At 38.3% G+C, this 72,089-nt stretch overlaps 1 protein-coding gene across 1 annotated transcript; it reads left to right on the plus strand.

Moving 5' to 3' along the window:
• Positions 1 to 20,347: 20,347 nt before the first annotated feature.
• NRIP1 (nuclear receptor interacting protein 1) lies at positions 20,348 to 27,890 on the plus strand. The gene has a single exon (XM_043892668.1). The coding sequence runs from the start codon at positions 20,659 to 20,661 to the stop codon at positions 24,127 to 24,129; it is 3,471 nt and encodes a 1,156-aa protein (XP_043748603.1). The 5' UTR covers positions 20,348 to 20,658; the 3' UTR covers positions 24,130 to 27,890.
• The last annotated feature ends 44,199 nt before the right edge of the window (positions 27,891 to 72,089 follow it).

Consider the following 72,089-nt stretch of genomic DNA (forward strand, 5'->3'; position numbering starts at 1 on the left):
GCATCTGCATATCTGAGGTTATTGGTGTTGTGATGATTTGATAGAAGCAGGGCGGCCTGGCGTGCTGCGATTCATGGGGTCGCAAAGAGTCAGACATGACTGAGCGACTGAACTGAACTGAACTGAACTGAACTGAACTGACTGGCAGCACAGATTCTGCAGGCCTGTGTAGCCTTTAACCCTCCCAACTATTCTCTGTAGTACAGTTTGTTCTCTCTCTTTTGAAGTGAAGAAACTTAGACACTTACGAGTAATTAAAAAGTTGCCAAGGTTATAGGGTAGTAAGTGACAGGCCCTAGGCTGAAACTTAGTTCTTTCAGGTACATGTTGTGATACCCTTTTATGGATATGCTTCTTTTATTGATATATAGATTGTGTATGTATGTATTTTTGTGCAAGAATGTGAGTTAGATTTGCCATGTTTTATTGCACTAAGAAGCTATAATTGTAGTACCCCCTTTTAATTTGTATAAAACTGGAATAATTCTTAATATTTGGCTTTTTGCTCTTATTTATACTGCTCTGATTGTACAAGTTTTGGATTGTCTTTCGTGGTACTGAAAAAATTCGAGACACAGTATAGTTCAGATGTCTTTTTTTTTTTTTTTTTCCTTTCCTGAATTCCTTTTAGTCTTTTGCTTTAGAGGGAAATTTATTTGCTTATAGAATCTGCTTCCACTTATGAGTACTTAGGAGACACCATTTATAATGTTATGTGCTTTGCAGGTCTTAGTTCATGAAATCTTTTTTTATGGTCTTATTAATTAGGTAACATTATCTCCAAAGTCTTAGAAAAGTTAAGTTAGTTGGTGAACCAAGATTCAAAACCTGAACTCTTAGCTTTAGTTTGTTACCCATTTTTAGGTATCTTTGAAGTTAAGTATCTTCACAGTGTCCCTGTTATGATCAGTTACACTGTGAACAGTATTTTTCATTATAAAAATCAAAGGACTTTTGAAATTCAAGTGAAAATGTTTAAGATTTTTAAAAATGATATTTCTTTCAGTTCAGTTCAGTTCAGTCACTCAGTTGTGTCCAACTCTTTGCGACCCCATGAACCGCAGCATGCCAGGCCTCCCTGTCCATCACCAACTCCTGGAGTTCACCCAAACCCATGTCCATTGAGTCGGTGAGGCCATCCAACCATCTCATCATTCTTCAGCAGAATGGAAATTGATTTGTCTCTTATCACTGACAGGACTGATACTTTTTGGCAAACTGTTAGTTTTACTTCCTCTAGTTAATGAAAATAAAGATCAGGTAGCACTCAAGGAAACTCTCTGTGCAGCATAAAAATCTGGCAGTTTGCTTTTAATGGGTGATCTTGTAAACAGTAGGATGGTGGAATCAATAGGCATGTGGTCACTAAGCGGCATCACATTTTTTAAAGTATCAAGTCATAGTAAAATACCTGTGTATGAGTCCACTTTAAATTGCAGAGTCAGCCAGTTAGGAATTAGAAATGCCAGGTTCTGGGTTTGCAGTGTTATCTTATAAAAAGACCATTTAAAATACCTGAGGATCCAAAGCATTAGCAATGTGGTACTATTTTGGTTCCTATTATACTACTTGATTTTGGAAAGGATAGATTTTTGCCTAATTAGCATAAAATTGTATTACAACAGTTATATAAGTTATTATCTATAGCAACAAGGAGCATAAAGAGGGGAAAAGTAACATTTCTGGAGGACTTGCTGTGTTGGATTTTTATATGTATTATTTAACATTCACAACTCTCCTACTAAATAAGTTGGTATTGTCCACATTAAACGGAGGCATAGAAAGTTTTACCTAGAGTTACAGAACTGGTGGATGAGCCTTAGTGTTTCTATTTTTAAAGCTTGTGGTATCTTTTAGAAATAAAAACTGGAAGGAATTTTTTATCTTACAGGTTGTTGAAAGGTATAAAAGAACGCCTTTCAGAAATGCGCTGTGGAAAATGAAACTCTTAGATTTCCTTCAGCATAAATTGTTGAGATTGACAGGAGATAGATTGGAGTGGTGTCTTGTCCTATGAGTAGCCAATACCGGACTGTAAAATAGTTTATGAAGTCGAGCTTCTCAGTCCTGATATTTTGTTGTTACCATTCTTGATTTTAGTTGGTTACTTCCAGTCTTCTGTTACCAGGCCCACCCCTTATAACAAAAAAGGTCTAAATACTTAACACTGCAAAATATATAGTTTACCTTCTGTAATCGTATAAGTGCTTGTATAAGTGCTTGTTTTAAACTGGCATTCTTTTTAAAGAAGTAAAAACTGATTATTAAACAGAGATTTTTAAGGTTTAACCATTTTTATCTCTTCTCAGACATAATTTTACAAATAAGATTTGAGTCATGTCAACTATCTGATGACCATTTTCTTGATTATATAGTAGCGATTCAAAGCACGTTCTTGCTTGGTTTTGTTCCAGTATGCAATTTTTAATGTGTAATTTTGTTCTTCCGTTTTGCTGGTTATACAGAAGTCCACATAGCCCTTTTATTCTGAACATGGGTTCCAACCACTTCTACTTCAGTGTTTATGCTACTGAATAATATATTTAGAACAAAAATATTGCCGAATTTGAGAATGTTTTTAACAGACGAAAGAATTTTTCTTCTCCCTGTATGTCACTCTTTTGAGTATTCCTTACAGTGTGTATACTTTTAAGGGGGTAGGTGGAGGAGATGCCTTACTTGGTAAGTCAACTTAAGTAGTAATTTTGTGACAACCTGTGTTTACAAGTTAGATATTTTGGGGAGAAATACTAAGTTTTTGATTTGGAAATTTAAATAATATTCTCTTATGTAACTATAATACAGAAACATAAACCATTTCTGTTCCTGTATCACAACGCACAAAACGTATAAAAGTCTTCTTTCTGTGGGCAAAAGGGGGAGGATGAGATGAAAGAAGGCATTTAATTCTATCTAGAATGGGAATACATACTTAGCCCTGAAAGGAGCATCAGCCCTAAATGACAAGAAAAGAAATAGAAAGGCAGAGTGATTGTGCTTAGCCATACCAAGAACATTCTCAAGAAGGGCTTCAACATAAGGAGCTAAAGTAACTAGCTCCAGGGAAATGCAATAGAATCTTAAAGAAGATCTTGTTGAGCCTAAAGCTTCTCAACAAGTAAAGTGAGGCACAAAAAAAATCATAACACATGGTTACTTTTTGTCTTTCCTCTGTATCTCTCATAACCCTGGAGTTTGGGGAGTTAGTCCAGTGTCTTCTCCCTGTTGATCCCACCCAGCTCTTCTTGAAAAGAAGTGTTTTACCTCATATGCAGGAAGGATTTGAATGAAATGTAGTTGGAGAACTGTAGCAGTGGAACCTTCTGCCTCTTTTTCTCGTTTATTTTACCATGGGATATTTGTTATTTCTGACTCCTTCCTTTGGGCAATTGTTGAAACTTTTGGAGCCAAGGCTGTTATCTAGGGCCAGGAGCCACCAAAGTTTATTTAAGAAGAATTGGAGACCAGTTGAAACCCAGTAAATGACATTAAAGAAGCACCTGGAACCTTAGGCATAACCTGGCCGTACCTGACCCAGAGTAACCTGGCTTCTCACCACCCAGCTTCACTGATGAACTTCGATTGCAGGCATCGAAAGAGTGTGATGCTGCCTGCAGCTAGATGTCTTGCCTATTTAGGGGCATAATTTGCTGGAGATGGTAGAGGTAGCCAAATCAAGATCCCCCTTATGTGATATTTTACTATTTAGCCCTCTGAGCAAGAACCATCTGGTCTTTATTTCCTTGCCAACTTCACTACAACCCATCTACTGGCCTTTGTCCTGGGTTCCACTTTAAGAATTTATTTTCCAGTCTATTCATACATAGAGTTGGAATACCAGCATCTCCCTTAAGATTTTATTACTATCTAGTTCCCACCTTAGCTTCCTAGCATGGACACATACCCTCTTCTAACTAATAGCCGTAGTACCTAGTTTGTATATTAGGCAAAGGCAGCCTCTCTATCATCCATTCATTCTCAAGGCCTTGAACCTTGCTCAAGGCTCATCATTCAGGGTTTGGACAATTCTAGTCTAACCCAGAGTTGGGCATTGATACTTGCATGATTCAGTATTAATAACCCACCCCATCCCATCCCATCCACATTTCCCAACATAGAGAATATGAATGTAGTCTTGATGTCAGTCTCAGGAACCTTTGTAGTTTTGAATGTCCTCAGCAGCATGAATAAATCAGGTAGAATTAAAGACTTAGGAGTTAAAAGAGGGAAAGAAGAAAGTAAACCATTTGAGAGGTTGGGAGGGGTAGAGAAAGACAAGAAGAAAGAAGCGATGGAGGAAAAAACTACATATTTAAGAACTGGAACAGCTCTTGATTATGCCCTTGGCTAGTGGCACTATAGTCATGAGTTGAACCCAGTTGATGGATTCTGACTCTGAGGTCTTAGGAAGCAATCTTGAATCTAATAGTCCAAATGTGTTGTCTTAGCAAAATTACAAAACGGAAGAAGTCAGAAAGATGGACAAGGAAATTGGCTCATCTGTGTCTTTCATGATTCCTTTTTTCCTTGATTGAAGGAAGATCAATATTTTGTTTTACTTTTCATGTGAAAAAAATGAGTCTTCATTTCTTTTCTAACGGTCTAATTGTTCTCTTTTTGAATATGAGAAATTGTCTTTAACGTCAGAACATTTCAGTCTCCTCTGCCTGCGCACCGTATAGAATATATACGTTCATGTAGATTCAAGAACTTTAGAGTCAAACTGCTTGGCTAATATGAGAATAAAGATTTATCTACTTGTAAATTCAATAGAGTAGCAAAATGATAAATTAAACTGTAAAGTTCTTCAACATCAGTAAGTTTCACACCGCTGCACGGATAACTTGACAAAAGGACATGTTCAGCCAGATGGCCTGTGCTGGCCTCCTTCCCATCCCCGCAAAAGATATGTTCTTCACTCCCAGGGTAACTCAGGGAAAGAGCTGCTTGTGGAATTAAAGCAACCAATGTCCAATTAACCCCTGTTTTGGTCAGTGTTTCCTACACAGTTTGGATAATTGGCATACTTTAGTTTCATCAAGGGAGGCAGCTGGTTTATTGGTTAGTTCAGGCCCTAGGGAATAAGAAATCTGAAATTCTGTTATTAGCTCTGCCCCTGCAAACTCTCAGTGTGACCTTGAACATCTTCTTTATCTCCTTGTATCGCTCTCCCCATTTGAAAATCAGAGATTTGCATTGGACGTAGACCTAGTACATGAGGTGTAGGTTCTATAGGAAAAGTGAGGGAAAAGGGTGTTGATATTTGCAGAGGTCTTTAAACCATGGATTTGAGGGCATGGTTTGCCTCACATAGTATTACTGAAGTAGCTTAGGGATGCTGCCTTTGCATGGAACAGAAAGAAGCCTATTTAACAAAGCTCAAGTAGAGGGAGATTTATTAGAGGCAGGTAGTAGGCTCTTCAGGAATCCAGTGATAGGAGAGTATTGCACTTCCTTGAAACTGGAAAACCATTCATCAGCTCCTTGCTGCCTGTTCTCTCTCTCTTCCTTTTTGCCCTCCTCATTCTGCTTCTGTCTCTGCACCTCCTTCATTCTTTTCTCTCAGCATACTGACTCCTCTGTATGAGCTGTGAAATGTGGCCTCATTAAAGCAACCTAAAAATGAAGGTTTTCAGTCTCTGAATTACATATGCCAAGAGACGAAAGGAATCGGTCCTGTTTAGTCACATTCTCAATGTGGTCCATTCCCTGGGGCTAGGGATCAGGGAATAGGTTCTTCATGGAAAAAGTCCAGGGAAGGAAAAAATGATAGGCATCTTTTGTACATGAAATGAATGACCCTTTGGCTTAAGTAAACATGTCTTAACAAAATCACAAAGTTAAAGAATTTATTAGCTAGATTATTAAAATGCGTGTCTAAACTATTTTTTTAGTTTTTCAGGATATATATAGAATATGTTCAAGCATATAACAGACAATATCAGGCATGGAGATACAAATGCCAAAGACGATGTCTCAGCTCTCAAGGAGCTTTATGTGGGGTGACTGGAAAGTGAAGAAAATTTGATAAAGTCCCCTAGCCTCGGCTCTGTCGGTAGAATTTTAATGTTAATCTCATGCTTAGAAAATGCCAGGCGATTTCCATTCCATGTCATAGAACAGCTTGAGGAGGTAGATACTATTATGATTTCAATTTTACAGTTAAAGAAACCAAGCACTGGTCACTTGATCAGAGTTCAGTTCTGTTCAGTTGTTCAGTCATGTCCAACTGTTTGTGACCCCATGGACTGCAGCATGCCAGGCTTCCCTGTCCATCACCAGCTCCCGGAGTTTGCTCAAACTCATGTCCATCGAGTCAGTAATGCCTCCAACCATCTCATCCTCTGTTGTCTCCTTCTTCTCCTGCCTTCAATCTTTCCCAGCATCAGGGTCTTGACCAGAGCTCCCCACTGACAAATGTCAGAGTCAGGAATCCAAAGACTGTTCTCTCAACCACTGTGCTATGTGGTCTTTCTGATAAAAGCAAGAGCAGCAACAAACACAGATTTTAGAGTTGGAAAAGTAATCCAGAGTTCTACAGGTGCTATAAAGTCATTTGCTTTGCCAAATGTTTTCAAACTCATTGTTACAGTCCATGGCAATGTAAACTCACAGGAAAGGCTGGAACTCAGAAGAACCTCAATTGGTTTTGGATGAACCACTTACTGGCTAGTCACTCAATTGCTTGTATGTTAAAATGGGAATGAATGTAATACCAGTATAATATTAACCAGCCTCAGGAGAAGAATCAAAGAAAGCATAACTTGGTATTTCATTGGAGAAGGAAATAAGGCCTAAAGCACTTGGGAGAGAGCAGGTGTTTTTTTTTTTTTTTTTTAATATACAGTAAACTCGGTCAGGGGCTTCCCTAGTAGCTCAGTGGTAAAGAATCCACATGTAATACAGAAGATGCAGGTTCGATCTCTGGGTTGGGAAGATCCCCTGGAGAAGGAAATAGCAGCCCGCTTCAGTGTTCCTGCCTGGGAAATCCCATGGACAGAGGATCCCAGCGGGCTACAGACCATGGGATTGCAAAGAGTCAGACACGACTTAGCAACTAAACAAGAACAACCTCAGTAGGAGCCAGCAGTCTGTGGTGGAGAGCTCCCAGGAGCATTTATATGCTACTTTGGCCTGTCAGGAATTTATAAAGAATGTCATCCTTGCAGACGGGTGCCCAGGTGCATGTGTGTGTATTCCTTTGTTTGTCCTTTGCTAGACTCCTTCAACAATGGAATTTAACTGTCTTATCTAGACCTTAACAAGGTGATGGATTTAGTCAGTGGAATAACGTTTCTAATGTTTGAAGGATAATTGAAGGATTAGCCTTGTTTTCTGTGGCCCCCAAAGGACTAATGATCAGTGTAAAGGAGACAGATTATAGTCCAGTGCAAGGACGAATATCATGCTATTGCAGTTGTGCGAATGTGGAATGAGTTCTCTGAATAGTGGGTGATCCTTGCTGAGCACCCGCCCTGAGCTCCGGCACTGTGCTGAGCACTACATGAGCACTGTCGGGTTTAGTCCCCACAGAGGCTCTATGAAGTTGGTATTGGTTTTTATTTATTTATGAATAAAACTTTTGAGAGTAGTTAACTTGCCCAAAGTCATGCAGTTGGCTAAGTGAAAGAGCCAGAAATTGAACCCAGAGCCATCTGATTCTAAAAAATACCACCTTAAAATACAATCCATGGTCACTGGAGGTTTTCAGAAGTAACCTAGACAACCAGTGTTAGCATACAGGTTATTAAAGGGGTTTAAGCATTACATGGGATGATTGGTTAGGCAGGTGACCTTTCAACTGTTTCCTAATTGGTCCCATTATATTTGTAGAATCCATTTGCTGTTAGGAAAATGTTAGCTAGTGATAGAATCATCGCAGGAAGATAGGTTTCTCTATAACAATTAGCTGCTGTCCATCTTTATACAAGTTCCATAAGTTTGTATTCCCAGTGTTATGAAGGCTAGAATATTTGTCAGTTTAGCTTTGAAAAGAAGTCAGTAGTCCCAGTGAATAAAGTATCTGCCCCAAAATCCCCACAATATTTTATGATAGGCAAGGAAATTCAATCTGATAATATAATTACTTTAAAACAAATGCTTTAGTAGCTTTTGGAGCATAGTATGATACATTTTGTTTTTAATGCATAAGACTTGCTATACATTTTAGAAAATTGTGTTTTCAGACTTGTCTCCATCTACATCAAAGTTAGCTATTTTCTGAACCCACATGATTTCTTAGCCTCCTCATACCTGAAAGACATCATTTAGATTTGATAACCCTGCATGAGGCAGGTGGGGGAAGTTGACTCCTTCAACACAGGTTAAGGGAGGGAATTCCCTTGATTTGGTATTACTGCTAATAGCAGCGTGCAGATATGGAAGAAGTAGAAAAGGCAGGGCAGTGACATGTTGAGTCTGCTTGCATCCGTATTCCAGACCTGCTTGGATAATGTTTGTTTTGTTTAATTGGTTTTCACATTTTCAGGTATAAAGTCTTTTAAAAGTAATTTGATCACTTTTACATATTCTAATTGAATCACTTTCTGGCAGGATATTGTTTTTATTTAGCCAAACACAGTACAAGCTCATATTTGAAACACTTCAGTAAATATAGGTTCAGATGAAAAAGATCATCCTAAGGATAGCTTTGACCAGTTTGATTTAGTCTTTATCACAGCCTAATAGCTCAGTTGGTAAACAATTCGCCTGTAGTGCGGGAGACCCCGGTTGGACTCCTGGGTCGGGAAGATCCACTGGAGAAGGGATAGGCTACCCACTCCAGTATTCTTGGGCCTCCCTTGTGACTCAGCTGGTAAAGAATCCACCTGCAATGCGGGATACCTGGGTTTGATCCCTGGGTTGGGAAGATCCCCTGGAGAAGGGAAAGGCTACCCAATCCAGTATCCTGGCCTGGAGAATTCCATGAACTGTATAGTCCATGGGGTCGCAAAGAATTGGACACAACTGATCATCTTTCATTTCACTGTCACACAATTTAAAGAGTTCGTTGTGTAGTATAGAATTATTATCTAATTCAGTGGTTTATTTGTCAAATGACCAAAGAGAAATAATTTCTCAGTTGTGGTTAATATATGATGCAAAGTTAATTCATAAATGCTTTCTTTCTCCATATCACTATGTCCTTTTTAGGATGAGTTTGATTTTTCTGAGTTTTTAAGGATTGACTCTTTCAATATGATACTTGTTTCTTAAATACAGTCTTCATTGAAGGAAAATTTAACAATGAAATGTTTAATATAAGTAGATTTTATTCAACTTCCTATGCAATGAGTAGTTTGGGAGAGGAAAATGATGAAAAGCTTTATGATACCAGAATTTTGAAATGTTTGCTCATTCTTGTTTATAGTCTGTGAGTATAGTAGGTCTTATAAACCTTAGCCAGGAAGACCCTGATTAAAGGAAACTGAATGATCTTTTTTTTATAAACAGATGTTAAAGATTCACTTATAAATATCTAGATCTTGAGTTTTTCTAACAGAATGTGCACATGTTTTCCAAAACCACAGAACTTCTTGTGTAGAATAAAATACTTTATTACTCTTTAATTTTGTAAAATTTTTTGTTACATTCAGGGGAGTGGGTGATGCCTTGAATTTGAAACCAAACATTATAATAGCATTATCATACTGCCTTCAATCTTAAAGTACCTTACAGTTATGACAGCCCACCCTTCATTTTATAGTCTGAGGCTTTAGGAGTTTGACTTGGTGTTCTGTTGGGAGTGCTGTCTCTGCCAGGTGCTAGGATGTAAGATGACAAAAGTGTAATCCTTATTCAGAGGAAGTTTACATTCCAGCTGAGGGCCATTCATAAGCAACATAAAATAGTTTTGTAATGAGATGATTGAAAGATCTATTGAGTTCTGTGAAGTCCCAAAGATGAGAAATGTGCTTCAGCCTGTGTAGTTTAGGGAAAGTTGCCCAAGGAGGAAGAGGGTGTGGCCTCAGCTGAGACTTAGAGAATAGAAAAGATACCTGATTCCTTTAGCTTGATTATGAGCCACTGGAACATCATTCTGTGATGCATTTTTAATTATGATATATTTTATCAAATGTTGATGATGGTCGGAATTGTGTGAGTGAAAAGAGGAAAGGATACGGAGCAAAAGGTTCGTTTCTTTCTTATTTTTCCCACTGTTGTGTCTTAGTCATCATCTCATGTGTAATGACAGGTCTTCCCAGCTTGGTGCAGTGGTAAAGAATCAGCCTGCCAGTGCAGGGATGCAAGAGATGCGGGTTCGATCCCTGGGTCTGGACTATCCCCTGGAGTAGGAAATGGCAACTGACTCCATTATTCTTGCCTGGAAAGTTCTATGGACAGAGGAGCCTGGCAGGCTATACAGTCCATGGGATCACAAAGAGTTGAACATGACTGAGAACGCACACACACACACACACACACATGTAATGACAAGCATTTAATTACAGTAAAACAAATCATTCATTTTACATAAGTTTTACAATTGAAAGCATGATAGATAGCAGAACAATAAGACAAAATATAAATAGAGGAAATATTGCTATAAGAATGTAAGTAATTGATATTGGCATTGAACAAACTACTAAACAGAGAAGTGTCAGTATGGTATCTATATGTGCCAGTCCACATGTCACCATTCTGTCTCCCCCAAAATGAAAAGAAAGAAAATAAGAAAAATGAGGTCTATAATAGAAATTCTCACAAAGCTAAAGTATTTCATTTTTCAATGTTAACATGTTTCAATTTTATTAAATGATGCTCATAGTACATAGTATTAAGTGATGCTCATAGTAGGAGCTGTTTCCAATGATCTTAATTACCTTAAAAGGTAATGATCTGAAATATTTTTAGTCCAAGAAATGAAGCCAGGAAGGCACAGACCTAGACTGTTCTCCCTGTTTCTTCTCCAACTTGTAGTAGCGTCTTATAAAGCCTCCTCACTACCTGCACCCCAATCTCTAGCTGAGTGTCATGTGCCATGACTGAGGTTATACCAACTGCCCGGCTCAGGGACTGAGCTTGCCTGAGACCTTGGCACCAGCAAAGCTGGGTCTCAGACTGGCAGTTACTGGCAGTCTGACTGCAGTAGTGCCTGACTTCAGACATTTGCTTGTGTGTTGTTCAGTGGCTAAGCTAAGTTGTGTCCTTATGTGAACCGATGAGCAAAAGAGACATTGTGGAAAGGCATGGGTGGCAGTTTCACATTCAAAATGAAACCATTGAAAGTAAATAGCGTACTAACGGCACGCCAGTAGTTTCATCTACTTAGATGAAAAACCATGTTTTAATGTTGCCTGTTAATATTTAAAGACATGGAGATTCTCCAGGTACATTGTGCATATTCTTGTTGTTTTGCTTATTAATTCCCTGGGGCAGGAACCTGTTAGGTTCATTGACTTTTTCCCTTCCCACACATATCATCACTGTGTCTCTCTGTCCGTGGATTGTGTCTGTAGTGATGGCTCTCTGCCACAGACCAAAACCCTTAATCTAGAAAACTTTGTGTTCTGGGCCATTATGGGCAAGTGGGATATTGTGATGTTTATACCGTTTCTGGAAAAGCAAAGTTCACCCAGCAGGGCAACACTTTCACCCAGGACATATTTATTAATTGATGAGTGATTCCTCTAAATAGACTTTAGTATATTTTACAAGTAATTCTGTTTGTTTTAAAATAGAAAATATGTCAACAGATTTTGTTATCAAAGTTTGTTGTACAAATTGGTGCCCATTACTGGTAATTTTGATAAACTCATGGTCTGCTTCAGCCTGGTAAAGAAAGTTCCATTTGCAGTGGTATTTAATTTTATAAATATTTTTGTCCTTTTTTCTTTGTTATCAAGAAACTAGCAGGTCTTCTAGGATGGTGCAATTCTGGTATTTTCATTCAAACCTATTTAATTCTTCAGAAACAATTTTGCAAAATGAAAAACTGATAACTGAGAACATTTATATGTTCATGTATAATAATTTGCAAATTATATAAAGCTATAGCAGATGATACTTAATTTAACAAGGAAAGCATTTCTATTATAAATTTACCCCAACATTAAGAATGCATTTTATGCATTCTTAAAAATAATTTCTTGATCAGAATGGTTCAGTAAGAACATTCATCACATACTCTTGGTTTCATAAATGTAATTTAAGATAAATTAAGTTTTTTGCTTGAACAGCTGAAACAAAAGGCATGTTTTTATTAGATAATCACACTATTAATTAATATACTCCATTAAGAATCATTTTTGTTGCTGCTGTTGTTAACCAAAGTTTCTTCCTATATGGATAATTTGGAAATTATCATGGAAGACTATGGATACATTGTAAAGTTTTTCTGGTTGAACCAACTTTTATTAGTTAAATCGGTATTTGAGAAGAAGTGACCCAAGATGTTGAGCAATAGACAGTTTCCATTTTAGTGGGTACAAAGGCTTGGAGGTCTGGGGGAGCATGGTGGATTCAGGAACCTGTAAGTTAAATTAATTTCAAATTTGTCATGTAGCAGGGATCAGTTATAACATGAATACATAAATATTTAAGCATGAATATACATACACCTAAAAACTCATGATTCTGAAACACACATACACTAGTTTTTTTTTTTTTTTTTATTCCCTGATCCAGTACAGCAGTTTTAACAGAACGTACTTTGTAACAAAAAGTGCATGAAGATCTTGTCTTCAAAGATGGGAACATCTTTAAAACAGGGTGTACCCTGTGAGTAAAGGCAGAGTGTCTCCTAGTGTACCAAAACCCCAGGAGCTTTGATCAGAGGCCAGCTGTTACATCAGTTCTGTTGGTAATCTTTCTTACTGAGCTATGACCTTGACCTTGTGCTTATGTCTGTATGTCAAATCTATTTTAGGAATGGGGAAAGTATAGTTGAGTTTAATAGGATTCATGCTCCAGTCTCAAAGGGGGTGTGTGTGTGTGTGTGTGTGTGTGTATACACACTATAAACAATTTCAGGAGAAGAAAGCACCATTTTCCATTATATTTCATATTTGGATAGAGATTAGAAATTATTAGGATTTTCCAATCTGATAGAAAGCACCGGTTACCTTGAAGAGCAATTGGAAAAGATTAGCCGCAGCAGCAGCAACCCTGTTAGTTTTACATTTAAACCCTTTTTTTCTACACTTATGTGCCACCAAATAATTTCTTAATAATTATTTTATGTTTCTTCAGCGAAACTATTGTTTAACTGAAGACAGTGAACAGACATTATTAATATTAATTCTAAATAAATATCACAGGTACTCTTTATCATAGAATAATTATCCTCCTGGATTTTTTAAAACCTAGAGTTAGAATTAATTTTCTTTAAAAATATTCTAGTTTCCCTGTTTGCAAGATAATGCAGCACAGCATCCATGAGGGTGTTTCATTTTGGAACAGAAATTGTCTAATTCTCTAGCTCCTTTCTTTGATTCTATGAACTTTTTTAACTTAAAATCTCTAACTTGAATACTCTTAATTTTGATTGTAAATTTCATTTTTCTATAAACTAGGGAGGCAAATAAAATGAATAGTGGATTTATTGAATCCAACTCATAGCATAAGCCTTCTGAGACTAATTCAGAACAGAGAAGCTCTTCTTTATTTTGCCGTATAATTTACAGGAAATACTTGTTTCTGTTGCCAGGACAATTATTTTACCTCTCTCATGCACTTATCTATGTCACCAAGGGTCTTAAATCTTCACTATTGAATTTTATTCAGTATATAGTCTTTAGGAGATAAGCACAGCTCCAGTTTGAATGTAAGCTCATGTTTAGCTTTTAAATAAACATGTTTGAAATTCTGTTCCCCAGTAAAGAAAGTAGTGAAGATAAATAACTGGGGGATTGAATGGGTATGGTGTATGGCTATTTCAAAATCATTTCTTTCCCCTGAAATTCACTAAAAAGACTATAAAACATATTGGTCAGAGCTGTTTCCACAACTTTTATGACAGCATATCATCCTTCTGGTTAAAATGCTTGTCATTTTTATCAACTGTAATTTGATAAATTACTTTGAGTCATAGAAATAGAATTTTAGAGTTGAAGAGGTCCTCAGATTCGTATGTCCTTCTGTTGGACACTTGAGTCAGTCAACCACTAGTGTCTCCTAGTGAGCCTCTTACTAGGGAATGGGAGTGACACTATTTCCCTCCTATGGAAGCAGCTGACAGCAGGTTAAAGCTGATGGACCTGGAAGGTATGAGCAGATTTGGCCTTGGGCAAAAATATGTAAGTCCCTCAGGTTGCAGTGGAGAGCAGTCTGGGCAGCTGTTTTACTCATGAGTGTCCGTCGCTTCTGTTACGGATCTCTGAAGAGTATTTACATCTGAAACGAGAACCCCTGGGAAAGGGCAAGAAGCTCTTGTGGTCTAATTTTAAATGTTGAGGCCCTCAGTTGAGCAAAATGTGTTTAGGTAAGTTGATTTTCTTGGCACCCATCAAATTGAACAATCACACAGTCATCTTTCAATAGATACTGGGAAAATTATTATCTTGCAATTTAAATATATACATTTTGATTTATTTTTCAAGAAATTATATTCTGATAAGTAAAACTCCAGGCTCCACCCTTACTGTGCTCATTATGATTCCCAGCTATAAAATGACAACAATTGAGCATTTCTTTTATTTTTAAAATTTTTTTCCCGAAACTTTTCATTTATGATGGAAGATACACTGTAGTTTTCACCTTTCAGTGACATCCCAAGACCGTTATTTGAAATTGTCCTTTTTTTTTTCTTGTTCTGTGCCACTAAGTGTTGGATTTTATATATTCCATTTTTTTTCGATTTATTTTTATTAGTTAGAGGCTAATTACTTTACAATATTGTAGTGGTTTTTGCCATGCATTGACATGAATCAGCCATGGATTTACATGTGTTCCCCATCCCGATCCCCCCTCCCGCCTCCCTCCCCATCCCATCCCTCTGGGTCTTCCCAGTGCACCAGCCCTAAGCACTTGTCTCAGGCATCCAACCTGGGCTGGTGACCTGTTTCACCCTTGATAATATATACTTGTTTCAATGCTGTTCTTTCTGAACATCCCACCCTCACCTTCTCCCACAGAGTCCAAAAGTCTGTTCTGTACATCTGTGTCTCTTTTTCTGTTTTGCATATAGGGTCATCGTTACCATCTTTTTAAATTCCATATATATGTGTTAGTATACTGTATTGGTCTTTATCTTTCTGGCTTACTTCACTATGTATAAGGGGCTCCAGTTTCATCCATCTCATTAGAACTGATTCAAATGAATTCTTTTTAATGGCTCAGTAATATTCCATATATATTCTAACTTTTCATTGACCCTTGGTTTAGAAAGCTAATCTCATCTATTTGCATAAAATGTTTGGTGTTACTTCTTGATAAGCTTTTCTTGTTGTTGTTTTTTTTCCTTATTTAACTGTTAAAACTTTCTTTCAAAGTCTCACCTTGGAGAACACCAAGGGTTCTCTGAATCATTTACCTGGATTTTGTATTGCTTAGGTAAAACGTTTCAATAATTAGGACTTTGCAATTGTCTTGGTACTTACATATTTTTCTTCTAATGCTTGCTGAAACATCTTACTCTTTGTCTTTCCTTTTACATATTGCATCGCCAAAATCATCTACAGAGAAATTTAGGTAATATTGCCTAATAGGAGTAGCCTTTCAATTCCTTCTGCATTTCTAGGAACCAGAGCCAAGAATCCAAGTGCTCATTAAAGTGGCATTGCAGAAATACCTTTAAATTCAATACTCAAACAGGTGTCACTTGATAATGCAGAAGAAATTGGAGGAGAGTTCATGAAAACAGTTGGAAGTCATGAGGTATTCATTAGATATCATTTAAATAAATATGAAGTGACTTCATAGGTGTTAATCATTGAAATGTGTTTTTAATGGGGAATTTGATTGCAAGTGAGTTACTGAATCCCTTCCTTAAAAACAGCTAGAGAAAGACCATTCTTCATTTATAAAAATAAAATCTTTTTACTTGGATTTTACCATTTTTAAAAGGGTTTAAAAATTCAGTGAACTTCCCCTTGGCTTAATTTTCAAATGGAAAATGTAAACCCGTGCTTCAGTGGAAATATTTTATCTCAGAGAATCAGTAGTACACCTAGTTGGGAATTGTTATTATGCATATTATTTACAACTGTCTTTTATCTATTAAAACTCTAAACCAAAATCTGTCTATGCATAGGGCCAAGATTCCATGGAATTCTTTTATGGTTTAGTTTGATTTTACTATTATTTTCTAATAATGTCCTGCCACAACAATTGTTTTTACTGCATGCTAGTGAACCAGTAAAATCTCAATTTTTAAGAGATTTTTTTTATGCTTATAAACAATTTTAAATTAATAAGAGAAAGATTTCATTTGTGATTTTAATATTGTAAATGGTTATACATGAATTTTATTAAATTATCTTGAAATGCATCAACCTTTGGTATATACTATCAGGGTTCTTTGGACTCAGTTTTGGTTTGAAGTTGTTTGGTAGGAAGGATTATATGACTTTTATTCTTTTTTAAAGTTTCGATGAATGTGTTTTTTAATAGGGAAAAACATTGTATCTCGCTATTAATATGTGTCCATCGGAACTTTTTATAAATCAAACATAGACTATGGAATCTTAGTGACTGTATTTTTCCTATATATCTTTCATCATTTTGACCTTTTATGATTTTGGAAATGAATTCATCATTTGTTTCCAACTGTGGGATATAAAGACTAAAATAATAAGCCAAAGGAACTTAATGAAAGTGCCTAAAAGGATAATGCAGTAGTGAAATGTCATCATTATTGTATTATCTTCAACTTTTTAATAGCATAGCCCATTAATACTGTATTATCTTTCAAGAGTGTAAAAAGAAAATGTCTGGAGACTATCTTTGTTGTCTTTTGGTTTTGAATTTTTAGCAAATATAGTAGAGAATTCAGTATTTTCTATCTTCCGTCCCTAATGTTAAAGAGAAGAAAGTTGGCATACGAAGATGCTTCAATTAGGTTGAATTAGTGGATGAATGCAGAGACTGATAGTAGCATTCCAGACACAACTGATGATGGTGACATTGAGTGTATACGCAACATCTCCAGCTGTGTCTTCAGATGACAGTATCCTAGATGAGTTTTCTCAAACTTAAGGGTCAGTGAGTAAACAGTATGGTTCTTTCCCCGCCCCCAGCTTAATAGATACGTAATTTATGTATCACACTTTATAAGGTGTATAATGTGGTGATGTGCTACATACATGATTACCAAAGTAAGCTTAGTTAACATATCCATCACTTCACCTAGCTGCCATAACAATATAGTTCTCAAGCAAAAAGGAAACACAGTATTTTTCTCCTGCAGTATTAAGTTAGTTGCTTAATAGGCAGGACTTCATCACTCAGTATTTTGTGACAGGAACCTCACCTGCCCTGGCTTGCTTTTATGATGCTGACACACCCACATTTTTTGAAACAGTTCAGAAGTTGATAAGTACACAAGGCCGGTGTGTAATAAAAGAAACTGAAAGAAGATAAATGACCTGGAAATGATATAAGTGGTATTAATAAATCTAAAAACAAAAAATATTTTGTAATTCTGTAACAAGGAAGATTTCTATCCTCCTGTCCTCAGTATAATTTTGAGTTGTCAAAGTTTCCAGTTAGCACATTTTGAATTATATTAATACAAATACAAAAAGAAGTCTAGAACCTTTTAGACATGTTTTTGAAATCTAGAATCGATATTTACAAAGTACTTACAGGTTCATGCATGACAGTAGTTAAGCTATCAGTTCCAAAATGCCTTTGCCCATTTCAGATATGTTGTCCTTCAAAACCAGGAAAATATAGAATTAAGAATTGGGTTTGCTATGTGTAAATTCTCATGAAAAATTCTAGTGAAGTTGTTTTCCATTGTCTCTTTACTATTACGTAAATTATTCACAAACTGACTTAAATAGTAATGAAATGTTCATTGGACACAGATAGTAAATGGTGATGACTACTATTCTTGGTATACTGCAGGTTAAATGAATTTGTTAAAATTATAAAGAGTTGATTTTGATTTAGAATTATAGTTCCAAAATCAAAATTAAGTCATTTCTTGGTATAGTGTTACACTAATTTTTTTGTTAAAACCAGAAAATATTTTTCTAAGAATTTAATGGAATCACCCTATACAAATGGCAACTAAGTTGAAACAGATGTTCTTCATCCAGCTTCTAATTTATCACTGGGTAGGTTTTATACTTTCCCCCATTCACATATATAAATATGTATGTATTTTCAGTGTTCCTTAAAGAAATCTTTCTTCATTTTGCCTGTCATTCCTACCAACCTAATGCTTCAAGAAGGTATTAATATGTTAGTTTCTAAACTACATTTTTCTTTCTAAAGCTTTTGAGAGTTGCAAAATTTGTGAGTCCTTCATCTGTTTTTGTTTTTTCCTATTTTCTTCTGCCCCTCAGTACTTTTACTCCCCGTTTGTTTGGTACTTCTTACCTTCCAGAAACCAAATGTTTTGGTTAATTCTGTTCCCTTCCCACACAAATCACTTAAGTATTTGTCCTACAAGTCAAGTTTCTTCCTTATTTTGTTTATGAAGAGAGTATTGAATATTTTGAAAATGATGTGTATACAAGCTCTAATAAAATCGCTATGGAAGTTAAAAATAAACCATTAGATTCACTGACAAGGCAGTGAATCACAGCATTTTATGAAATGTTCTAGTTGCTAAATATATTGCTTGTAAATCTCCAAAGAAACCTAATTTTTAAATGTGTGTTGACGCTGAGTTATTTGTAATTGACTATGCTCAGGTAGAGTACATCACGTGGCAGCATTAAGTAACAGGTATATAAAAATCAAGCAGGCCAGCCATATGTTGGAGATTCAGAAATAATATGATTGCCTTTCCACAAAAAGAAAATGTTGGGTTAATACTAGCTTTAAATCAAATTATTTTAACCTTAGAAAGTTGAAAATACAGGTTTCTATGAAAAGCTGTTTATCTTGCTTGCTTCATGTAATCGGTGCTGTTTATAGAATTTTCTTTTCAAAGAAATTAATGAAAAATAACCACTTTAACTTAGAGTTTTCTGGAAGCCATTATTCCTCTTCAATTCTATCCTAAATTTGTTTCCTATCCAATTTTCTACAGGGTAAAGTGATAGCTTAGTTTATATACATAGTCTTTTATGTGTTACAAGGCTTTCAAGGTGGCTCAGTGGTAAAGAATCCACTTACCAATGCAGGAGATGTGGATTTGATCCCTGGGTCAGGAAGATCTCCTGGAGTAGGAAATGACAACCCACTCCCGTATTCTGGCCAGGAACGTTACATGGACAGAAGAGCCAGGCAGGCTATACAGTCCATGGGGTTGCAAAGAGTAAGACAGGACTGAGCACACAATCATATTTTCTAAGCTAAAAATGGTGCAAGTTCCCTAATTCAGTTCAGTTCAGTTGCTCAGTCATGTCCGACTCCTTGTGACCCCATGAACCGCAGCTCGCCAGGCCTCCCTATCCATCACCAACTGCTGGAGTTCACCCAAACCCATGTCCACTGAGTCGGTGATGCCATCCAGCCATCTTATCCTCTGTCATCCCCTTCTCCTCCCCCATTCAGTCTTTCCCAGCATCAGGGTGTTTTCAAATGAGTCAGCTCTTCGCATCAGGTGGCCAAAGGATTGGAGTTTCAGCTTCAACATCAGTCCTTCCAATGAACACCCAGGACTGATCTCCTTTAGGATGGACTGGTTGGATCTCCTTGCAGTCCAAGAGACTCTCAAGAGTCTTCTCCAACACTACAGTTCAAAAGCATCAATTCTTTTGATGCTCAACCCCACATCTAACTCATTTGATGAGTTCATGTCACAAGGATCTCTTTTCCTTTTTTCGTACTTCTCTTGTTCCTTCCAAAGCTCCTAATAATGTAAGGAAGCTCATTCCAGCCCCTCATAGAGCTGTGGTGCTGTAGAAGAGACTTACCATTCATACAACTTTGCAGAAAGGTGTTCATGAAAATTCAAAAACTTTGGTGGGCTTGTAAGACAGTTACAGAACATTAAAGTATTTTCTCTAACTGATTAGATCTTTTTAACAATATGGATTAATCCATAGGATTTCCAGTAGAGATTTCCAATTTGATAGCAATGACAATAAGCTAATAAGGAAGCTCTGCAGTGCATACATATGTATATTGTATATATGTCTATATACACACACAGACACAAGTGCTGTATTTTTTGCCTACAGGTATCATAGCAATAATTCTAATTCTTCATCTTCTTAACTATTTTCTCTTTATTTTTTAGAACACTGATATATGTGTTTACTGGGGAACAGAAGATGAAGAAGGAAGAGCAGTGTATTCACTGAGGATTCTGTCTGCTTGCCACGGCAGCTCTGTATCTAGAGGAGTTCTGCTGTTTCTTGTTTGGGAGTTCCCAGCTCTGAGGTCAGACTCCACCACAGTCTGCCTGCCTTTTGTCTCATCATTGCCAGCCAGCAGTAATCCTGGTCGGAATGGAACCGCATACCTCTATCTAATTACTATGGAAGGTGATAAACCAACACTCACTTATTGAAGTTACATCTCTCCCCCCCCGCCCCTGCAGAAAACCATTCCTCAAAGTGAATAGAAACCAAGCCCTCGTGAGCACTTCTATTGAACATGACTCATGGAGAAGAGCTTGGCTCTGATGTGCACCAGGATTCTGTTGTTCTAACTTACCTAGAAGGATTACTAATGCATCAGGCAGCAGAGGGGTCAGGTACTGCCGTCGACAAAGCGTCTGCCGGGCGTAATGAAGACGATCAGAACTTTAACATTTCTGGTAGCGCGTTTCCCACCTGTCAGCGTGATGGTCCAGTTCTCAGCACGCACACGTATCAGGGATCTGGCATGCTGCACCTCAAAAAAGCCAGACTCTTGCAGTCTTCTGAGGACTGGAACGCAGCAAAGCGGAAGAGGCTGTCTGATTCCATCGTAAATTTAAACGTAAAGAAGGAGGCTCTGCTGGCTGGCATGGCTGACAGTGCGCCTAAAGGCAAGCAGGACAGCAAGGTACTGGCCTCTCTGCTTCAGTCGTTCAGCTCCAGGCTGCAGACTGTTGCCCTGTCACAACAAATTAGGCAGAGCCTTAAGGAGCAAGGATATGCCCTGAGTCATAATTCTTTAAAAGTGGAGAAAGATTTAAGGTGCTATGGGGTTGCATCGAGTCACTTAAAAACTCTGTTGAAGAAAAGCAAAGCTAAAGATCAAAAGCCCGATACCAGTGTCCCTGATGTCACGAAAACCCTCATCAGAGATCGGTTCATAGAGTCACCTCATCACGTTGGGCAGAGCGGAACAAAGGTCATGAGCGAACCCTTGTCTTGTGCTGCAAGATTACAGGCTGTCGCAAGCATGGTGGAGAAAAGGGCTAGTCCTGCCACTTCACCCAAACCCAGTGTTGCTTGTAGCCAACTAGCACTTCTTCTCTCCAGCGAAGCCCATTTACAGCAGTATTCTCGAGAACATGCTTTAAAAACACAAAATGCAAACCAGGCAGCAAGCGAAAGACTTGCTGCCATGGCCAGATTACAAGAAAATGGCCAGAAGGACATGGGCAGTTTCCAGCTCTCCAAAGGCATGTCAGGCCATCTTAATGGTCAGGCAAGAACATCAGCAAACAAAGTAATGGCTAGCAAAAGTACAGCGTTTCAGAATCCAATGGGTATTGTCCCTTCTTCCCCCAAAAATGCAGGCTATAAGAACTCCCTGGAAAGAAACAATATAAAACAGGCTGCTAATAACAGTTTGCTTTTACATCTTCTTAAAAGCCAGACCATACCCAAGCCGATGAACGGACACAGTCACAGTGAGAGAGGAAGCATTTTTGAGGAGGGCAGCACCCCTACAACTATTGATGACTACTCAGATCACAATCCCAGCTTTACCGATGAGAGCAGTGGTGATGAAAGTTCTTACTCCAACTGTGTCCCCATAGACTTGTCTTGCAAACACCGGATAGAAAAACCCGAACCCGACCAGCCTGTTTCTCTGGATAACTTAACTCAGTCCTTGCTCAACACGTGGGATCCAAAAGTCCCCGAAGTTGACGTCAAAGAAGATCAAGATACCTCAAAGAATTCTAAGCTAAATCCGCACCAGAAGGTCACCCTTCTTCAGTTGCTGCTTGGCCACAAGAATGAAGAAAACGTGGAAAGAAACAGCAGCCCTCAGGAAGCACACAGCGATGAGGCAAAGTTCAGCACACAGAATTACACGCGCACGTCTGTAATAGAAAGCCCCAGCACCAACAGGACTACTCCCGTGAGCACTCCACCGTTACTTGCATCCACCAAAGCCGACTCTCCCATCAACCTTTCCCAACACTCTGTGGTCATCAAATGGAATTCCCCACCATATACCTGCGGCCCCCAGCCTGAAAAGCCAGCGAATACCGCCTCAAACCACCTGATGGACCTTACAAAAAGCAAAGAATCGCAGGGGGAGAAAGCCATCCAACATGAAGGTGCACAAAACTCGGCCACTTTCAGTGCCAGTAAACTGTTACAAAATTTAGCCCAATGTGGAATGCAGTCCTCCGTGTCAGGGGAAGAGCAGAGACCCAGTAAACAGCTGCTGGGTGTGAACACAGAAAAACCTGCAGGTATGATTGACAGACTGAACAGCCCTCTGCTAGCCAATAAAACCAGTGCAGCTGAAGAGAAGAAAGCATTCGGCAGCCACACAATCGGTCCTGAACCAGGACTCTCTGGGTCTGAAATAGAAAATCTGCTTGAAAGGCGCACCGTCCTCCAGTTACTGCTGGGAAATCCCAACAAAGGGAAGGCCGAAAAGAAAGAGAAGATGCCCTTAAGAGATGAGAGCACTCAGGAACATACAGATAGAGCTTTAAGTGAACAAATACTGATGGTGAAAATAAAATCTGAGCCTTGCGATGACTTACATCCGCATGCCACGGGCATGCACTTGAGCCACGAGGCTCCGGGCGCGCCCTTCTTAGGGATGGCCCCTCCCGTGCGGAGAAGCGCCCCTGCCTTACCAGCATCCGAGGACTTGAAACCAGAGCCCGGCTCACCTCAGGATTTTTCTTTCTCAAAGAACGGTCTGCTGAGTCGATTGCTGAGACAAAATCAAGACAGTCACCTGGCTGATGAGCTGGACAGCAGTCACAGAAACAGTGAACTGACACTTGTAGAATCGAGGAACCTTTGCATGGTCCCTAAGAAAAGGAAGCTTTACACCGAGCCGTTAGAAAACCCCTTTAAAAAGATGAAAAATAGCATAGTCGATGCTGCAAACAGTCACAGTGCTCCGGAGGTGCTCTATGGGTCCTTGCTTAACCAGCAAGAGCTGAAACTTAGCAGAAGTGATCTTGAGTTTAAGCATCCTGCCAGTCACGGTTCGGCCAGCGAAAGTGAGCCCAGGAATTGGACCAGAGAGAGCAAAAGCTTCAACGTCCTGAAACAGCTGCTCCTCTCAGAAAACTGCGTGAGAGATTTGTCTCAGCACAGGAGTAACTCTGTGGCTGACAGTAAGAAGAAAGGCCACAGAAACAATGCGACCAACAGCAAGCCTGAATTCAGCATTGCTTCTCTAAATGGACTGATGTACGGTGCCGCCCAGCCCGGCGGTTGCATGGACAACAGGACATTTCCATACCCAGGTGTCGGCAAGGCCCCCCTGAGCCCTCCTTTCCCGGAGCACTTGGGCTGCACAGGGTCTAGACCAGAAGCTGGGCTTGTGAATGGGTGTTCCATGCCCAGTGAGAAGGGACCCATTAAGTGGGTTATCACAGATGTGGACAAGAATGAGTATGAGAAAGACTCTCCGAGACTGACCAAAACCAACCCAATACTCTATTACATGCTCCAGAAAGGAGGCAACTCTGTTACCAGTCGAGAAACACAGGACAGGGACATTTGGAGGGAGCCTTCATCTGCTGAAAGTATCTCACAGGTTACAATCAAAGAAGAGTTACTTCCTGCTGCAGAAACTAAAGCTTCTTTCTTTAATTTAAGGAGCACTTATAATAGCCATATGGGAAATAATGCTTCTCACCCGCACAGCGCAAATGGAGAAGTTTATGGACTTCTGGGAAACATGCTAACAATAAAAAAGGAATCAGAATAAAATGGACCTGCCATCCACCTTTGGATCTTTTTAAAACTAACGAATATGAACTTGAGATCTGTATAAATAAGCGCATGATTTGAGAAAAGCATGGTATAATTGAAACTTTTTCGTTTTGAAAAGTATTGGTTGATGGTGATGTTTAAATATGCAGACTACTTTTTGCTTCATGTTAAATGTCATGAGGAAGCTGCCGAACTAGCCATTGGTTTGACACCTTCTGTATGCATCAGACAACAACTGTGAGTAGCCCATGAGCGATAATTCTGTTTTTGATCACAGGTAATAGGCATAAATATAATTCTCCATCCAGCAGATTAATGCATTGCTGCCTTTATTAGGGTACTTGATTTTGCTTTTCAGAAGCAACCTACATAACACATTTTTTAAAGTCCACATTATTAAATAATAACTCTTTAAAGGGTAATTGAATTTAAAAAACCTAGTGCTGTTTCATTTCTCATTCAGTTCCAAAACAAATTAGAAAAATATATGCTTACATTTTTCACTTTTGCTAAAAAAAAAAATTATTTTTGACTCTTGAAAGGGGTTTTGTGATTCCTCAATGTGTCTGCCCTTCCCCAATCCTTTTCAATATTCTGTATCTCTTTAAACCTTGTACTACTTGGTAAAAATTGATTACAATTGGTGGAAGTTTGATAGATCTTAAAAAATGGCAGATTTCCATTTTTGTATTTTAACTACTTTACTAAATTAATATTCCTCCTTTTACAGAATTAGGAAAGTTAACATTTATCTTCAGGTGGTTTCCTAAATAACTGAAATAAGTTGTTTTTAACAAGCAAAATGGCTTTTCTTTGGACAGTTTTCACCATGTCTTGTAAAAGCCACTTCTCACCATCTCTGTGGTACCTGTGAGTCTGACGACCAGGGTTTCTTAAAGCTGGACTCAGACTACCTGCATTAGCATCGTCCAGAGCACTTGCTTTAAAACGCAGATTCCCAGGCAGCATCTCCGATCTACCAAACAAGAATTCTCTGCTGAGTGGACCTGGGAGTCTTCCTTCTGCATCTTAATACACTCCCTAGGGGTTTCTTCTGCACACTGAAATTTGGATTTTGAAAATTGAAACCACTGCTTACGACTTTTCTCAGAAAACAGGATTGTAAACAAACTATTTGATGCCTATATTTTCCCCAATGTAGTCACACGTCAACTCAAAATTTGCAATATTGTACTTCATATTATTACTGTTATATCTTTGGAAATCGGGTTCCGAATACTTTTTATGACAAAAAAAAAAAAAATCGGGTGGAGGGGACAACTTTCATATCTGGCTCAACATCTCAGGAAAAATATGTGATTACTTGTGTGTTCCAATGAGTAACATCTACTTAATTAGCCTTAGGGATGGAATAACAGGGCCACTTACCAAACTCAGGTGATTCCAGGATGGTTTGGCAACTCCTCCTGAATACATCCTTAACTTCTGTGAAAACCATTGTCCTAAGAACAGTGCTGGCAAAGATGAAAACACATTTCACACCCAAGAAAGGCACTAAACTCAGATTGCTTAAACAAAAACGTAAAGGGCATATATACATGGCAGAGTTGTACACAGTCACTCCATCTGATCTGTTATTTTAAAATAGTGATTAAAAGGAAACATTGATGTTTTCTTGGAAGAATTTAATATATTATTGAGCCACATGGGGTTTCTGTCTTGAAACACATCCATGTTTTTCAGTTCATTTTTTACCATCCACAGTTCATTCACCAGATAGATTTGGTTTTAATTGTGAACCCAGGTAGCAACTGACCTACCAAAAAACTGTTATATAATCAACTATTAATTAGAAGAAAATCTATTTGAAATTGTTCTACTTGAAGTTGTTTCTAAGATTTTTATATTAAAAATGGGCGTTATTTCCTAATATGATCTAAAACCCTAAATGATTATTTTTTTCTCAGAATGATTTGTAAATAGTTACTGAATATATTAAAAAAATAATAGGAGTGAATATTATGCCATGTCATGAAAATTTCACTGGCCAGTGAAGATATTCAACTGCATCCCATCTTTATTCTCTGACAGTCTTACTGTCTACACTGTATAAGCTTTTAAAACAAGTCATTTTTTTTCTGAAAGTTCTGGAGCCTTAGAAGTATGCTAGAAAAACTGCCATTGTTCCCCCTTGGTTAGGGGAAAATGGGCTTTTACAAGGGAGTGAAATTTAGATCAGGAAAAAGATCAAGGGCCAACACTGTATTTTTTTTTGTTTCCTTCCTTTGGTTGGTTGGTTGTTTTTTGGTGGTGGTTATTGTCAGCAGTCAAAGAAATGAAGATTATGTCGTATATAGATAAACCCGACCAAGAAGAAGGCTGTTCTGATATACTAGAGAGTGTCCCCAATTTGAGTTTAGTACTGTCTTAAAGAAGAGTGGTGAGAAAGGGCACACATCCCTAAATGCACTTCGTTTATGCATATGTAGATACAAGGATGCACATACACACATTTTCAAGGACTATTTTAGAAATCTAGACACTTTCTTCTTAACAAAGTCACTTGTGAAAGGGCACCACAGCTCTCGTTGACATCAGAAAGGTAGCATTACCTGTTTGCTCTCTGCTGCGTCTTACAGAAGAGTAAACTGGTGAGAGTATATATTTTATATATATATATATATATAATATGTATATATATATATATTGACTTGTTACATGAAGATGTTAAAATTGGTTTTTAAAGGTGATGTAAATAGTGATTTCCTTAATGAAAAAATACATATTTTGTATTGTTCTAATACAGCAGAAAAGCCTTTTAATCTCTTTGGTTTCTGTATATTCCATGTACAAGTGTAAATATAATCGGACAGGTTTAAAAATTGTGCATGTATGTATACAGTTGCAAGTCTGGACAAATGTATAGAATAAGCCTTTTATTTAAGTTGTGATTACCTGCTGCATGAAAAGTGCATGGGGGACCCTGTGCATCTGTGCATTTGGTAAAAATGTCTTAACAAGTCAGATCAGATGTTCATCCCAACATAACAGTATCCCATTTCTGGACACGACTTCTGTGGTTTAAGCTTTGTGGAAGAATGCTTTGAATCCAAGGGTCTTAAAACTTTTTAAATCAAGTCAACCACTTTTCAAACTAAAGAGTTCACACAACTACTTTCATGAATTTTTTAATCCCATTGGAAACATGTGCCAGGAGTTTTCCAAGGTTCTGGAATACAGGCACACTACCGTTCCTGGTATGAATTCTGGGGTTTACACAACCAATTTTGATGCAATCTGCTCAGTAATATAATTTGTCATTTTTATTAGAAATTTAATTTCTTCATGTGATGTCATGAAATTGTACATACTGCAGTGTGAATTTTTTTGTTTTGTTTTTTAATCTTTTAGTGTTTACTTCCTGCAGTGACTTTGAATAAATGAAGGAAAAAATTCATTGTCTCTGGTTTGAAATGATTGTTATTTTTTTGGGCTCTCTCTGATTTTCAGATTTTTCATAAACATAAAAAGTCTCTGGTCAAGAGAATAGCAAGTCTTCAAGAATGCTTTGCCATCCTTGGAAAAATAAAGGAAAAAAAAAAAAAGAAGATGGCCCTGGAGTTAGTGTATCCAGAGACAGGGCATGGAGGCACAGCTCAGAAAGACCATCAGCTTATAGCCTGGCCTACCCACCCTTGGTTCTGCTGTTTAGTGTGTAACTGGATGGTCATCATGGATTTTTAAAGTGGGAAAAACTTTGTACAGTGTTCAAAAATAAAGTTGATTTGATACAAACTTTTTGTAAGATAAGATGTTATTAGGTTTTTATCCAAGTTTCATTGGGCATTAAATTTTTTTAAAGTAAAAGTTTTCAAACATTTTGCAAAAATGAATATGTGTACGCACACATGTATATATCAAATAACTATATGCTATTAATATATGTATATAGGTAATGAGTAGTTGAGAATGATAAGCAATGTATGTGCATAGTAAGTAAGAGAGATCAGTTTATTTAGAAAAAGGAAGAAAAACCTCTATACTTGTGAATGGATGACCTTAGGAGAGGGAAGTTACTTTTACAAATACATTAATAATAATATAAGAGAAAGACATTTTCCCACAGGTGAATCTGTATTTTCTGATACTAAAGTAGGCCTATTAAAATTTCAAATTAAAATCTGAAAATTTTGCAGCTCCTCCATAACAAGTTTATAAGCATTGTCTAAAATAATATCCAAGTAATGGAAATACATGAAACTGGTCTACATAATTAAAATGTTGAAAAGTTATGCCCTGTACAGACACTGTCATCAGAACCAGAGATACATAACCATGTTTTGTTTTATTTATTGATTTAAATGGTGAAAAGGCATAATAAGCACATCATGTAATAAAAACCACCCCAGTTAGCAATTCTTCTTGACTATAAATTAGTGCCAATGACTTTTAATAATATAATCAGATTATGATCACCCACACTATGCCAAGTTCTGTTTCAAGCTTCTTAATGTAGAAACCTCCTTTACAAAGAAATAATTTTGGAAAAGTTTTTTTTTTTTTTTTTCCCCTACCACTGCGATCACCAAATGACCCATTTGGTTATAGAAAATAGATTTTAAATGTTAAGCATGCCATTTTTCGTTTATTCCATCAAGCTTAAGAAGTATCTGACACTAGCACCTTTTAATGGTTGGTGGAGGAAATCTGTTGACCTCATTTAGCATTAATTCACTACTAGATTTCTCAAATTGGTTGGCATAATAATGTTTACAACATACTAAAAATTCCATCTTCATAGGTAAGTTCAAGACCCCTGCTCTGAAAAACCAGAGTTAATGTACTCTTTAGTTGGTAGCAGAATAATTGGAAATAAAATTCAAATCCCATCAACTGGTCCTGGAGAAGTGCTGATGCCCATATTTGGTGTCTGAAAGTAAATGCATAAGCCTTTTGAGCAACAGTCAAATTTTAAAATAGTATACTATAGTCAGAAGAGGGTTTTTCAGCCATTCTTAACAGCTTTTTACGTTCTTCTTACTGACAAAGACCTAGAGAACCTTCTGTTTTCCAGTCTTTGCTTTTACTAAGCTTCATGAGGTAAGTGCTTTGAACTTTAAGAAAAATTTATGATCCTTTTGGGCTGTCCATTTTGCTCTTTTTGCTGATATGCATTCACCTCTGAGGTCACATCTGGAAAAGGAAATGGCCTAACATTGCATGGGTGTCATAGCCTGTAGTTTTTGAACACCAGTGGGGCCCCAGAGTAGACCTTCAGCGTCGGTATGTTGTCTGAGATTGTGTTTTTCCCTAGCTAACTGATAATGAAATGGTCATTTAAGGATAAAACAGTGAAATGTTGTTGGGTTGCTAAGTCACGTCTGACTCTTTGTGACCCCATGGACTGAGGGACCCCATGGACTGTAGCCCTCCAGGCTCCTCTGTCCATGGGATTTTCCAGGCAAGAATGCTGGAATGGGTTGCCATTTTCTACTTCACGGGATCTTCCAGACCCAGGGATCAAACCCGCATCTCTTATGTGTCCTGCATTGAATGCAGATTCTTTACCACTGTGTCATCTGAGGAAGCCTTAGAAGAATGAGATGACGTTTCTTGTAATTAGAAAACTGCAGATTTCTTCAGGGACTAGAAGGGTTGTCTCTGGCTGTCATTGGAGCCAATCTTCCCACAACCTGCAAATCCTTCCAACACTAACGGCACCCAGTTGGATGTGCCCTCAAGCCTTGCTGCATCTTGTTGGGTGCCCCTTGACGTCTGACCCTGCCTGCGTGTTCACAGTTTCAACTCATTCTCCCACAGTTAAGCACCTTTCTGCCCATCACCACCAATCATTATCGTGTTCAAACCTTCTCAATAAGAATTCAGTTTCCTGAGCACATCTGCCTACTTGGCATCAGCACTTTAAACCATGTGACATTCTCTGCCTATTACCTCCTCTCTTTGCCCTCTTCTCCCCATCCTTAGCCTTGTAAGCTTGTATTTATCTTTAAAAACCTACCTTTTTAAAAAACCCTCCATGATTCCACCAGACAATGTGTTCTTCAGACCACTACAGTCCCATAATGCTTTGTGTAGACCTCTCATTTCACTCATTAGAGTGGTTAACAACATACCTATATTCCTTCTAAAGGCAAGAAGTGTGAAGTGTGTCCAAATCCTAACATACCAGCAGTCACTCGGTAAATGTATGCTCAGTCAATGAGTCAATGAAAAGTGATTTCTCCTCGCACAAAAAATGTAAAGCTGCCTCCCCTGCCCTGGACTGGGGAAAAGAGTAATTTACAAAGTAGTTTGTTGTTCACTTGCTAAGGCGTGGTGTGTCTGACTCTTTGCAACCCTATAGACTGCAGCACGCCAGGCCCCCCTGTCCTCCACTGTCTTCCCGAGTTTGCTCAAATTCATGTCAAGTCAGTGATGCCATCCAACCACCTCATCCTCCGCCGCCCCTTCTCCTTTTGCCTTCAGTCTTTCCCAACATCATGGTCTTTTCCAATGAGTTGGCTCTTTGCATCAGGTGGCCAAAGTTTTGGCCAAAGAGCTTCATGTGTTTCCCTGAAGCAATGCCCATTCTTCCAGGCCACCTCTAGCCCTAAGGCCCATGATCTCCATAAGCCAAGCCAAGCCAAGCATTCTTTCTTCAGTCTAATCTCGATTCTATCAGCTGAGAAATTCCTGACGAGAAGAGCTGGTTTTTGAGAATGGGAAGGGAACTTTGGCATTTTTGCCAATGTAGGTCTAATTATCTCTTGTAACATATCTTCTTACAAACATCAGTAAGCTTCTTAGAATTTTTACCTTTAGCAGAAGCTGCCAAACCTTCCAAACATCACACTGACAAAGACCTGAGGCAAGAATCCATGGCCTTTCCTGCCAGTCATGAATATGTTCACGTTGCAGAGGACTAAACTCTCCCTAAGTGGAGAAGGAAGTGGCAACCCACTCATGCCTGGAGAATCCCATGGACAGAGGAGCCTAGTGGGCTACAGTCCATGAGATCTCAAAGAGCTGGACATGACTGAGCAACTTACACACGCAGACAAATTCTCCTGAACCTCCAGAATCAAAACTAGGCAGAACATGCTCTCTTGATGAGTATGATACAACTAACTCCTTGATAAGATCCTCATCAGGGTGGGATCTGATTTAGCATTAGGCTAGTTCAGATCCTCAAGGAAATCTGGGTCCCTATGGGTGTAGAAATGCAAGCGACTGGGGCCACATGTGAACTAGTCCACTGGCACTCATGTTCACATTCATCGGAGGGCTAACAGTGGCAATGAACCTAGAAGACCACATTACCAGGTTCTAAGAGTATCGGGAAAATAATACAAATATTCAGTGATTCAGCAGGTGCTTAGTGAAGGTATGCTGTGTTGCTGGTGACAGCAGGTCCTCCCTTTCATATATATGGAAGGGGGCTGAGAGATGATTTCCCTGTTATTCTGATAGCAAAATGAATCTAATAAACTTTTTTTAACTTGCGTTTTATTTGTCCAGAAAAATCACTCTTCGTGTTCCCAATCCCCAAGTGAAAGAATAAAGTCTTAGATGAAATTACTCTTACTATATGTCCAAATGGCAGTGGAAAAACCAAATATAGGGCATATTTAGGATGAAGAGATTAGCTTTCATGGAGATGAAATAGTTCCCTTTCCCTAGCCAAGTAGGACTGATGACTCATGGTTTCTGTTTGATAAAAGGCCATGGGGAAAAAACAAATAAAGGGGACATTTTTAAGTGAATGTTTTTGTAATTAGAGAAATTGTGGGGAAACCTAGATGTATTTAGAAGGGGGACAGAAGTTTGAAGCAGTGTCCCTAGTTTTGCTAAGAAAGAGGGATCCTCCCTAAGCTGTTCTCTATTAAGAGCTCCTGTCTAGCTTAAGCAAATCAAGAAAGCTTCTAATGTGAACTATATTAATAGAATATAATCATACTTTTACATTCTCATCAAAGATGAGTTTCTTGTGAGTCTGGATATTTAAAATCAGGTGTGTTTTTTGTTTTTGTTTGTCTCTTCATCCTTGGGTAAGGTTGTAGACTTATGGAACTGGGATATCAGCAGGAAATATAGAGTGATAAGAGGCTTAAGAACATTTCCCCTAAAACCAAACCAAGCAGCCAACCTAACACCATCAAAACATGCTTATTTACCCAACTGGCCTTAATGAGCAAAACAATGAGGGTGAGGTGATCTTGCTAAAGTTGTATTCTAGGACTTGCTTTTGTTCCAAATTATAACTAATAGTAATGTGATCTTTCATGAATGGCTTTATTCACTTAAGCTTAATGTTTTCAAGGTTTATCCATGGTGTAGCATGTATCAGTACTTTCCTCTCTATTACTGCTGAATAATTTCCCACTGTATGTATATGCCAGAGTTTATCTGTTGATGGATGTTTGGGTTGTTTTCATTTTTAGCTGTTATGAATAATTGTGCTGTGAACTTTGTTATTGTACTCATTCATCAAAAACAGGGTAGACAACCAATGAATATTTGGTTTGGCTATTGCCACACATGCAGTATGTGGGTATGGAGTCAACTGAATGTAAATGTGGGGGTTCATTTCTGGACTTTCCGTTCCCTTCCATTGATTTATATGATTATCCTATGCCAACTGGACTTCCCTTGTGGTTCAGACAGTAAAGAATCTACAGTACCACACAATCTTGATCACTAGAGCTTTGTAGGCATTTTCGAAATCGGGGAATGTGAGTCTTCTAAATTTGTTTTTCTTTTTCAAGATTGTTTTGGATATTGTTGGTTTCCTAAATGTACATGTGACTTTTAGGGTAAGGCTATCAATTTCTGCAAAAATGATAGAATTTTGATAGGGATTGTATTGAATTTGTATAGATCAATTAGGGAGTATTGTCATTTTAGTACAATTAAATCCTCCAATATGTGAGCACAGAGTGTCTTTCCACATATTTAGATCTTCTTTGACGTCTTCCAACACAGTCACCCTGGGACGACGTTGTTATTAGCAGGGTCTTCTTTGGAGGACTCTCTCCCTGACCTATCTGTTAAGCTATTTGCCTCTTCTGGTGTTATATCCAGCTATTAGGCTCTACTGTCTTCTGATTACTCTCTCTCATTTTTTTTTTTTTTTTTTTTTTACAATGCCCTGGGCATAAATATCTCCATTGTCTGACCCAATTTCATTGGGTCCTTTAGCAAGTGTATTTTTTGAGGCAGGTCATTGAGATTTGTTCTGTTCCCCAGAGGACTCTTCAAAGTTGTCTCTTTTTTCTGATTCTCTTTAGTAAACTAGTTGACCTGTGGTTTAGCTCATTGTTCTCATGGAACTACCAACCTTTTCTCAACTGCCTAACACCAAGATCTTTGTTGTTTTCAAGAATATTTCAGGCTTTAAGTTTCTCACACTTGTTCTAAGTGAGGAGGGAGCTTCAGAACTCTGTGTTCTTATGGTCTGCTGCATCCCCTGGTTAAAATTTCCCCGAGCCACTGTTTCATTGCTTAGGCAGAGAGAGTGGCCTGTTTCTCTCAAGAGTAACATCCTGGTTTTTATGAGCTGAGTGCTGGGTGGGGATGATAGCTTTGGGTCTTCTCAGTTGACTACTTTCAGTGGGGAACCTCTACCCTATGAATGAGCTGGGGCTAAGGCAATCAAAGTTCCATATTCTTCCCTGCCACACTTAGAATTGATTGTCTGCCCCTAGAGAAGAATCTCAGCAGAGGAAGAAATTCTTTGACCTTCAGTGGCACTCACCTTGAAGGCATTGTGGACAAAAAATATCATCTGCTGTATCAGTAAACAAAGGATGTTAACAGCCACCAAGCCAGCAGCCACTGCAGCTGACTGTGTACCCAGAGGGGATTCAGGATGGAGAAAAACAGGATACCGGCCCTAGATAGTCAAGGTGCATATCAGTGGAATGATTTCAAGGAGCCCAGATTCTCACATCTTCCCATATATAGAGAAGTGCTAAATTTACTCAACAGACTCAACATAGGTGTCTGTTTCTATTTAACTTGCTAATCTTTTGATGGTTTGACTTCCTGGGGTTTTTATTTGTTTGTTTTGTTTTGCAGAAACTCCTATATATCCTGGCTCCTCCCTTACCCCTTCAGAGCAGTCCCTCAGTGCCTCCTGGGCTTAAGGCCTCTTGTCTGCTGAGTAAAACAGAACTTCCAATGTTTAGTTTGTGTATTTTTTTTTCAGTCAACAGTAGCCTCTGTTGTATAGAACTTTGCCAAGAATAAGAAATGCTGGTGACCTGGCCCTTCCAAGGAGATAATGATACCCTTAACAGAGCCGGAGAAGGGCATCCTCATCTTCTTGACCACACCCAGCTTGAAGGGACCTTCCATCACACTAAGCTGGGAGGTCACAAAGTCACATTGAGCAATCAACACTTTCACAAGCTGCAGGAGTGGGGAAGGGGTAGGCCATGGCCCAGATGTTGTTAGCAAGATATAATAGATTTTCTTACATAATGTTTCTTCATTTGCTGTGTTCCTTTAGGAAAATTTTCAGAGTGTTTTTTAAAATTAATTTTACCAGTTATGTTGTGTTGCTGGAGAATGGGTTTGCAGAGCTCCTCCTGTTGCCATTCCCAAAGTAAATTCCTCCTCCTTATCTTTCTGATCAACAAATAAATGCACTCACAGCCACCTTCCTTCAGGGTACCCTACTTAGCAACTTTGTGCTGCAGCATTTTTTTCTAACCATAGGATGACACATTTCTGGCCCTGAGGACTAAACCGCATGCTATTTTGAAAGACTATTTTCTTCTTTCCTATTAAACATAGTTTACCTAAATCTCTTTTTTTCTCCAAGAATTTTGTTTAATTTCTTTTCACATCCTACCCAGGATAATATTCTGATTCATAACTCTTCTTGCATTCAATGCTCCACAATCAAACCCAACAGACCAACCTCAATGCAACAACCTGCCACCACTTTTATATTCGGTTTGTAGTATTCTGAATGGCTCTTGGGTATTTAATTCAGGAAAATTATTCTCTTTTTTCTTATGCTTCTTTTAAAATTAAATTTTTGAGCAGTTTCAGGTTTATATGAAAATTGAGCAGGAAGAGCAGAGCCTCCCCCATATACCTCCACACTGCTGCCCACTCTGCCCTTCTTATTAATGTCTTATATTCATGTGGTACATTTGTTACAATTGATGAACCAATATCGATACATTATTTTAACTAGTCTTTTTTTTAGAGCAGGGTTCATTCTTTCTTTATACACACTATAGGTTTTGATGAATGTACAGTAATGTGTACCCACATGAAGAGTATCATAATATTGCGTTGGCAAAAAGGTTCGGTCAGGTTTTCCCATAACATCTTACAGCAGCACCTATTTTATGAAACTCCTTTAGTTATTTATGATCAACTCTTAAAACTAGGTGGTGGTGGTTTAGTCGCTACGTCATGTCTGACTCTTGTGATCTCATGGACTGTAGCCCGCTAGGTAGTTCTGTCCATGTGATTCTCCAGGCAAGAATTTCTCCAGGCAAGAATACTGGAGTGGTTTGCCATTTCCTTCTCGGGGGATCTTCCCAGCCCAGGGATTGAACCTGGGTCTCCTGTACTGCAGGCAGATTTTTTACCAGCTGAGCTACCAGGGAAGCCTCTTAGAAGTAGGTACTCACTCCTTTATTAGTCCATCCTCAGAAACTTCTCTTCTTACTTACAGAAACTGATGTCCTAGGAAAGTCATCCTGCTTCCATTTTTCTCATCTATCTTGTGTCAGCATCACTGTGTAAAGATCAAAACACAACCAGCTCCTACCTGTGCTGTTTAAGCCTACAGGCAACAGGCTCCAAAGTCACCCCAGTACTCCTGCTTGATGTCTCCTGTGCATGAGAATTCTCCCCAGTCTCCATCCCAGACTTGTGCATTTCCCATCCTCTCTTTCCATGAACATTGTCAGGAACTCAAGAGTTTCTAATTTGCTACATCGCCCCAACACTTAGCTCTAGAGCAAAAGAGATGGCATAAAGAGGGGAGAAGGAATCATCTTTCTGTCACTGTGGGAATGAGGGGCAAGAAGAAAGGAGAGATTCTGCCCTAGAGGTTGTAAGTATAATTGCAATTTCCAGCCCACTTTAAAGGAGAAGTCATGCAAACTAGGGAACAATGGAAAGGAAGACTTTGGAATCAAAAGACTGGAGTCTGAAGTTCAAATCCACTACAAATCAACATGAATTTGTCTTGGCTTCAGATTTTGGGCCTGAAAATTTGTCCAGTACCTCTTGCCCACTAGATTATTGCTTGGATCGCATGATGTGTTATGTATGAAAATACTGTATAAGGTGTTATTCCCCTACTCTCATTTCTAAAAAATATATTGATGATTTCATTCATAATAATTATATTTAGTCATATATTTAGTCATAAAATTTAGGGGAATTCAGGAAATTACACGAAGGAGAAAACAAAAATCACCTATAATTCTGCCACCAAGACATAAATACTGTTAGTTATCTCTATTAACATGAAAACCTATTACTACTTTCTACTGATCTACTAGTAATCATGTATTTGTATTTAACATTGTCAGGACTATGCCCTGTATATAGCTTATGTCCTTGTTTGGCAGATTGTATTTTCCAAAAGCGGCTACCACATATCTTGGGTGCCAAAACCTTGCCTCTCCATCAACACACTGAGTCTTATTTTCCCTCCATGTTTAATTGTCTGGGGCTTGCAACTGCCTTGATCAATAGAATGTGGTGAAAAAATGTTGCATGGCTTCTAGGGCTAGGTCATAAAAGATGAGACAGCTTCTGTCCGGCTCTCATTTTTAGGACGTTGGCCCTTGGAAACCCAGAGGTGTTCTGACCGATGGCATCAATTGCTGGATGTGTAAGTGAGCTGGAGTAGGAAATGACAACCCACTCCAGTATTCTTGCCTGGAAAACCATAGACAGAGGAACCTGGTGGCCTATAGTCCATGGGCCCATGAGGTTGCAAAGAGCCCAACACACCAAGTGACTGAGCAAGTACATAAATCAGCCTTCAGATGATTGCAGCCTTTGAGCTGCTATAACTGATGCCAAATGGAGTAGAGAAAAGATGTCCCAGTGAGCCCTGCCCAAATTACAGATTCACATGCAAAATACATATTGTCATGATTTACTTCACTTAAATTTCACAGGTATATTTTCCCATGTCTAACAATTTTTACATCAACTTAATATGGCTAAATGACATTCCATTCTGTTGATCTTCTATGATTTAGTAAAACCCTTCTATATTGTTGCTTTGGAGAAGGGCGTGGCAACCCACTCCAGTATTCTTGCCTGGAGAATCCCATGGAAAGAAGGGTCAACCAGGGACTGAACCTGTGCCCCCTGCAATGGAAGCACAGTGCTCTAACCACTGGACTGCCAAGGAACTCCCTTCTCATTGACTTCTGAATCACACAGTGAGGATAAGATATTTTAAATTTTTTGGAGACTGATTCTTGCTGTGACACGTTGTTGTTCTCATCTTTGATTGCCCCTGAATGGCTTGTGCCTGAGGAGAAATTTGTTTTTAGTAAGGTGATGCATTCACCACCTATGGTAGGCTGAAGGTGGCCCCCATGTGGATGTCCATATCTTAATCCCTGGAACCTCTGAACATTTCCTAGTGTGATAAAATGGTATTTGAAGGTATAATTCAGTTGAGGCTTTTGACATGGGTAGATATTGTGATTATCTAGATGGATATGAAATGCAATCACAAGAGTTCTTACATGTGAGAAGCCAAGGGGTTATTTAACATAGAAGAACGGGAGGCAGTGTGACCATGAAGGCAAAAACTGGGGTGATGCAGCCACAAGCCAAGGGATGCTAGTAGCCACCAGGAGCTGGAGGGAGCAAGGGATGGTAGCCTCTGAAGGGACAGTAGCTCTGCTAACACCTCGGTCCTGGCCCAATGAAACTGACTTTGGACTTCTGGTCTCCAGCACAGCGAGAGAGTAAATTACTGTTGCTTTAAGTCACCAAATAGATACTCCATTTGCCTGCTGCATAGGAAATAAATGAAACATCATACAAAGGAGTTCATTGTAATGCTCCGAATGCTCTTCCTCAAATATCTTCCTAGGGTAGGTGCAGTAAACAGGCACAAAATACATTAGAGATCTTTGGAGTTTTTGTTTTATTTACCTGTGTGTGGGAAAATTTAAGTATTAAGCATTCCCTGTCCTGTGGAGAGTAAGAAAGCAAAGATTCTCACACTTGAGTTATTTATATCTTAAGTTAGACACACACATACACACAAACAGATTCCTGTACTTCCTCAAAGTCTACCTCAAGGTACACACTTTGAAATATGTCAGAATTCAGAGCACATAAACATGAAAGTGTGGTTTGAATCCTCTCCTTTTGGAGATATAATTGCGGTGCTGGAACGGAAAATAACAAGGAGCCACAGACAATAGGGCCCCAAAGATCTCAAAGAAATAGGTTAATCTCATGTGGATCCTAGCATGTCATAAAACATCAGTGTACACTAGCTCCTCTTTCCCTTCCTTGGTTAAAAATGTCCCTTTATTGTCAAGGTCTAAAAAAAGGGAAGACATAACGAATGAATCTGCAGTGATGTTTGAAAAATAGGCCTTGACACATTTGGAACATACCCACTGTTAAAAACCTGCTGGCTGAGAGAAGCTGATGAGAACCCCCGATGACCCGTGGGGAGTCCCGTCCAGGTGCCTCTTACCTGCTGCTTATCAGCCCTGCCTGGGGCAGCACGGAGCTGAGCATCCATCCAGTTGCCTCTCATCTCCATGTAAATACCAGACCAGAAGGCACCGCTGCTGTTGACACAAACATGAAGAGACGGTCAGGCTGGCTAGAAAATATGACTCGTCCTCTTTTTCTCTTCCTAAGCATTGGACTTTAGTTGGGTATCCCCAGTGATGAATGCTTCATCCTTTTCTTCAAATGCCTCAACTTTGGTGATTTTTGTGTATCTCTTCATCTGGAGTCAGGGATGATCCCCTCTACATACTCTCCCCTGGACCTCAGAACCAAAAGACACTTAAAATGACCACCTCTGTTCATACACAGATTTAAAATGGAAAGGGCAAGTATCTTTTGATACTGATTTCTAACATAATTCCAGAGTGATAAGAGAATCTACACAATGATTTCAATATCTTTAGATCATGAAATTTTTGCACCTTCTTTTATGTCCCTGGATATGTTCCAGTGTCTCCTGGTTTATAGTCTATGGGAGCTTGAATAGAATTTGTACCCTGCTGTGGGGTGAAAATTGTATAAATCTTAATCATGCTGAATTGGTTCTGAGTGCTTTTCAAGTCTACTATATCCTTGTACTTTTCTGTCTATTCATTCCATTAATTTTTGAGAGCTTGATAGTGAAACTTCAACTTAAAAATCATAATTTATCTGCTTAAAAATAATTGTAATATATAGTGGAGCTATAAATATAAAAAATAAATAAAATTGAAAGGACAATTTCACCATTTCAGGAGTTCAACGTATCTAACGTTCACCATTGACCAGAGATTAGTCATTCCATTCCCACATGGTGGACTTTAAATATATTTACCATTCACATTTTCTTCCTGAGGGTAAGGAAAAAATCTTGCCAGATTTCATTTAGCATGTCACATTTTTTATACTACAATGTATTCTGAAATAAATCATTAACGTATTTATAAATAATAAAGCACAGGAAAAGTTTTCTAGGAATGAAATAATTCAAAATGGAGCAATGGACGCTGTAAGCCATAGACAAAGCAGCCATGATCCATGAAGTAGAAAGAGAAATTCTCATGAGAGGAAAAGTGATTCATACATATATTCATTCATTTAACAATATAGTTGTTAGTTCTCATACTATGAAAGCATTGTGTAATATCCTAGAAATTCAGTAAGACAGATTTATATCTGCTCTTAAGGAATTTGAAGTCAAATTATTAAAGACTGGTAGGAGAGAGAGACTTTGTGCTATGATAGGATTCAGCAGGAAAGTATCTAACCCAAGCTTGAGGGGCAGCCAGGTTTTACAGAGGAAATTATATCTTCTTTGGAATTTAGAGGCTGGAACTAGCAAAAGCAGTACTTTGGAGATAGAAGAGAATTTAAAGCATTAAAATACCTGAAATTGAATCACAGTGGCTGAGACATGAGGCCCTGAAGGTAGAAAGAGGCCTCTTCATATGCATCTTGTAAGACACAAAATGTATTGAATGATGTTCAGCTGTTTAGTGATGTGGTCTGATTTACACTTTAGGGAAAGGTCTCTGTCTACAATGCATGAGACAGCTGTTTGGAGCAATTGTGGCAAGAGGTCATGGTAGCATAGGGAATGGTAATGATGGTGAGGAAAGAGACAAGTGGATGATACAAGAGATATTTATGAGATAGATTTGTTGGCCTTGCAATTGAGTAGGCATGGGTGAAAAAGGAGAAGGGTAAATTAAGGTTTTCTATACTTTACCAAATGATTGGTGAAGTTAACAAAACTGTTTCAGACAAGTTAATTGGAGATAGTAAAGAATCTGCCTGCAGTGCAAGAGATCTGGATTAAATCCCTGGGTTGGGAAGAGTCAGGAAGATCCCCTGGAGAGGGAAATGGCTACCCACTCCAGTATTCTGGCCTGGAGAATTCTAGGGACAGAGAAGCCTGGCAGGCTACAGTCCATGAGGTGGCAAAGAGCTGGACAGGACTGAGTGACTTTCACTTCACCTCAAGGTATGTTCAAAGGAAGATATTCAGTCCAGAGTTGGATAAACTAGCTATTTCAGGAGAGAGATTTTATAGATTCAGAGGTTGGTTAGCATGCAGTTGATAGCTAAAGCCTTTGAAGTCAAAAAGATTGCCCAGGGAAGCTTGTATGTTTATGAAGAGATGACCTCCTGGAGCAAAACTCTGAGAACTATGTTATTTTAAGAAATGAGGAGAAGAAAATCCTGCAAAGGAGACTGGACACTGGGAGGAAAAACTGGGAGATTGTGTATTATGGAAACCAAAAGAAAAGACTATTTACAGAAATACAGTGTGGTCATAAGTGTTGAATGTTGCCTTGTTCAGTACTGAGTGCATTTAATACCCAGGGTTGAGTCTTTCTTCTATATGGTGAAATTATTTTCAGTCATCATCATGTAAGAATCAATAACTATCTTCATTTTCTTGATCTGTTCTGTAATTTTAAAAAGAACACCATTTTTTAAAAAATTAACTTGTCTTAAAGATACTATGCAAACTCAGTCAACTATTTCATGTATGATTTAAAATTTGTACTTACCAAGAAAGTAAATAATATGTCAGAGTATATAGTCTGCTTTGCCATTTTCAATTTTAAACACAAATAACAACTCTTAACCTGTAGAACATAACGATGACAGAATTAACTCAATTTCTATTTCTTTGTCATTGCAGTCTCTGTGCTGTCATCATTTATTTTGAAGCTACAAATTCAAAACATGGGAATACGTGTACTATAGGGTTGGAGACACAATGAACAAAGCAAGCCTGAATGATTCTGAATCGTTATGGATTCACTCTTGAGTCCACATGTGTCTGGGGTGAATGGTTTAATTGTGGATGCTGAAATTCACATTCAATAGAATATGATACTTGGTAAAGATAAGTAAGAAAAACGTACTTATTTTAATTGTGCCTACAAATATACATAAAGTGTACTATAACAGACATGTATGATAATATGTATATTATTAAAATGTGAGCATAGATCTTAGGTCAATAAAAGAGCTTTGGGGGGAGTGTTTCTTTATTCTTTTTTTTAAAAACTAAAAGAAATTTTTTAATGTAAATTGAAGTATAGTTGATTCACAATGCTGTGTTAATTTTAGGTATACAAAGCTATACATGTATACACATATGGGTTTCCCTAGTGGTTCAGCCATAAGGAATTTGCCTGCAATGCAGGAGTCACAGGAAACATGAGTTCGGCCCCTGGGTCAGGAAGATGCCCTGGAGGAGGACGCAGACACGTACTCCAGTATTCTTGCCTGGAGAATCCCTTGGACAGAGGAGCATGATAGGGCTAGAGTCCAAGGGGTCACAAAGAGTTGGACACATCCGAAGTGACTTAGCATGCACATATATATACACATATCTATCCTTTTTCAGATTATTTTCCGTTGGAATATTACAAGATACTGGATATCATAAGATGCTGAATATAATTTCCTGTGCTATAAAGTAGTGGGAGAAGTTTTGTTGATCAATTGCTGGTGTATTGCAATAACAAAAAATGACCAGACTTGGCATTTTGGGGCTTCCCTGGTGGCTCAGATGGTAAAGAATCTGCCTGTAATGAGGGAGACCCAGGTTCAGTCCCTGGGTCAGGAAGATACCCTGAAGAAGGAAATGGCTACCCTTGCCTGGAGAACCCCATGGACAGAGGAACCTGGCAGGCTACAGTCCATAGGGTTGCAAAGAGTCAGACACGACTAAAGTGATTAGCACAAACTTGTTAGTTCTTATTATTGCTTCTAAATTGTTTACAGAAAATGCACCTACTTATTGCCTGTACTCAATCAACTTTTATTTTCCAGCCTTTGGTACACTACTGAAGACAGTGAGTAAAGTGAGGCCTAAGAGTGACTTATGTATTCAGCCATAAGGAGGTCCTGAGCAACTATGACATCTGTACTTTCAGAGGAGGGGTGGGGGTGAGGCCATATCACATTGGTTTGAGAAATCAGTAGGTAGAAAAGCGGTTTGGACAGTGACCTGTCTTTATAGTCTCGTTTCCTCAAACTCCCTGGTGGTCTTTACCCCTATCCTCCTTGCCCTTATATAGCTCTCTTTCCAAACATATTGATCTTTTCCACTCTTCCCTGAACACACCAAGACCATCCATGCTTATTTGCCTTTATACCTACCATTCCTTCTGCCTGGCATGCCTTCTTCCTGGTTAATTCTTTATCTCCACCTCCCTCCGACCCCCTCCTCCACCACCACCACCACTTCTCAAAGCCAGTGATCTAATATTAGAAGCCTCCTCAATGCTCCTAGGCAAAGCTTCAGTTAATCTAGTCTGCCCCAACTTCTCCATTTCCATACCTGGAAGGGCACGTATTACCTGGTCATTTCTTGCCTTTCACATCCCCATCAGTTTGCATCATGCCTGCTCATTTTATGCAAAAAAAAAGTTAGTTGGGTAGCTAACTGGGAGAACAAAGAATAAGAAATCAAGCCAGTGAATAAAGAAATAAGTGAACACAATTGAAGGAAACCTGGGACCTTTAGTTCTCTAATAAGATGATGAGTGAGTGGCTGGTAACAACACGATGATGAGGCAGCAACACTGGTGATGATGCTCTGGCAGATGATTAACTCATTCTGAAATTATCATAATACTGTAAATAAAACCAGTCAATATGCAGTCCTAACTCAGACCTTTCAGCTCTGGATTCCTCCCCGCAGCCCCCACTAGGATTTCTCAGGCTTTTCTGCTGTGGTTCCCCAGCATTATAACCAAGAGGGACATTTCAATTCTGTAGGAGAAAGGAAGCAAGGCCAGATTTCTGCAAGAACAGTTTTGTCAGCTCAATCTAGGAAATCAGTTGAGCAAAGCAGGAGTTATTGTTGCTTTAATCTGTCCTACTTGCCCCGGAAAGGCTCTGTTGAACTTTCGAAATGAATGATTCAGGTGCATCTAAGTGTTTACATTTGTTTGGGAAAGATGGAGATTTCAAGATGTAATTGGATATGTACTTTCCCCCATTACTTCAGCCTCTCTTTCCCTGTTCTTTGTTACTTGTTCAGTGACATGAACCCAGGTGGCACTTGACACTCTGAATAGCTCTAAGCCTGCCATTGTCAGTTCCAAAGTCAATCATTTGCCTGAGGTCAAGGAGGAAAACGGGCTGGTGACTTCATTTCCTAGTCCTTCAGACTTCAGGTTTTCCTCCGCTCTCCCTACACTGGTTTCTTAGTACATTTTGTCGCTGTTGTGAAGTTTAAAATGGGGCATTTACATATCTCGAGCACAAATGATGAACTTGGAAAGACTTGCTGATGATGAAACTGCTTGAGACTGGTGTCCTGGATGTGAAATTGGGCTTTTTATCCAGAGTATTTGTTTTCAGCCTTGTGCCAACGGAGCTCCCCGCCTACTTATGCTGATTCACTGTCTCCAACAGGAACCCGTTTCAATATTTGCAGTACAGTTCTCCTCAGTGAGTTCAACTGAATGAACAGTTTAATAAATAGTAAAAGAATCAATTTCCGTGAAAGAACAGTAATGTTCAATATCTTTTTAAGCGTGGTAACCTTTATGCCTTTTTTAGAAAATTCTAACCATGTGCAGCTAGTGAATGAATGAATGCCTTTTTGATAATTGAGTATTTTTCTGGGATACAAAGCTCTGGATGTAACAGCTGTCCTGTCAATAGTCAAAGCTGTTTTCAATTCTATAAACACTGACCTTTTCTTATCCAATTTTCCCCCAGATATTGTTGATACATGTCTCTGCTTTCTCCTTTACTATGGCCTATCCAAATCTTGAACGCATTTTTGTTACTTAACTAGCAACAGAGCTAGAGCTGGACTCAGGAAGACCAGGATGAGAAAAATAAGGATCTTGCTATTTGGTAACAAACTGCTGTTTGGTGATTTTTTTTCAAGGGAGGATATTCATGCTATAATGAAATTTGGGAAATATAGTGATGGAATATAAAGATTTCAACGCCTGTCCTTTCTTGGCCATTAAAGTAACCATGTATCTTAGAAAAATCAATTTACATATCTGGGCCTCAGTTCTTAAATGATTGTAATAAAAATATTAGATTAGGTCACTGAGGTTCAATCCTGTCCTTAAAAGCTCCAACTCCTTCCAGGAGATGTTAGGTTCCATGCATGCAGGCTCAGTAGCTTCAGCCGTGTCCGACTGTTTACGGCCCCCCAAACTATAACCCGCCAGGCTCTCCTGTCCATAGGATTCTCCCAGCAAGAGTACTGGAGTGTGTGGCCATATGCCCTCCTCCAGGGGATCTTCCTGACCCAGGATCCAACCCTCGTCTCCTAAGTCTCCTGCACTGAAGGCGGATTCTTTACTGCTGCCCACTGGGGAAACCTGATAACATGTTACATATGGCTTATTTACTCTGTGTCTCTTCTGCTATTAAATATATGTTTCCTTAAGGGCTTGGAGCAGGAAATGGCAACCCACTCCAGTATTCTTGCCTGGAGAATCCCATGGACAGAGGAGACTAGTAGGCTACAGTCCACGGGGTCACAGAGTCAGACATGACTGAGCGACTTCACTTTCCCTTTCCTTAAGGGACAGTATAAAACTTTGCCATAATTTAACTTTGCTATATCACTGATAGGTTACATTTATTATAGAGTTGATATTCTGTTACCTACTCTCAATTTTACCTCTTCCTGATTTGTCTTCTCCTACCCAAGAACAAACTCAAGAACCCTTTTCTATGTTATCTTTTTTTAATTCACCAACTCTTGTAATTTTGTTTCTTTTCTCTGAACTTCAATGAAATAAACACTTCCCATCTTCTTTTATAGTATTTTTTTTCTGTGTTACTCTAGGCTCAGAAGGTCAAGTGCAAATTTCATGAGAGCATGACTGGCAGTGTCTTCATCGCCTCCTCGTATCCTTTACCCTTGGGCACAACTTAAGGGATCCACTGGCTATGTTCTCATCTAAAGCTGATGATTCATGATTGATCTAAATCTACTGTGGAAATCCTGTACCCATTTTACAGGTTCCTTATGGCTGAACTTGACATTATGACCCAATTCTGGTCAGCTAGATTTAAGCCAGCAGAAATCTATAGGTGATAATACGGAAAAGAAATATTTAATTTAATTTCTTAGGGAGAGCTGTCCTTTTTCCTTAGGCTTTCTTTCTGCCTTACGTGCATGCATGCTAAGTTGCTTCAGTCATGTCCAACTCTTTGCAACTCTACAGACTATAGCCCGCCAGTCTCCTCTGTCCATGGGATTCTCCAGGCAAGAATACTGGAGTGGGTTGCCATGACTTCCTCCGGGGGATCTTCCCGACCCAGGGATTGAACCCACATCTATGGCTCCTGCACTGCAGGCTGATTCCACAGAGCCATGGGTGAAGCCCTTCTTTCTGCCTGGACCACAGATAAAATGCCTGGAATAGAAGCAGTCATAGTGAAGCTATAAGGCAATCCAGACAAGGAAAAGATTAAGGAAATTTCAGAGAATGAGGACCCTGACCTTGTTAAATGGCAAAACTAATGGCATCAACTTACCTCTAGAGTTTTGTCTTTTAAGAAAATTTTAATTAATGGTTAAAATTTAAAATTCATTTACCCATTCAACAAATATTTATGATGTACCTATAATATCCCATAGTATATGAAATACATTAGCAAACAAAAACAAAAATTTCCTATCTTTACAAAGTTTACATTATAGTAGGGGGAAAGAAAAAATTAGTAATATCCACAGTATTTAAGGAAATTATATACAGTATTAGAAAATGCTATTGTTATGGAGGAAAGAAAGAGCAGTATGTGTGGACCTGAAAGTCCCTAGGGGGCATTTGCGGGACAAACCCCTCCCTCACTGTGTTTGTTGTTCTGTCACTGACTCATGTCTGACTCTGAGACCCCATGGACTGCAGCACACCAGGCTTCCCTGTCCTTCACTGTCTCCCAGAGTTTGCTCAAACTCATGTCCATTCAGTTGATGCCAGCCCACCATTTCATCCTTTGTCTCCCACTTCTCCTCCTGCCCTGGATCTTTCCTAGCATCACTGTCTTTTCCCATGATTCAGCTCTTTGTATCAGCTATCAAAGTATTGAAGCTTCAGCATCAGTCCTTCCAGTGAATATTCAGGGTTGATTTCCTTTAGAATTGACTGGTTTGGTCTCCTTTTAGTTCAAGGGACTCTCAGGTGTCTTCTCCAACACCACAGTTCAAAAACATCAATTCTTCAGCTCTCAGCCTTTTTTATGGTGCAACTGTCACATCCATACATGACTACTTGAAAAATCATAGCTTTGACTATACAGAACTTTGTCAGCAAAGTGATGTCTCTGCTTTTTAATCCACTGCCTAGGTTTTTCATAATTTTTCTTCCAAGGAGTAAGCATCTTTTAATTCCATGGCTGCAGTCACCATCTGCAGTGATTTTGGAGCCCAAGAAAATAAAATCTGCCACTACTTCCACTTTTTCACCATCTATTTGCCATGAAGTGATGGGACCACATGCTATGATCTTAGTTTTTGAACACTGAGTTTTAAGCCAACTTTTTCACTCTCCTCTTTCACCCTCATCAAGAGGCTCTTTAGATCCTCTTCATTTCTGGCCATTAGAGTGTGATCATATGTGTATCTGAGGCTGATATTTCTCCCAGCAATCTTGATTCCAGCTCATGATTCATGCAGCCCAGCATTTCACATGATGTACTCTGCATATAAATTAAACAAGCAAGGTGATAATATACAGCCTTGATGTACTCCTTTCCCAGTTTTGAACCAGTCCATTTTTCCATGTCCGGTTCTAACTCTTGCTTCTTGAACTGCATACAGGTTTCTCAGGAGACAGGTAAGGCGGTTTGGTATTCCCATCTCTTAAAGAATTTTTCACAGTTTCTTGTGATCCACACAGACAAAGGCTTTACATAGTCGATGAAGCAGAAGTAGATGTTTTTCTGGAGTTCCCTTGCATTCTCTATGATCCAAGGGATGTTGGCAATTTGATCTCTGTTTCCTTTGCCTTTCCCAAACCCAGCTTTAGCTCCTCTCTGAAATATCCAGATAATAGTAACTGATGCACATTTCCTGAATAGTTTTAGAGATGAAAGATGATAACTACTTGATGGCCATGAGCACATAGCCCCCAGGCCTGCTGGAGCCTAAGGACTGATAATGATAACCCCTGTGACAGCACCTTGTTATCTCACCATCAACCAATCAGAGATTGTGCATGACCTGGGACTCTCAACCCTTCCCTGACCTTTCAAAATGCTTTCTTGAAACCATTCATGGAGTTTGAGGCTTTTTTCAGCACTACTACTTGCGTGGCAGTGTTTCACAATAAACACTGTACTGTACTTCAGCAAAACCCAGTGTCACTAGATGGCTTTATTGCACTTGGGCAAGTGGACTCAAGTTTGGTTCAGTAATAGAAGTACAGATTTAGGGTCAGACGTGGTTGCAAACAGAACAGTAGGAGTTTGAGAAAGTGACATTTGAACAGAGACTTGAAGGATGGAGATATTTAGTCTTGTGGTTAACTTGGGGAAGAGCAGTTCAGACACTGGGTCTGACCAGGGTAACAATTCTAAAGCAAGAGCAAGCCCAGTCAACCCCCAAGAACCACAGGGAGACCATGTGTGGCTTGAGTGAAGTGACAATGTGTGTGCATGTGACTGGTAGGTCATGTAGAACCTTGTGGTCACTGTAAGGACTTCGTTTTTTGTTTTTGTTTTTTTTCCGGGTGAAATAAGTAAGCATTTGAAGACTTTGTGAAGAGTTATAATATGGCCTGATCTTCATTTTAACAAGATTCCCTGACCTGCTTTGTTAAAAGTAGATGTAGAGGAAAGCAAGGATGGAAACAGGGAGAAGGATTAGGAGGCCCTTATGGCGCCTGACAATGCAGGAGATGCAAGAGACTTGGGTTCAATCCCTGGGTCAGGAAGACCCCCTGGAGAGGGAAACTGCAACCCATTCCAATATTCTTGCCTGGAAAATGCTATGGACAGAGGAGCCTGGTGGGCTATAGTTCATAGGGTCAGAAAGAGTCGGACATGACTGAGTGCGCATGTGCACACACACACACACACACACACACACACACACACACGGTAATCCAGTGGAAAAATGATTTTTGCATTCCTGTCTATATTAGGATGGTAGCAACAGAAGTGCAATTTGGAGCTTTCTTCTTCTAAATATATTTTAAAGCCAGAGACAAGATTTTCTAACGGACTTAAGATATCAAACCCTATCAATTTAGGATAATAAATACTCTTTAACAGCAAAATAAATGTAGCTAAATATAAAATTCTAGTTTCCAATCTAAGTCAATTACGTGCAAATTTAAATACTTTGCAGTTACTGAAAAGTATTTCATCTAAGATGGAAGGAAACAAAGCAGGCAATTCAAACAAATGTTTATTTTTTTAAAGTTATCCTATTATTTCTTTTTAATCCTATAGGTTACCTCGAGAGTAAGTGGGAGAATTTCCATGCATAAGAGTTCATTTATTTAGGAGCAATTCATAAATCCTCAGAACCATATAAAATTAACACATGGTTCCTTCTTGCTATTTTTCTAAAACTAATTTGACCTAAACCTAAATTAAACTTTTAGTGATAATAGCATTTTAGGGGACAAAATATGTAGAAAAGGAGAATTCAAATTAATACTTTCAGGTTCAATATATTTACCAAAAAGTTGGTAATAGTTGTTTAGGTCTGACCTAGAGACTTTACAGAACAACTTAGAAGATTTCACAGCATTCTGTCATTGGTCATTTGGGGTTCCCAAGATAATGATTATGTTAAGTATATGTGTGTAGTGTGTGCGCCCAAGTTTAACCTTAGCAAATCAAGCTAGGTGAGGTGCTAAAAAGTGCAGGAGCTTGTGAGCCAAGGGGGATTATTGAAAAAACAATGCATAGTCTAAACAGCATTTTAGTTTTCCATTATATTTTATGAACTTGAGCTATAATAAGAGTAAAGATAGTGATGTAATAGCACTGTTCTTTTGTGTATGAGAAGTATTTATTGGCAACCCCCAGGCTATAAAAAATTAAATAAACATTACAGGGAAAGCAAAGTTATTTTCAAGTTTTTGAAAGTTAAGTCTCTGAGAGAAAAATCACTTGTTATTAGATCTGTAGGGGAGGAAAAAGTTTTCCTTAACCCGCTTTAGGTCTCTGGCTAGGTCTGAAAAGTCTAAAAATGAAGGACAGATTAAGAGAAGAAAGCATACACATTTTATTGAATTTTTACATAAGAGTCCACAAGACAGTGAAGACCCAAAGAAGTAACCAGAGCAAGAACTTTTATACAGTTTAGACCCAGAAATAGCAAGTTTGTGAAGAACTGACAAGTCAGAGGAGTTTGGGCTAAGAGTTGTAAATGATAAAGAAGTAACTAGGAAGATAAGAGTTAGTTCAACAAGGTTGGTTTGCATAGATTTCTCTGCCCTCAGTTCCCTGTTTCTGGTTATACGAATGTCTTCCTTCCTCTTGGTTCAGGGAGGTTACTTTTCACCTGGGAATTTTATGACCTGTTTCAGGGAAGAAGAGTAAGGGAGGAGCAGGCCAGAGTTAACTTCTCTGCTTCTGCCGTTTTCTTAACCTCCTTCAGCTTAAAATATTCAATATACCAAGGTACCATATGCTGGAATAACATGTCCTCAATCTCATCAGAGCTTTCTCAGAAAATGTGTCAAATTGTAAATTAAATACTTCTGGCCATTCCCCATTTACTGGCCCAAATGTAGAGCTTCTTTATGAATTACCTTCGTTTTTACTTATTACATATATGGAATATTTTTACATTTCCAAATAATATTCAACAAGAATTAAAGACTATCTACTAAGTACTAAGTTCTGCATGCACATTAATGATTAAGGTGAACATAATCTGTCTTCTCATGAAGTTTTTTTTTTTTTTTTTAATTCAAATATTCATGGAATTTATGGAAATGTCCACACAGGATGCAGTGAGCTAGAATATCAGAGTTTTAAATCTGGAAGATTTCCTTACAATTTACAGATGATGAAACCAAGGCAATTAAATGACTTGACCTAGGTTATGCAGTAGCAGAGTCAGGGGGAGAATCCAGGTTTTTCAAACATCTGTATTCCACACTTAACCATACAGTTGCAGTTGATTGGGAGCAGAAGATAAGGGAACAGCATGGGGGACTTCTTAAGTTAATTAGGTAAATTTCCAGCAGGACAGATACAGTTTTCAAGATTAAAGCAAATGAATATATAAGAACACAAATGTATCTTGGAACAGACCCACTTTATCTTGAGAACCTGTTTTAGTGGTGCAATCTAGCATAAATAATGTGAATCCTGTCCAGACATGTCCTAGTCTTGCTGAGCTGCTGTTCTATGCCCTCTCTAAGAAGAAAGGTAAAAGTCTCCATTAAGGCTGCTATTGTGGCCTGGAAATGGTTCCTGTTATGGGAAAAGCCCAGTCTACATTACTGTCCACTACTCAGAGGACACAATGATAGAATGCATATTTTGTCCCTTCCCAATCTTGCTGAAAAGTAATTTAGCAAGTGATAGTACAGGTCATGCTTACTTGCTCAGTCCTATCCAACTCTACGTGATTCCATAGACTATAGCCTGCCAGGCTCCTCTGTCCATGGAATTTCCCAGGCAAGAATACTGGAGTGGGTTGCCATTTTCTTCTCCTGGGGATCTTCCTGACCCAGGGATCTAACTAGCGTTTCCTGTGTCTCCTGCATGTAGTGGAAAAATTGTGGAAACTGAAAGTTGCCCTCTGAATTTAAGGCTTGGTTTTCCAACTGCTTAGTTGTGTGAAACTTGAATGAATGACTTAACCACTCTGTGCCTTCATTTGAGTATGTAAAAATAGGGATCATAATATAGCTGTTTTGATGATTAATGTACATAAATCACTTAGAATGGTATCTGTAACATAGTAAGATCAAAATAATAGATATTTTAAAAACAAACACTGGCGTTTGTGTAGTCTGGATTTGGGCTAAAAATAGATACCTTCCTGGCAATATTGTGTTGTGTGTGTGTGAATGTGTGTGTGTCTGTGCATATGCATGACAGACCCAGGGTTTCAAATCGAAAAGTCCTCCAAAGTAGTGACTCCCAAAGTAATCTTTTTTTGTTTTTTCTCAATTTAAACTTTTCACCTTTCCGTCAGAGAGCTCTTAAGAAGCACATGTCTACTGGCCTAGTTCACAAGTTGGTTGACCTTACATAATTTTTCTGCTTTATATATATATATATAAGTATATATACGTACATAAAATCAAAACCAAAAACAAGCACATATATCCTAAAAATCAAAGTACCAAGGTCTTTCAAGCATTTTATGTGGTTCTATTAGATCTAGAGTTTCTGTTGTCTTTCTCAGCAAGAGGTCTCAAAGTTTGAGGCTGTATAAGATATTAATGCTAGATTGTCCAGTCCTCACAGGGCTCACAGAACCCATGTCACCCCATTCAGTTAGGCACTGACGCTATACATTCTTGTTTTCTGATGAAATCATTTGCTATTGTAGGTAGAATAAATCTCTGTGCATACAGTTGGGGAGGATCTTGCTGGGTATATCAATAATTCTATTTCTAATGACCCTCTTCTCCAAGGTCTGTATTCAGTATATAAAGAATCTGCTACCGACACTTTCTATGTGCTGTTTGAAAAAGCTGAGTATTTCCTCCTTCTTGCCAACTCTGTGTTCTCCATTTTATTTAAATAATTCCAAGCCTTTATATGAGAAGAATAGCTAGAACTGAATGTTAGGTAGATTTTATCAATGCATTACCAAGTCACGATTGATTTACAGATGTATTAGATTAAATCCACTGAGGAGTTGTTTTTTTATTCCACATGAATGTCATAAAAAATAATACAGGCTACAGAGAAAATGGAACAAATAGTTTTGCTTTTCGCTTTGCCCATATGAATGACATCTGTGCATATTCAGCTAACTAAGTTAAATTAACTAGCATATCAACCATTGTCTGATTAGCTATAAAAGCACACATCTGTAAAAGAGCAACTATCTCTCAAAACAAAAAATTAATGTTTTGTGTCATAGTCAAAAAGACTCCATCTACAATGTATTTAAATGAATAATACATCTGGTTACCCCAGGCATCTAGTTTTTCTTACAAGTCCACCCTTGCCCCACCCTCCACAGGAGCTTTCATTGGACCAACTATAGACAGAAAAGTTAGTTTTGTAAATGGCTACATTTTATCAATATGATAGGATGCTAATAAAATTACCCATGATTGTCTTTTTCTGAATTTGTTTTTACGTGTCTAAATGGATTTAAGGAAAGGCAAATTTCTATATATCAGGTATATTCCTCATCTGAAAAAGCAAGGAATGCTTTTTTCAGATTGGAGTTTATACCAGAATGCATGAATCAGGCATCTACAAAATCCAGATGACTCTGCTAGAACCCAATACTCCAGTAGTAGCTGGCCTGGGAGTTCTTTTTCAGAGGTTTTTAAAGTGCATTTCAGTGGAGCCCCTGATTAAACCTAGTCAGCCTGAAGAAAGCTGACTACACATGGCCTCCTGTACTGCATACACCTAATAATCTCCTTTAGCTTCAGAGGGTTCTAAATTGTCAAAAAATTCTTGGCACTGTGACTTGATATAGCATATATTGTAAAATAATTTACTAATAGACAAATAGCTAGAAAACATTTCAGCAAAGGTAGTGCATCGTTGGCAGAAAATGATTGCATTTGGCATCAGCCTCAAAGGTACAAGAGGAAGACTGATAGTATGATGATTTCAAATCGGTATTTCTTCTAAGATCCATTTATTTTTACATTGTGATTGAGAAGCTGTATATACCATTCTTCTAAAATGTACTTTTAAAATTTAAACACACTTTAAAAAATTTATGTTTCTATTGACTGTTGTTGTTCAGTTGCTGAGTCATGTCCGACTCTTTGCGACCCCACGGACTACAGCATGCCAGGCTTCCCTGTCCTTCACTATCTTGCAGAATTTGCTCAGATTCATGTCCATTGAGTCACTGATGCTGTCTAATCATCACATCATCTGCTGCCCTTTTCTCCTTTTGCCTTCAGTGTTTCCCACCATCAGGGTCTTTTCTGATCAGTATTTCTATTGTTATTTAGGATTAAAAATATCTGTATCTGCTCTACCTAAAGGGCAAAATCTTACCTCAGTTTAATTTTCTTCTTCTGCATTAATGTTACCACCTTTCATGTTGAGTTTAACTGAAGTTTATTATGCTTTTGGTTTTCCTCTGCCCATCAACAATTATTTAGACATAACTGTAAATCTGCTACTACTTTTTGTATATTTGGAACTACATCATGCCCTTCTTGGGGGGATTCACTGCTTATTTGTTGATGTGTATTACCAACTAATTCTTTCAGGTATTGCTTAACTTGGTAAACACTGTCAGGCTTTGATTTTCTAAGTATTTGTTTATATTATCTTTTACTTTAATAAAATAATAAAAATATTGATCCATTTAGTCGAGTGAATTATAGGTTTGAAATAATTGCATGCTAAGTCACTACAGTCATGTTCAACTATATAGCCCACCAGGCTCCTGTCCATGAGATTCTCCAGGCAAGAATACTGGAGTGGGTTGCCATGCCCTCCTCCAGGGGATCGTCCAGACCCAGGGATCGAACTTGCATCTCTTACATCTCCTGCATTGGCAGGAGGGTTCTTTATCCTAGCACCAGCTGGGAAGCCCATGAAATAATTCTCTTTCTTTCATTTAGAAAATAGTAACATCTATCTTCTAGTATTGAACTATGCTCCTGAGAAGTTATGCTGATGGCAGGTTGATTTTTCAGAGGGTTTGAGCTCATTTAAAGTCTAGCTTAGCACTTTTAATTGAAGAATCATGCTTTCTTCAGGCCTGAGAAACTTTTGGTTGATATTTATTTGATGATATATTTCTCTGCATTTTTTTTCTCTCATTCTATCATTTCTATAATCTAGACTTTGGAATTTCTGGATATACTCTTTATATCTTTATACTCTTTAACTCTACACTTATATTTTTCCTCCTTTGGTACATATGTTCTCCTTCATGTGAGAATATCTCAGTTCAATTTTTCAACCCATTAATTCACTGTATAGTATGTTTTACTGCAATTATTACCTCCTGATTGAATTTTTCATATCTGTTTCATTTTTATTCTAAGAGCTCTAGGAAATATGTTTCATGTAGATGCAATATTCTTTCAAATCTAACTATATACTTATTCTATACATTTTTGTTAATTAACTTTTTTCTTGGGGGGGTCATTCTTTTTGTTATTGCTTGACTTCTATGTTATTGACTTTCTTAAAATGAGTAATGCTTCTTGGCTGTCTTTAGCTTTATTTTGAGAGTCACTATTCCTGTGCCTTTTGTATTTTTATGATCTGCCTCTAATGTATGGAGGAGGTCTTTGGAATGGATGTTTTTCTTCCAAATGGGTATGAGTGTCCATCATACCTAGAAATCAGTAGCTATCTGACAACTACAAGACCTCTCCAGCCCTATACTCTTCTTGAACCAGTTATTCAAGCCCACATAGCATAAAAGACTGAGAAAGAAAGAAATAGACTAGCCCACTGAACTTTGACTAGACCAAATTCAGATCTCCAATTAAGATTCTTTCTAAATGCTCCAGAGTTTTCTCCAAATTCTTGGCGTTACTGACACAAGGCTTAGAGATCCTCAAACCTGTTACCTCCACGGCATGTTGTAACCTCTTACCTCCTACATGTGTTTTAACCAATAGTTTCCGCCACTTGTGTTTTGCTAAAGATCTGATTGTATACGATCCCATACCTCAGAAATTTCAAAAGTCTGTGATTCATTAATTTGATTTTTTTATACTTTCAAAAGTACTTTCTATACTTTTTAAATATACTTCTTTTTTGGGTTGTTATTATTTTGTGTGGTTGGGAATGAGAAGGAGAATATAAATGTGTGCTCAATCTGTCCTATGTCGGAAATCATCTTTACAAGAAGAGTTTACAAAAGTGAATTTATTTCCCCCAAGTTCAGTGGAAACACTTCCAGAGTTTATTTGGCCTTCAGCACAGGGCTTTACAAATATGAGCATGGTAAATTGTATATCATAAGCTATCTTGCACTGCAAATATTTTCTTAGGTCTTATCATGAGATAATAAGGTGAAGAGAAGGTTCTTTCAATTCTTTTTTTGACCTTATACCCTGCTATTTGGGGATAGTTTTCCTAGCAATGTTCTCATTATAATAGAATTTCCCCACAATAAATGTGAAATCTCTTTACAGTTTATTGTAATTGGTTGAGATATTAATTTTTAATGGAGTTCTCATGAGGACAAGGAGATATCCTTTGGGATTATGTGGTGGTTTTATCCTTTGAGAAGATGAAGTCATTTTGAATATAGAGCATCCCTTAACTTGCTTAATGGGATCATTGACCAATAACTTTCTATCGGTGACCTGACTTGACTTCAATGCTGAGTTGTCTGAAATATATGCAAGACTGTGACATTTAATTACAACACAGTTTTCAGAAATAGCATCATTACATGTTAGCCACTGGATCATGTACTTTTGGCAGTGTATATGTGCTAATTTCAACAATGCAAACTTCTTTTTTTAAATCAGTTACAGACAGAGAGCACAGGAACTCTCTGTGTGACTCTATGTGGCTAATATCCCAGAGTCATAAATGAGAGGCCATTACAGATAGTTGATAAAGTATGCTGAATATTAACTCCATAGTTATCTCCTTCCTCCCCTTCCTACCTACCTCTTCCTTGGCAGCAGGTTTTAAATATCCACGCTGTGTGTCTTTCACATTTTTGCCTGAAAATATCATATCTTCTAAGGTTCTGGTGGTCATTAGAAAATTAGAAATAACAAAATCATTTCTGGAGTCCATATAGTTTTTGAGTTGATGCTCGAACTATTTCTTTTAATAACTCATACTGACTTAATACTTTCTTATTTACAAGGGGATATCCCTACAAAAGAGAAACTAATTAAGCAACCAATACAACACTGTTGGTTTCACAGTATTACTGATGGAGACAGATCAATCCAAAAAGGGCATTTGATTTCTACAACAAATCTAACTTTGACTTTCACATTCAGCTCAACCAGAGGACAGTGTGCTTTTCTTAAATGCATGTTGGGTCTCTAAGGTTAAGTCTCTCCTTAAGAAACATAGGCGTGGTACTCCTCATTCTATTTTAGCAATGATATGAAAAAGTTTAGTAAGTTTCCCAAGTCTGACAATCAATCATTGGTAGGTCCAAGGTTAAAATTCGGGAATTTTGGAAGAAATGCAAGGATAACTCCCCAATGACTAAAAATCTAGTCACAAGGCTATAAATCATAAAAGAGATGGCCCCTGGTTGAGAAAACTGGAAGCTGGATGAAAATTACAAAGAAATCTCCAGAGTATCACTGGTGCTAAGATTCCCAAGTACAACTGAATGGAAATTTCTGATCCCATTATCAAATAATGTGAAGTTAGCGGTGAACTGAACATAACCAAACCTGCAAAAGTGTCCAAACACAGCCTGATAATGGATAGATAGACCCAGCTCACGAGGAAAAGACATGGTTTTTCTGTGGGAAATAATGTATTACTTTAGTTATTCACTTCAGTTCAGTTCAGTTGCTCAGTCGTGTCGGACTCTTTGCAGCCCCGTAGACTGCAGCACGCCTGGCCTCCCTGTCCCTCACCAACTCCCGGAGCTTACTCAAGCTCATGTCCATTGAGTCGGTGATGCCATCCAACCATCTCATCCTGTTGTCCCCTTCTCCTCTTGCCTTCAATCTTTCCCAGCAACAGGGTCTTTTCAAATGTGTCAGTTCTTCACATCAGGTGGCCAAAGGATTGGAGTTTCAGCTTCAGCATCAGTCCTTCCAATGAACACCCAGGACTGATCTCCTTTAGGATGGACTGGTTGGATCTCTTTCTGTCCGAGGGACTCTTAAGAGTCTTCTCCAACACCACAGTTCAAAAGCATCAATTCTTCAGTGCTCAGCTTTCTTTGTAGCCTAACTCTCACATCCACACATGACTACTGGAAAAACAATAGCTTTGCCTAGATGGACATTTGTTGGCAAAGTAATGTCTCTGCTTTTTAATATGCTGTCTAGGTTGGTCATAACTTTCCTTCCAAGGAGCAAGATTTTAAGTTCATGGCTGCAGTCACCATCTGCAGTGATTTTGGAGCCCAAAAATATAAAGTCAGCTACTGTTTTCCCATCTATTTCCCATGAAGTGATGGGACTGGATGCCATGATCTTAGTTTTCTGAATGTTGAGCTTTAAGCCAACTTTTTCACTCTTCTCTTTCACTTTCATCAAGAGGATCTTTAGTTCTTCTTCACTTTCTGCCATTAGGGTGGTGTCATCTGCATATCTGAGGCTATTGATATTTCTCCCGGCAAACTTGATTCCAGCTTGTGCTTCCTCCAGGCCAGCGTTTCTCGTGATGTACTCTGCATATAAATTAAATAAGCAAGGTGACAATACACAGCCTTGACGTACTCCTTTACCGATTTGGAACCAGTCTCCTGTTCCACGTCCAGTTCTAAGTGTTACTTCCTGACCTGCATACAGGTTTCTCAGGAGGCAGATCAGGTTGTCTGGTATTCCCATCTCTTGAATAATTTTCCCCAGTTTATTGTGATCCACACAGTCAAAGGCTTTGGCATAGTCAATAAAGCAGAAATAGATGTTTCTGGAACCCTTTGGTTTTTTTTGATAATCCAACAGATGTTGGTAATTTGATCTCTGGTTCCTCTGCCTTTTCTAAATCCAGTTTTAACATCTGGAAGTTCACGGTTCACGTACTGTTGAAGCCTGGCTTGGAGAATTTTGGGCATTACTTTACTAGCGTGTGAGATGAATGCAATTGTATAGTAGTTTGAGCATTCTTTGGCATTGCCTTTCTTTTTCATTACTGTTCTTTTACAGATTGTGCCCAAAATACAAAAAAATTAGGAGGCAAGTGATGAAAGAAGAAAACCTAATCCATATTAAAGAGAGAAAAGACTCAATAGAAGCAAATACCAGTTGAAATAATTTTGTGTTGCAGGATGGAGGAGTCGAGGGGTACTGGGGAAATGAACACATTTTCAATAGGTTTCCCATATTTGTCTACATTTGCTTCTTTTTGTCCCCCTTCTCTACAAGGATGGTGTTTAAAAAAATTAATGCACATTTAATTTAAATTCCAGGTATTAAAATTATCAGAAAGACACTGAAAAATGGTTATGATCAATGTGTGGAAAGGATGAATTACATGTGTGAATAGATCAGGAATTTTATTGGAGACTTGGACATTTTTATAAAGTCAAATGGAAATGCAAGACGTGAAATATGTTCCAAGAAATGAATTCATTCAGTGGGTTTGTTGACAACTTGATTGAACACAGAAAAGAATTAATGAACTTAAAAACAGTGCAGTAGAAATTAGCCAAAATGAAACATACAGAAAAAAAAAAAGCAGTGAAAATAATGGAGTAGAGTATCTTGGGATTGATGGGACAAAATCAAATGATAAAAATATATGTAATTGGTGTGCAAGGAAAGGAGAGAAAGAATGGGGCAGAAGAAATATTTGAAAAGATGATGAACAGAAATTTTCCAGAATTAATGGAAGACATTGAAGAAACATAAGAAGCCTTAAGAGGAGTACATATGAAGAAATTTCCTTTTTAGTACCTTGTAGACCAAGTGCCATAAGTTAGAAGTAAAAGAATATATTAAAAACTGATAAAGAAGACAACCACAAACAGGGAAATGATGATAAGAACTCTTTACAACAAACAATAAAGGCTAGAGGAAAATAGAACAACCTCTTTAAAATGCTAAAAGAAAAAATTATCAGCCTATGTTTTATGTCCTGTAAAATCTTACAGGTGCAGGTGCATGCGTGCTCAGTCGTGTCTAACTCTTTGCGACCCCATGGACTCTAGCCAGCCAGGCTCCTCTGTCCATGGGATTTTCCTGGCAAGAATACTGGTTGCCATTTCCTCCTTCAGGGGATCTTCCCATCCCAGGGATCGAAACTTGGGATCAAACCCACATCTCCTGCGTCTCCTAGATTGCAGGCAGATTCTTTACTGCTGAGCTACTGGGGAAGCCCTCATAGCCTGTAAAGATAGACTTAAAAAATAAAGATGAAATAAAGCAGTTTCAGAGTGAAAAAAGATGTAGTTTATCTGCAGTATATCTGCACCATAAGAAATACTTAAAAAGTTTTTTTGGACTGAAAAGAAAGAATAGCTGAAAGAGAAAACATGTAAATAAATATTTGTAACCATTTCATGCTGACCAGAAATTTTATTTACTACAATAAGGCCAGAAAAACACATGAAGCATAACAATTCAAAACAATTTTTAAAAAAAGGAATGAATCTGTCATTAATCATAAGTGGCATAATTATGTGTGTATAAAACTCCATGGAATCCACATATACAAAATAACAACTACTAGAACTAATAGGTGAATTTAGCAAATTCTCAGATATAGTTCCAATATTCAAAAAGCAACTACATTGTCTAATTATTAACAAATATAAAAATAAATTTAAAAATACCATTTAAATATCCCCCAAACTCTTCAACATCTAGAAATAAACCTAATGAAAGATAAGCAAATTATAAGAACAGTGTGGAGATTTCTTAAAAAACTGGAAATAGAACTGCCATATGACCCAGCAATCCCACTTCTGGGCATACACACTGAGGAAACCAGATCTGAAAGAGACACATGCACCCCAATGTTCATCGCAGCACTGTTTATAATAGCCAGGACATGGAAGCAACCTAGATGCCCATCAGCAGATGAATGGATAAGGAAGCTGTGGTACATATACACCATGGAATATTACTCAGCCGTTAAAAAGAATTCATTTGAACCAGTCCTAATGAGATGGATGAAACTGGAGCCCCTTATACAGAGTGAAGTAAGCCAGAAAGATAAAGAACATTACAGCATACTAACACATATATATGGAATTTAGAAAGATGGTAACGATAACCCTATATGCAAAACAGAAAAAGAGACACAGAAATACAGAACAGACTTTTGAACTTTGTGGGAGAATGTGAGGGTGGGATATTTCAAAAGAACAGCATGTATACTATCTATGGTGAAACAGATCCCCAGCACAGGTGGGATGCATGAGACAAGTGCTCGGGCCTGGTGCACTGGGAAGACCCAGAGGAATCGGGTGGAGAGGGAGGTGGGAGGGAGGATTGGGATGGGGAATACGTGTAAATCTATGGCTGATTCATATCAATGTATGACAAAACCCACTGAAATGTTGTGAAGTAATTAGCCTCCAACTAATAAAAAATTTAAAAAAAAAAGAAAAGAAAAAAAAAATAAAATATCATGGAAAGAAATTTTAATGTACCTGAATAAATACCATATTCATGAACTGGAAAACTCAAGATTGTTAAGATGTCTACTTCCCCAAAGTTATTTATAGATTTGATACAATTTCAATAAAAGTATTAGCAGATTTTTTTTTAAAGAAATTACATGTTAGTCCAAAAATGCAAAGGACCTAGAATAGACCAAAGTAGTATTGATAAAGAAAAACAAAGTTGATGGGTTTACACTACATGATTTAAGGACTTGATACAATGTCACAGTAATGACCAGTGTGATAGTGGCATAATAATAGACAAATTGATGATGAAAGAAAGTGAAGTCATTCAGCTGTGTCTGACTCTTTGCGACCCCGTGGACTATAGCCTATGAGGTTCCTCCATCCATGGAATCTTCCAGGCAAGAGTATGGGAGTGGGTTGCCATTTCCTTTTCCAGGGGATCTTCCTGACCTGGGTCTCCTGCATTGCAAACAGGTGATTTTACCATCTGAGCCACCAGGGAATTAATGGTACAGATTTTTAAAAATTCAGAAATAGGCACATATATAAGTGTTATGATACATACATTATATGATATATACATATACACAAGTTATATACACACATGTATAAATGTATAATACATGCATATACAAATGCAAATATACTATCTGACCAAAATGGCAGATCAAATTAATGAGGAAGATAAAATTCTTTCTAGCATGATGCAGCAACTGGTTGCTCACCAGAAAAAAAAGAAAAAAACTTCAACCTTTCCTCACTCAATACACAAAATATTATTTGGAGGTGGAGCATGAATGAAAGGTGGCAGAATCCTCCTTCTCCTGCCAAAAATGCCATATTGGCAAAAGGATTATTTTGAGCTAAAGACACTTGAAAAAACAGCTGGTATGAGAAGAACACTCTGACCTCTCTTCTCTTCCTGAGAGCAGGAGATAAAATTTCCATGTGAAAGATATCCTTCCTATACCAGGAGGAAAGAAATATTCTCATTACCAGAGATGGGGAGTCAAGGCTAAAAGAAATCTGTGCAAACAGACCTCATTAAAATAACTCTTATCTTCCTTTAGCCTCTCTGTACATTTGCTTTTCTACAATTCTCTCTCTTTGTCCAACTTTGTGCATAAACACTTAGGTCTAGCCACTTTTTTGTGTCTTCATTTTTTATATGAGGCTCCCAGGTACAGAGGAGCCTGGTGGGCTATAGTCCATAGGGTCACGAAGAGTTGGACGTGACTGAAGCAGCTTAGCAGAAGCAGCAGCAAGTACATGTAAAAATGAACCTCTATGTTTTTCTCCTGTTAAATTGCCTTATTGTCAACTTAACTTTCAGAACTAGCCAGGGATTCTAAGAGGAAGAAAGTTTTACCTCTCCTACATGAACTTAAATATAAAAACTATAATAAAAATCTAGAAGAAAATAAGTAAGGATATCTTTGTCACCCTGAGTTATGTAAAGATTTATTAGATAAAACTTTTAAAATAACTAAAAAACAATGTTGAAATTCCATCAAAATTAAAAACTTCTGCTCATGAGAAGAAAATGACTGGACAAGCAACAGACTGGGAAAATATTCTTATCATTTTTATTCATGAATAACTCATATCCAGAACACATAAAGAACGTTCACAACTTAGCAATGAAAAGTTAAATAGCCCAATTAAAAAATAGGAAAAAAAAAAAAAAAACTTGAACAGACACTTGGCAAAAGGAAATGTAGAAATGAGCCATCCCACATGGGAATGGGGGAGATGAGCATATGATACTCAGCATCACCAGTCCTCAGGGAGACACGATTTCAGTATAATGAGATACCATCTTACACCCACTGGAATGGCTAAAAACTGACACTACCAAATAGTGGTGAGATTGAGGAGCAACTGAAATACTCACAGATTGTTGGCAGTGGTGTAAAATGTCACAACTATTTTGGAGAATTTTTTCCCAGTTTCTTAAAAGTTAAACATTCCATGTAACAGGAGTTCCACTCCTAGATATTTATCCAAGTGATATGAAAACATATATCCACACAAAGGCTAGTAAAAGAATGATCAGATAAAACCTGGAAGCGATCTATGCATCTCTACTCAGAGAAATGGATGAACAAATTGTATTCTATTCGTACAATGAAATAGCCAGCAATAAAGAGCGAGTTAGCAATATATCCAACAACATGAATGAATCGCAAAAACATAATATTGAGCAAAAAAAAAAAAAAAAGCCAAATACAAAACTCATATGCTAAGTTGCTTCAAAATAATGGATGGCAATAGAATTCAGTCCAGTGGGGTTTGACTGGAAAGGAGCAGGAGGGAAATGATTGGATTGATTGAAATGTTTTATGTCTGGCTTTGGGTGGTGTTCCATTGGACTATACACCACTAGTCAAAACACACATGTGAAAGCTTAAAATGTGCTTTTTATACTTACATTTTAAAAATCTATCTTTACTATTTTTTAAAAATTTTAACTGGAAGATAATTGCTTTACAATGTTGTGTTGGCTTCTGCTGTACAATGATGCTAATCAGCCATAAGTATATACACATATTCCCTCCCTCTTGAGTCTTCCTCTCATTCCACTCCTCTAGGTCATCACAAGAGGGCCAGGTGGGCTCCTTGTGCTATCCAGCAGCTTCCCATGAAGTATATATTTTACACAAGGTAATGTATATATGTCAATACTACTCTCTCAATTTGTAAACTGAATAATTTTTCACAAAGTAAAAGAAAAAACAACAACAACCGTTTTAAGCATCATGAGTCCTTATAAACTGTCTGTTTAAACACTTGGCTTTCCTTTAATAAATATGTTTAAAGCAATACTATGACGTGTGCAGGGCTTGCTCAGAGTATCTGTGGTGGAAAGAAAAGGTTAGGTCTGCACCACCTGTTTCTGGCACTCTTCTAACTAGACACCAGGCTGCCTGCTGGCTTATTCCAGCTTTTCAGAACACATGGAGAGCGGCAGTGACACCCGTGAGCCTCATGCTTGCAAGATGGACACCATATGTTTTCACTGTCATTTCAGAGCTGCTCTCATCTATCTCCTTCCTCTGCCCTTTTAGCAGCTGAGGTCCAGTGACCCCGAGAAATTTAATACAGGAAGGCACCATGAATGAAATGTTAATTTTTTAATCTAACACAAAAGAAGACATATATGTGAACATCTATTCTTTTCAGTTATCCAATAGCCGTTACTGATCAAATTATCATCAAAAGTTTCAAACTGTGTCTTAAAAATGAATATTCATGCTTTTTAAGGATAGTTGTGAAAACCAATTAAGAACTCCTGCACAGATTATTTAAACATAGCAATTACACATGATAGAGATTCTCAATAAGGTAGATTAATATCAGAGAAATAGCAACATGGGGCAGAATTTTCAGGAAAAAATTAATTAGTGCTCAAAGAAGACACTCAAATAAGGAAATTACATTTTTAAGGTGAGTTTGTGAATGGGTTACTGAGCTGGGTCTTTGATTCTGTAAAATGACCAGATTAAGATTTAATCACAAAATAATTTATGTAGAACCTGAGATTTCAGGCTATAGCTGCTAAATATGAAAAGTGCCTTTCTGCCTTCCTTGGTTTTCATTTGTGGAACTTCAGAAGAATGTATCGGCAAAACTCTGTGCTTTTGGCCACAGGCCAAACAGATATTATATCTGTTTATAATATCTTATCCTGGAGATATTTGAAGTGCCTAGAGGAAGAGGGTGAAAAGTTATGCATGTGAAGGGTGATATTGTTAAGGATGGACAGAAGGAGAAGTATATTTGCAGAATGGTTCTGGGGCGTTGGGCAAGTTTTAGAATTTAATTCTAAGTATAAACCTGAAGAAACATAATTCTGTTGGCTATATTATTATTTTTTTTTCAAATTGCTCTTATTTGTGGAGCTAATCTCTTCTCAGTTCAGTTCAGTTTGGTTGCTCAGTTGTGTCCAACTCTTTGCGACCCCATGGATTGCAGCACGGCAGGCTTCCCTGTCCATCGCCAAATCCCAGAGATTATTCAAGCTCGTGTCCACCGAGTTGGTGATGCCATCCAACCATCTCATCCTAGATCTTCCCCTTCTCCTCCTGACTTCAATCTTTCCTAGCATCAGGGTCTTTTCCAAGGAGTCAGTTCTTTGCATCAGGTGGCCAAAGTATTGGAGTTTCAGCTTCAGTATCAGTCCTTCCAATGAATATTCAGGACTAATTTCCTTTAGGATTGATTGGTTTGATCTCCTTGCAATCCAAGGGACTGGCAAGAATCTTCTCCAACACCACAGTTCAAAGCTACACACCATTTCATACACACAATGAAATTTACAATGTAATTTACTTATGAGGAAAAGAACCCACATGTAGCTTTAACATTGCATTTGCTGCCTACTTTTTTAGAATCTCTGAGGAGTGAAAAGCAATCCATATGACTTTTTCAATCTACTGCCATCTTTTGTGTGGAAAATCTACCTCCCCCGAAACCTTAGGAAATAGCTTCTCTCTCCTACTTCATACCTAGAAATTACATCTCTTCCTCATTTATTTTATTGTTTTATCCAATCTATTACTCTCTCTCTTTCTTTCCTTTTTTCTTCAGCCCAATCTAATTTTCACCTTTTAACATGTTCAGTGATAACTGTATGTTCAGTTTTGGATCAGTGTGTTTTTGTGTGTGTGTTAGTCACTCAGTCATGACCAACTCTTTGCGACTCCATGGATTATAGCCTGGCTGCCTATGGAATTCTCCAGGCAAGAATACTGGAGTGAGTTGCCACTTCCTTCTCCAGGAGATCTTCCCGGCCCAGAAATCGAGCCCAGGTCTCCTGCACTGTGAGCAGATTCTTTACCGTCTGAGCCACCAGGAAGTGTGTTCTCAGGTGGTTACAAAATAGGCTGCATCCAAGAATAATTAGTAGGGCTTCCCAGGTGATGCAGGGGTAAAGAACCAGCCTGCCAATGCAGGAGTTGCAGGTTCGATCCCTGGGTCAGGAAGACTCCCATGGAGAAAGAAATGGCAACCTACTCCAGTATTCTCTCCTGGAAAATCCTGTGGACAGAGGAGCCTGGTGGGCTACAGTCCATAGGGTCACAAAAGAGTCAGACATGACTTAGCGACTGAGTATGCACAGGCAAGAATAATCAGTTAAGAAGAGAAATGCCACAGGAAAGTAAATATTGTTTAGAAAAGAAGTATTAGGATTTGGTGAATGAGAAGTGATGGAGCTTCAGATGGCACAGAGTGGAACAAGCAATGTGGGGTGTGGAGATCACAACATCTCAAGTGTGGCTGTTGCATTCACATTCACATATTCTATTCCTATAATTCTAACCTTTGGTAAAGCAGTATTCTCCACTTGGTATCAGCTCAGGAATGTGGAATTTGTCAGGGGTCACAAATTTAGATGACCCTGCTGATGTTAAGCCAGTTGCCCCCTCCCCAGGCTCTGTGAACTTTTGAATAATACACTGTGGTCTTGATGATCTGTGGAAAGTTGTACTTATTAGAACATCGAGTAGAATAACTGGTTTTGTACTTGTAGGGCCAGAGTGAGTTCATCTGTACTTTGTCACTCAGTCTGATTATCATCTTTATTATTCAATTGAAATTTGTGAGCATCAAGTGTGTATGTATGGGAGCTTTTTAACTCGTTGAGGCATTCTGCTTGCTTATCTTGTTGCCAAGGAAATCAGAAAGTGACTCTGGGCCCCTTTATTCACTTTCCATCAGAGTTTGTTTGTTCTTCAGGATTTGCTTTGCTCCTGAGTTAGTTTTATGTTCCATAAAACTTGATAATTCTCAGACGGAAATTTGAAGTTCATTTTTTTGGTTGTTGCTTGCCTACTAAAATCCTGCTGCTGCTGCTAAGTCACGTCAGTCGTGTCCGACTCTGTGTGACCCCAAAGACGGCAGCCCACCAGGCTCCCCCATCCCTGGGATTCTTCAGGCAAGAACACTGGAGTGGGTTGCCATTCCCTTCTCCGATGCATGAAAGTGAAAAGTGAAAGTGAAGTCGCTCAGTCGTGTCCGACTGTTAGTGACCCCATGGACTGCAGCCCACCAGGATCCTCCGTCCATGGGATTTTCCGGGCAAGAGTACTGGAGTGGGTCGCCAGTGCCTTCTCCGACTAAAATCCTAGGGCTGGGCAAAAATAGATTCAAAACTTCTACTAGCGTAATATACAGAATCAGGCTTGTTCTGAGTATTTGAAATCTTAGTAAGTGCTCTCTTGGTTATCTCAGACCCATGTTTCTTGCAAATGCCAACTGGCTGGTGATATTTCAGGCACCTCTGAGAAGTGCTATCAAATCTAATGAGCTTTGCTTGCTTTGGCCTGGCCTATAATAATCCAAAGCTATATGGGCTATGACTTCACCAATGGTAATTCTGACCCATTTACCCTACAGCAACTCTTGTGGCCATAACATGCTACAGATATTTGAGATGTTATCCTCTATCTAATGTTAGTAAATCCTGTATTTGGACATATTAAAATTTTTTTTGTCTATAATTTTTCTTTTGAACATGTTAAGCAACTATAGGAGCATAGGTTCACTGTTTAAAAAGAACATAAAAATGTCAGAACGTAGTTGGTAAGAATTAGTATTAAAATGGATTATGATCTATTACCCAGGACTTAAACTACTTGGAGTAAAACACTAAACTACATGAATGATTAGTGGCCCGGTGTGAACACTCTTCTATAACTTATGGTCAGAAACCTACTCTAAATATCCAAATGGTCACTCAGAAGCAATGGTTCTTAACTCGGGAGAAGGAGGAATGGTGGGGAGGGAAGATTTTGTCCCCCAGAGGGCACTTAGCTATGTCTGGAATCATTTTTAGCTGTCACAGTTTGGGGGTAAGGATGTTAACGGCATCTAGTGTGTGAAGACCAGGGCATTGCTAAACACACCACCATTCACCCCAGCAATGAATTATCTAGCCCCAAACACCAATAACGCTGAAGAAAAGCAATCTTGCTCTAGAGACTGCTTCTCAGAGAAGTGACGTCTTTTGGGAAAATAAACAAATTAAATACAATTATGAAAGAAGGAAAACTTAGCCCATAAGTCTACCACTTTATTACATCGACGTCTATTTCTGTGTTAGCCTTTGGTCCCTCACTGCACTGTACATTTTCACTGTATTTTAATTGTCCCACCATTTTTGACATTGATGTGGTTTGACTTTTGAAATAAATATTCTATATTTTAGAAAACAACTTAAATAGCTGGGAGAGACATAAGACTCAAGCTTGAGCATGGTAGAGTTGAACGACAGTGGAATGTACCTCTTAGGGCCTCCCTAGGTTTCAGGATTTGTGGCCCAAGTTTTATAATCTAATATCACATCGAATAGTGATTTGGGAAGCTACAAAGCAACCAAGTCAGCAGTCATTGCCACTGAGCACAGAGGAAGGGGAAAACATTTTGCATAAAGAGGTTTGGCTGAGTTAATAAAATTTACAGGTAAATGACTTTATATCAAATTCAAGTTCTAAAATTTATTTTATTGCATTTCATATCAAAAATTTCTCATACAGATCACAGGAAAAAAATGCACAAATATTAGTAGTTACAACTGAATAGCATGGGAGTGGTTATAAAAATAACATTTTTAAAAGAAGAAAAATCCTTAATAAAATAACGATACTATAAATATTAGTAAAATTGCTGTCAAAACATCTTGCAGAGTGTATCTTTACATAGATGGAAAGAATTAGCTGAAAGAAATCTCATATTTTGATGCATCTTTTAAAAAATGCATATTTGAATTAGTTGCAGTATTTTGCTTAGTTATTAACGGTGGATTAAACTACATTTGGAGTAATATTTTTTCTTGTTAAATGTAAATGACTGACTTCTACAGATACTTTGCTTTCAATCTGTAATGAAAGAAACATACACACATGTACGCATATTTGTCATGAGCAAAATTCAGGATGTTTCTAATTTTGAAAATGAGGGCAACAAAATAATCTAAAACAAAAAAAAATTGAAAGTATGAGCTGTAATGGGATTAATAACTCACAAAGGTTAAATATATCCCGAAGCATACATCCACACAGAACTTTTCCAGTTCACTTTAGGTCTTTATGATATTGTCCAATTTAATTGCCTTTTCTGATTTACTTCTGACTTACTTTTGGTTATTTCCAAATCAAATTTATACTCAGAAGGTGAAGGTACATTATCATTGGAACACTCAAAAACATGTGGCACAGAAAAAGAAAGCCATAGTCAAAAAGGAACTCTAAAAATGTTTGGGGCAATGATGGTCTTAATAGAATAAGTGTCCAGCCTCCCAAATGGATACTTTAAAAGCAACACATACACTGGGATGTGTAAATTCTGATGGTCTTTTATGTCAAGCTAGTTTATGTCTTATAATTTTCCTACTAGTGCATTTCTTTCTTGGGAGTTTTATAGACCAAAGGCTGCTATGTTACCCCACTGGCCAGCATGCTTGCATGTACACACATAAATAAATACATGCACACATAATGTAGAAATAGCATTTTCTCTTTTGTAACTAGGTCAACAAAATATTGTGAAACATCCATAGGTATTGACTCCAAAAAGGAGAATGGCACCGATTCACACTCCATGAGAGCAAAGCAACCTGATGATCCAGTTTGAATCTAAGATGTCAATCATCTCTCTATCCACTTGAGCAGAACAAAGGAGAATTTTGAAAATCATAAATAAGTCTCACATCCCTAGCATGATGAAAAACAGAATGGATTCAGAATGTTTCATATTTGTTAGACAGCTTTGTCTCTGTTTTGAAAATAATCTAATTATTTTCTACAAAGTTTATTTAAAAACTATTTTCCTCTTTGCTGTGATAATTGAGGATTTATAAAGCATATATACTATGTTCTAAATTTAGTTTTTCTTAATTAGGGAATCATCATTTTCTAGTTTATGCTCCTTCTTTCTTATTTTTTCCTTTTAGGCTATTGTAACTTTCCTTCATTCAAAAATCTGCTTCCTTTTTTCCCCTCTGTTTTAGCTCCTACTTTGCAAGTCTTGGCATTGCTGGTGGCTCAGATGGTAAAGAACCTGCTTGAAATGTGGGAGGCCTGGGTTTGATTCCTGGGTCAGGAAGATCCCCTGGAGAAGGAATGGCTACCCACTCCAGTATTCTTTTTTTTTTTTTAATTTTAATTGGAAGCTAGTTACTTTACAATATTGTAGTGGTTTTTGCCATACACTGACATGAATCAGCCATAGGAGTACATGTGTCCCCCATCCTGAACCCCTCCTCCCACCTCCCTCCCCATCCCATCCCTCAGGTTTGGCCCGGTGCACCGGCTTTGAGTGTCCTGTTTCATGCATTGAACTTGGGCTGGTGATCTGTTTCACATATGGTAATATATATGTTTCAATGCTATTATCTCAAATCATCCCACCCTTACCTTCTCCCAGAGTCCACAAGTCTGCTCTTTATATCTGTGTCTCACATATAGGGTTATCATTATCATCTTTCTAAATTCCATATATATGCATTAATATATTGTATTGGTGTTTTTCTTTCTGACTTACTTCACTCTGTATAACAGGCTCCAGTTTCATCCACCTCATTAGAACTGATTCAAATATGTTCTTTTTAATAGCTGAGTAATATTCCATTGTGTGCATGTACCACAGCTTTCTTACCCATTCATCTGCCGATGGACATCTTGGTTGCTTCTATGTCCTGGCTATTGTAAACGGTGCTGCGATGAACATTGGGGGTACACGTGTCTCTTTCAGATCTGGTTTCCTCGGTGTGTTTGCCCAGCAGTGGGATTGTTGGGTCATATGGCAGTTCTATTTCCAGTTTTTAAAGGAATCTCCACGCTGTTCTCCATAGTGGCTGTACCAGTTTGCATTCCCACCAACAGTGTAAGAGGGTTCCCTTTTCTCCACACCCTCTCCAGCATTTATTGTTTGTAGACTTTTTGATAGCAGCCATTCTGACTGGTGTGAGAATGGTTCTCATTGTGGTACCTCATGAGAGGTACCTCATTGTGATTTTGATTTGCATTTCTCTGATAATGAGTGATGTTGAGCATCTTTTCATGTGTTTTTTAGTCATCTGTATGTCTTCTTTGGAGAAATGTCTGTTTAGATTTTGGCCCATTTTTTGATTCCCACTGCAGTATTCTTGCCTGGAGAATTCCATGGACAGAGGAGCCTGGTGGGCTACAGTCCATGAGGTTGCAGGGTCGGACATGACCGAGTGACTAACTAATACTTTCACTCTGTAAGTCTTCAGTTGGGTGCCCTTTTGTCCTTGATCTGTCCTGATTCTTCCCATTACTTGGTAGCAAATCTAGAATCAGTAGGCCAACTCAACACTTCTGCTGAAAACTCATTTTTTTCCACTTCCAAGTTCCTTGTACTATATATCCCATGTGTAATTCCAGATGACATAAAATTACACTGCTTAAAACAGATTACATCTTGTTGCAGTTATAATCCACTTTAGGTCATCTCTTTAATGTATAACACCTATTAATTCTCTCAGTGGAGTTCACAACTGGTGTTTATTCTACAGTTTTTCTCTCTTTTTTCATCTATGTGACAAGACATAAAATCTGTTTGCCATTATTTCCTGTGAACGGTAGCACATGTCATTTTACCTAGCCAGCACAAAGTTTTGCCCCTAGTTCAGCACATTTCCATTCAATATTTTTGGCAAGCTAGAAGGAACCATGGTGCTCATCTTACTGAAAATACGAAAGATGTAGGCTGCATCTCATCTTTATTAACTGTTTCAGTCTGGTATTCCAAAAGAGCAAACGTGGATGCAGACTGTGGTCTTCTCTAAGGCTAAACTGAGAACAGCTTTTTGGATTCAGCAGTTCTCCCGGGCATATATTTGCATTGATTTGCATTTGGAGAAAGGAGGAGGGAGGAGGAAG

The sequence above is a fragment of the Cervus elaphus genome, chromosome 31 (assembly GCF_910594005.1).
Source record: "Cervus elaphus chromosome 31, mCerEla1.1, whole genome shotgun sequence".
NCBI classification, from domain to species: Eukaryota; Metazoa; Chordata; class Mammalia; order Artiodactyla; family Cervidae; genus Cervus; species Cervus elaphus.

What these genes read in the sequence shown, in the direction of transcription:
- NRIP1 (XM_043892668.1), top strand. Translation starts at nt 20,659, where the DNA reads ATGACTCATGGAGAAGAGCTTGGCTCTGATGTGCACCAGGATTCTGTT.